General features: G+C 45.2%; 5 protein-coding genes across 8 annotated transcripts; 1 reads left to right on the forward strand and 4 right to left on the reverse strand.

Moving 5' to 3' along the window:
- Positions 1–5,372: 5,372 nt before the first annotated feature.
- On the reverse strand, positions 5,373–24,139 carry gpn1 (GPN-loop GTPase 1). The gene is made up of 13 exons (XM_061814064.1): positions 23,908–24,139; positions 21,071–21,164; positions 20,891–20,997; positions 19,732–19,769; positions 18,567–18,645; positions 18,385–18,479; positions 17,409–17,454; positions 13,601–13,747; positions 11,185–11,267; positions 8,825–8,864; positions 8,618–8,708; positions 7,551–7,655; positions 5,373–6,028 (listed from the first exon to the last, which is right to left on the reverse strand). Exons 1-13 carry the CDS (start codon positions 24,040–24,042, stop codon positions 5,955–5,957), a joined length of 1,134 nt encoding a protein of 377 aa, XP_061670048.1. The 5' UTR covers positions 24,043–24,139; the 3' UTR covers positions 5,373–5,954.
- Positions 24,140–25,854: 1,715 nt separating this feature from the next.
- On the forward strand, positions 25,855–30,775 carry LOC133498043 (stathmin-4-like). The gene is made up of 7 exons (XM_061814431.1): positions 25,855–25,885; positions 26,994–27,082; positions 27,938–27,985; positions 28,055–28,168; positions 28,872–29,077; positions 29,149–29,244; positions 30,534–30,775. Exons 3-7 carry the CDS (start codon positions 27,973–27,975, stop codon positions 30,540–30,542), a joined length of 438 nt encoding a protein of 145 aa, XP_061670415.1. The 5' UTR covers positions 25,855–25,885; positions 26,994–27,082; positions 27,938–27,972; the 3' UTR covers positions 30,543–30,775.
- Positions 30,776–31,538: 763 nt separating this feature from the next.
- On the reverse strand, positions 31,539–40,181 carry il17a/f1 (interleukin 17a/f1). Of its 4 annotated transcripts, XM_061814108.1 has the most exons (5): positions 39,086–40,181; positions 37,416–37,564; positions 36,217–37,206; positions 33,200–33,405; positions 31,539–31,804 (listed from the first exon to the last, which is right to left on the reverse strand). In XM_061814108.1, the coding sequence occupies exons 3-5, from the start codon at positions 36,247–36,249 to the stop codon at positions 31,546–31,548; spliced, it is 498 nt and encodes a 165-aa protein (XP_061670092.1). In that variant the 5' UTR covers positions 36,250–37,206; positions 37,416–37,564; positions 39,086–40,181; the 3' UTR covers positions 31,539–31,545. The 4 variants fall into 4 exon arrangements, with proteins under 4 accessions (XP_061670092.1, XP_061670094.1, XP_061670095.1 ...); XM_061814110.1 differs by lacking the exons at positions 36,217–37,206; positions 37,416–37,564; positions 39,086–40,181 and adding exons at positions 33,554–33,642; positions 33,770–34,092; XM_061814111.1 differs by lacking the exons at positions 36,217–37,206; positions 37,416–37,564.
- Positions 40,182–42,369: 2,188 nt separating this feature from the next.
- LOC133498452 (C-type isolectin Sp-CL4-like) lies at positions 42,370–43,547 on the reverse strand. Its single transcript, XM_061815286.1, has 6 exons — positions 43,453–43,547; positions 43,303–43,388; positions 43,099–43,229; positions 42,892–43,023; positions 42,714–42,825; positions 42,370–42,642 (listed from the first exon to the last, which is right to left on the reverse strand). The coding sequence occupies exons 2-6, from the start codon at positions 43,370–43,372 to the stop codon at positions 42,539–42,541; spliced, it is 549 nt and encodes a 182-aa protein (XP_061671270.1). The 5' UTR covers positions 43,373–43,388; positions 43,453–43,547; the 3' UTR covers positions 42,370–42,538.
- Positions 43,548–50,361: 6,814 nt separating this feature from the next.
- Positions 50,362–54,588, reverse strand: gtf2a2 (general transcription factor IIA, 2). Its single transcript, XM_061815104.1, has 4 exons — positions 54,371–54,588; positions 52,521–52,625; positions 50,699–50,825; positions 50,362–50,623 (listed from the first exon to the last, which is right to left on the reverse strand). Exons 1-4 carry the CDS (start codon positions 54,440–54,442, stop codon positions 50,598–50,600), a joined length of 330 nt encoding a protein of 109 aa, XP_061671088.1. The 5' UTR covers positions 54,443–54,588; the 3' UTR covers positions 50,362–50,597.
- Positions 54,589–55,390: the final 802 nt, after the last annotated feature.

Below are 55,390 nucleotides of genomic sequence, written 5' to 3' on the forward strand. Positions count from 1 at the left end.
TATAACCACTCTAATCTTATTTTCAAAATCAAAATATTTTATCTCAAATTTAAAAACTGTAGGCCTTTTCCAAACCCCCCCTAAACACAACTGTGAATTTACTTTATCTTCCCTAAACACAAAAAATTACCTACCTTTATAACTACTGAAACTTAATTCCAAAATTAAAATATTTGATTTCAAATTCAAAAACTATATACCTTTCCCAAACCCCCCCTAAACACAAGTATAAACTTACACTCTTAAACCTTCCCTAAACACAAAGATCACCTAGCCCTAAACACAAGTATAAACTTACACTCTTAAACCTTCCCTAAACACAAAGATCACCTAGCCTCATAACTACTCTATTCTTATTTTCAAAATTAAAATATCTTATCTCAAATTTAAAAACTGTATGCCTTTTCCAAACCCCCCACCTAAACACAACAACCGATCTACTTTCCTCAAACCTCTTCTAACCACAATGCCCACCTATTTATTACTTTTCTAATTCTAATTCAAAACTAAAATACTTCATTCTTAAACTTCAAAATCATATTCCTTCCCCCCATACTTAAACATAACTGTTGATTTACTTTACTTAGCCCTAATCTTAGAGTCAACCCTAACATGCTCAAACCCTAGGATACTAATTTTATATCAACCTTAGCATAAAATAAAAAAATAGACTCTTAAAAGCAAAACAAATCCATAACCGGTGTGCCGCATTCAAATGCTAAATCGGTCGTCCGAGCTAGCTCTACAGGATAACGACAACGATGGGAGGAAGAAGGACAAAACATTCACAAAACGAGGCCCCAACAACATCTTGCAAATGCATGGAGCCGCCCCCACAAACAGACAAATGCTGGTGAACATCCCAGACCCCAAGTACAATACTAACGAAGGAGGAGTAACCCAATGGTGCCCATCCACAAGAAGAGTTCCACCCACTTTCCAAGCCATCCACAGCCCAAATTTGCAAAACAAATGAAACTGCAACTACGGGGAGATTTAAGAGCCCCAGCGAGCAGCTTGGACACAAACAGAAGTTCAACTCTGAACGCCTGAGGATCCACACGCACAAGACGCTGCTGCCGCTGGGAATTGTGTGCTATAGATTCTGATGAAGACACAAAACTACTCGTCGATACGTTAATCGATCAGCACACACAGATAAGTATATATTTTCCTTATATTTATTTGGATTTTAAGAGAACTTATTCATAGGTGTTATACTCCAGTTTGCTCAGGGGCCTTAAACGTCTGGGGAATATCCCCTAGGCCCAAAGTGCCCTTTAGCAAACAGAGTTCTGCTCTTGTCTTTTTTAAAAAAAACACAATTTTGTTTTTTGCACCCTTTCCTACCTTTTTACCATCTTTAAAACCCCTTTTTTTTGGCACCAAGGACTTTTTCTTAGCAAAGCAACCTCAAAACAATTTTTTTTGAGGCCTGCAGCGCTATAATCCCTTTGTGCTAAAAGTGAAGGCCCCAAACAAAACAACAACCCCCCCCCCCTTCTCTTCCTTTGTCTAAGTGGAGAAGGAGTGTTGGCCTTCTTTGTTTGCACTAATTTGTTTTGCAATCATTTTTATGGTATTTTTCCTAGTTCATTACTTTACTCCAAAGTAATTTTTTTACCATACCTCTTCACTTATTTTTCTGCACTTTGCCTCTTTTCCTTTTTTTGGCAACCCACATCCTTGGGCATTTCTCTGGGGGACAAACTTTTTTCTCCCTCAGGTAAGTGTCTATTTCCCCCACCCGCACACATTGTCTCTCACAAAATAACAAGCTCCCACCAGGTTCTACACTGTAAAACAACCGTGATGACGCACCCGAACCGCGAGATGGGGTCCGGCCCACATGCGAACCAAAACCACGGGCATCGCCGCGACCACCACCGCAGGGACACCGACGGAAACGGGCACAGGAGAATGGACCGCGCATTTCCTTCCCGTCCTGGGGGAAGGGGCGCTCGCCCTGGACACCAGAACGGGAAGGCTCAGTTCCCCTCACCTAACCTCACCTAACAGGCCAGAGCCTTCTCCAAACGCCGTCCGTAAAAAACATCCTCCAGCCGCGAGATGGGGTCCGGCCCACATGCGAACCAAAACCACGGGCATCGCCGCGACCACCACCACAGGGACACCGACGGAAATGGGCACAGGAGAATGGACCGCGCATTTCCTTCCCGTCCTGGGGGAAGGGGCGCTCGCCCTGGACACCAGAACGGGAAGGCTCAGTTCCCCTCACCTAACCTAACCCTAACCCTTAAACGACAAAATCATATTCCTTCCCCCATACCTAAACATAACTGTTGATTTACTTTACTTAGCGCTAATCTTAGACTCAACCCTAACACACTCAAACCCTGGGAGACTAATTTAAAATTAACCTTAGCATAAAATCAAAAAATAAACTCTCAAAAGTCAAACAAATCCACAACCGGCGTGCCGCATTCAAATGCTAATATCGGTCGTCCGAGCAAGCTCTGCAAGATAACGACAACGATGGGAGGGAGAGGGACAGAACGTTCCCAAGACGAGGCTTCAACCTTTTTTTCCCCTCGGCTAAGTGCCTATTTTCCCCACTCGCACACAGTCTCTCACAAGATAACAAGCTCCCACCAGGTTCTACACTGTAAAGACTTGTTTCAACAACCGTGATGACGCACCCAAACCGCGAGGCGGGGTCCGGCCCACATGCGAACCAAAACCACGGGCATCGCCGCGACCACCACCGCAGGGACACCGACGGAAACGGGCACAGGAGAATGGACCGCGCATTTCCTTCCCGTCCTGGGGGAAGGGGCGTTCGCCCTGGACACCAGAATGGGAAGGCTCAGCTTCCCTCACCTAACCCTAACCTTAAAATTTATTTTCCTCGCACCCCATCTTTAGTTTATCCCCTTCCCCAAATCCCTCCCTAAACTTAAAATTTCTTTTAATGCCTAACCCTAACTCTCTCGCCAATTTAGTACTCAATCACCTTTCCCAAACCCCTCCCTAAACGTAAGCCCCAAACCTAGGTCTCCCACCCCTTTCCTAGTTTTTTTAAATATATATCTTTTTACTTGGATTATAATTACTCACTTGTTTTATTATTTAATTATTTCTTGGTCTATTGGTCCACATTCGTTGTGTATAATTCAACCCCCTTATCTTCATTTCGAAACATCACCTTTGAACCGGGACCCCTTTTGGGGCATGAGGGATATGAGGAATTGGAACCTGACCTTTGCTTGAAACTGTGAATAAAGATATGTATATACAAACTACCATTTTGGAACTGTTCTGAAAAATGTTACAATGTTGTTATATGTTAACTTACATTTGTCTGTTGAGAAGAAAAAAATGGAAACCTTTGTAAAATGTACTGTATGTAGTCAAACACTGTTAATACTGTAATGTGGAACATAATGACTGAACGACCACAAGATGGTGCCATCAACCTATCTACAACGGACAACTTTGCCTCCGGATGTGACGTCAGCCCTGGAGGGCGCGGGGGGGGGGGGGTGAAAACAACGCACCCACCCACAAGGACAGCCACTTTCGGAGGAGCGGGCGACACACACATCCCCACTTGGACTATTTCACTTAAATGGACTCTTTTCTTTTTCTTTATGCACAATGGACACTACAGCCAAGTGCGGGAATGACTAAGTTCAAAAGAACGTTTTTTTTTTTTTTTTTTTTTGCTGTTGCCACTTGTTTTGTCGCTCCTCGTTCTTTGTTCTTTTCCATTCTTTTGTTTCTTTTTCCTGTGTGCTTCCGCCTGAGGAAGATACTTTGTATCGAAACTTCGCGATTAAGGAGCACACGGACTGATTGTAATTACTACTAGATTTTGTTGAAAAATAAAAGTTTTTTTGGAGAAAAGTTTTTTGGCTGGGTCTTAAATCTTTTTGAATGCTGAGACGATGGTCCAATACGTATGGAGGTTGGTGCCCAAGCGAGGAGATGGAGAGAGGAGAGGGAATCCGGGAGGAGGAAGGCCTAACCTAAGCCTTCTACATGACATGTCACCCGCAGAGGGAGAAGAACGGCGGGAAGATGACGGACCCTACACAAGAGAAGACACATTTTGGAGGGAGCTGGCAACCAGGACACGTTACTAGGACGAATAGGACAACAAAAACAATTTTTTTTTCCCCCCAACACAAATGGACTATTTACTTTCTTTTCTACACATGGACAATCCTTCCCGAATTTTGTGAGTTGCCTATTGTTACCGCGCTCCACTCTGCTTTTTGTTTTTTACTGTTTTTCCTTTATTTCATTTTAATTGTGCTCAGCTTGAGAAAGGTCATTTTAGACCGAAACATTGCGATTGAGCACTTTTTTGGACTGTTTTTATTTTAGTTTTTCAATCCATACAAATACAATTTAATTTTTTTTTAAAAACCAAACCTTGGCTTGGCATTCGATCTTTTCAACAAAAATGTACTGGAGACCGACCCGTGAGCCACGCCAGGAGGAAAGGCGTGGAGAATGGAGGTGGAATTTCGGAGGGGGGAGGCCCTTTGATCGGAGGGCCAGTGCACCTCCCTTCCGCTTCAATGGCGGGCCAAACCCCTACCAGGGGAGAGGGATGCTTCAACCTCCACTGCCTAACTCACCCTTGTTGTTGTACTGGGGAACGTAATGACTACTGGGGACCACAAGTTGGTGCCATCTACCCATGTACAACCAAACACCCTGAAGGACAACTTTGCCTGTGTTAAAACATGTTTTTAAAAATTAGATGTTCTTACTTTAAACATGGCACTGTATTCAATGAGATGTGAAATATTCTCTACATAACTGCTTTTTGGACTTCATGTTACGAGTGGTAATACCAAAAACATCCACAAGATGTTGCCATCTACTTACATTTCAAAGGACCTTTTTTGCTTGGAGAGCAACTGTGTTTTTTCTAGATGATTGGTCAACCTGAAAGAAAGAAGAACGGCAGGAAAATGACTAAATCTTCATGAAGAAGAGCCATTTTAGAGGGAGCTGGCGACCGAAACTCACCTTTACACTCGGAATTAGGGTTAGGGATAGACTACTTCTGAGTGATGTAAGTTCCAAAATACTGTTTTTCTGTTGCTTGTTACTTTTTTTGCTCCACTCTCTTTCTTTTTCATGTGTGCTCTGCTTGAGAAGGATCCATAATAGATCGAAACGTCACATTTGGCAAACACACTCACTGAACCAATTCTTTTGTGAATGTTTTTTGTTGTTGTTATAAGTAGGGTCAGCTACGCCCCCATTCTGTCTTTTTTTCTGCCCAATTTGAGTAAAAACCCTGCTTCAGATACACGGCTGCTTGAAGGGGTGGAAGAGAAGTTAAGGCGGCATGGTCGCCGGCACGTAGGCAAAAAGGAGCCACAGTCAGCCACGAACTTTCAAAGGTTTAATGGGGGAAACAATAAACAGGCGCAAACGCAAAATGAAATCACTTGCAAAGAGCAGGGGACATTTCCACAAGCGGCTCGCTGGGATGTCATTCTGACGCGGACAGATGGAGAACACGGGCCAAGGGAGAATTTTGAGATCCGTTACGCGGTCAGTGGCTGGGGGTTAGGGTTAGGTTTGGCAATGGCCCTCTCCCATTAAGTAGCCAGAAAACAACACTGGTTACACAGAGATTGACGGTAATAATGTACACCTGATTTCAACACTTTGAGCAGTGAGAGAAGGCTGCTACCACGGCGACGTGTCACTGGCGTGAATGCGGGAGAGAGAAGTCACTTGAGTGCGGACAGCCATAACCGTGCAAAGTTCACACAAAAAGGCCAGAGAAAGTCCGACCTCAAAAGTAGGAGGCAGGCATGTCTATATGTCTATACCCATCGACAACGCTGCCCACAAGACCAAAGGGTAAAACAAAAAAAACACAAATGTAGTTTTGCCTTCCTTAAGCGAAGAAAGTTTGTGTTTTGCTTCAGCTGTCCTGAAGACATCACGTCAAGATCCTTCCATCAAGCTGCTCTTCCAATTTTCGACTCCTGCAGGAAACTTCTGAAGGCGTCCTTCTCTTTGCTCTCCTCCACTTCTACACACACACACACACACACACACACACACACACACACCACACACACACACACATGATGACTTGTCACTGCTCCAACAACTTAGTTTTTAGTTAGGTTTTTTTTTTTAAAGTACTTTTTATAAATAATTTAACATTGAAAATCCTCACACAGACACACACACATACAGTGGAAACCTGATTTACAAAAACCTCAATGTTCAAAACACTCCATTTATTAACCACAGAACGGACCAATCCTGACCTTATCGCAGCCTGATGCTTCATAAACGTTTTGTGGCAGGCAGCGTTGCCTATTTGTGGCCCAACGTGGAGAAGTGGATCACTTTCTGCTCCTCCATTGTGGTCTTTGCACAGCGGGCATTTTTAGTGTTTTTTCCCTTTATTTGGCTAGTATCAATATTTGTTCAAGAAAAACACTGGACAAGAATGGCAAGGGGAGGGACCCACTGAAGACTTAAAAATGGAAAAATAAGATTATTCACACTGTTATTGGAGGAAAGAAAATGTTGCTGCTGACGTTGCCAAGTGAGTCAAGCGTCTTCATCTTAGATGGAAAAAATGGCAGGCTGTGGCGACCTCTAACAGGACAAGAAGAAGTAGAATGAGAGGGGTGAGGGAAGACAAGTGAAGCTCCAGGGAGAAGAGATAGCGAGGGTGGACGACTTCAAATACTTGGGGTCAACAATACAGAGCAATAGTGAGTGTGGTAGGGAAGTGAAGAAACTGATCCAAGCGGGATGGAACAGTTGACGGAAGGTGACAAGAGTCTCCGCTCGGTTGCACGGATTAGAGACGGTGGCATTGAAGAAACAACAGGAAGCAGAACTGGAGGTGGCAGAAATGAAGATCCTGAGGTTCTCGCTCGGAGTGAGCAGGTTGGATAGGATTAGAAATTAGCTCGTTAGAGGAACAGCCAAAGTTCGATGTTTTTGGAACAAGGTATGAGAAAGCAGACTTTGATGGTTTGGACGTGTTCAGAGGCGAGAGAGTGAGTATATTGGTGGTAGGGTGCTGAGGATGGAAACGCCAGGCAAATGGGCGAGAGAGAGGAAGACCAAAGAGAAGGTTGATGGATGTGGTGAGGGCAGTTGGGGTGTTAAGAGAGGAAGCTGCACGAGATAAGACTTAGATGGAAAAAGATGACACGCTGTGGCGACCCCTAACGGGACAAGCTGAAAGGGAAAAAAAAAAAAAAGAAAAAAAAAGCAATACCAAGAGACAGCATATGCATCATGGCTAAAGACTGACATCTCTCTTAGCCAATGTGATGCCAGCCAGGAAAGTGCTCCAGCAGTGGCCAAAGTCGAAAGTGGAGATAAATATTTTTAGAGTAGGCTTTTCGTAACCCGCATCATTTGTTTGTAGAGACTTTTGTAAGTAGAGGTACCGCTGTATATGTTCACAGTCAAACATTATGTGCAATGAGGTTTGTGGGTTTTTTTGTTTTTTTTTAATACTTTGGACCATGGTCGTGTATAGGATAAAACCAATAGGTTGTGCGTAGAGGGCCTCATCTTACTGCTGTGGTCCACGTCGTCTGTGTCGCTATCCACTGCCTCCATGTTGTCGAGATCGCCACGAGTCATGATGAGGTCACTGGGCCCACCCACATTTGAGGCTTCTTCTACACAAAACAAGAAGGTGGTAGTGATGTGTCACCCGAAGGGCACGGCCTAGGCCTTGAACTCAATCGAGCATACAACAAACAAGCTTGAAAAAAAAAAAAAAAAATCTAAGAGACCATTCAGAAAGGTTCATAGTGAACCTGTCAAAATGTGACCTGTCAGAGGTAAGTAAAAAGGAATCGTCTTCTTGCATTGGAATAGGGGAGGAGTGGCCAACCAGTCAGAGAGGAAGAGATTTTTATTTTTATCGTGTTCTGCCATGTGAATCAGTAGCCATGCTCATGTCGAAGATTCTTTCTTCAACAGTGTGGCGGGACATAGATGAGGGTCAGATAGCGTATGTTCAAGATTTTGCTTTTTTTAGAGTTGTTGTTTTACCATGCATTTGTTTCTATTATTCTCGCCCTGAATCATTCTCTTTGCGAGCGGCATGCGTGACCCGACGTGTGACCCGGCCGTGCTTGAAGGAGATGCCCCTGCCTGCTGCCCTCAAGCAAATACTCCCGGACACCATAAATATACCTGAAAACACATGCCCCGCTAACCTCAAGTAAAAGAATTAGGATACTGGTGTTACTTTAAAGGAGTATTCTTTTCTCAAGAACGTGCTTGCGTTGCGATCTGTTCCCCGATGACCTAAGAAAGCAATCAAGACTGGTAGAACGGAGAGGCTGACTCAGAACGAGGTTTGGAGGTGCAGCTGGCCGGCCGTGCTCGTTCTCCTCGTTAGACAAACTCAAGAACTCTTCTGTCCCTATTATTTGCATATTAGTCCAGTCGGTAGGTGATGAACCTAGCAGGTTTTCAGGACATCAAGAATTTCAGCTACATCAATGGTGGTAAACAAGTGTGAGCACCCCTGCCCTAGAAATTACAAAAAGCACTGAACAAGACAAAACAAGAGCCCCCCCGATATCCCCTCACAAAAGTACTGACCCCCCCCCCCCCCCCTCTCTCTCACCTGTAACGGAGGCCGGTGTCATGCAGACACTGCCAAGATCCTTGCTGAGTCTCTCCAGCTGCTCTCGCTGCTTTTGGCTTTTAGTCTCCATCTGATGCACATGTGAAAAGCTCACTTAGCAACAGCGCCTCAACACAAGCATGACACTTTGTGGGGCGCCCATCCGCTTAGAGCACCGACAGAACGCCAGTGATGAGAAACACTCACCAGCTGCTTCCGGAGTCGTTCGTATTCTGGTCGATAGTCCCTGGGAAGCAATAACACACGTGACATATTGGAAGGAAGAATTGTTAAAGTGTAGCTATTGGCCAGCAAGCTTATCAAGTTGCTGGAGCGGCACAGCTCACGACAACTTCAGAGCTCAGTAAGCGCCAAGTACGACGAGACGAGAATTTCCTCGAAGCAGTCTTTGACGTTGTTCTTCATGGCGTCACCGAACTCCTCCCACACCCGGGTTTTTGGCTCAGCAAGCACCGAAGCTGCATTGCACTTAGCCAACCGGTACCCATCATCTTCCTCTGGAGTTCCAGAGGCTACAAATGCCACATAGGACCCCTTCTTCAGCTTGACGGCATCACTCATTGTTAGTGTCCAACGTGTTTGGGGATTGCTGCCACGACAGGCATCGACCACCTTATTGCCACAGCTCCTGTCGGTCGCCTCAGCAATGGAGGCACGGAACGTCAGCCACTCAGCCTCCCCCAGAACATGGGCAAAGTTCTTTCGGATGTGGGAGTCAAAATTCCTGCTCAACAGGTGAATCTGCCAGCTGTTCCAGGCAGACCTTCACAATACGTTTGGGCCCGCCCCATTAGACCAGCTTCTTCCCCCACAAATGGAACCCACTCACCACCAGGTGGTGATCAGTTGACAGCTCCGCCTTTCTCTTCACCAGAGTGTCCAAGACATGCGGCCACAAGTCCGATGACACGACTACAATGACACGACCACAAAGTCAATAATGGAACTGTGACCGAGGGTGTCCCGGTGCCAAGTGCAAGTGAACGTTATGCCTCAACATGGTGTTCGTTATGGACAATCCATAATGAGAACAGCAGTCCAATAACAGAACACCACACAGGTTTTGATGGGGGGTGGGGGGGTGTACTTCCCAATCACATCCTTCCAGGTCTTACTGTCATTGCCCACGTGAGCGTTGAAGTCCCCCAGCAGAATGATAGAGTCCCCAGAGGGGGCGCTCTCCAGCACTCCAAAAGGGATGGGTACTCTGAAATGTTGTTTGGTGCATAGAAAAACAACAGTCAAGTCCTGTCCCCTCTGCCTGAAGGTGGAGGGAGGCTACCCTCTCATCCATCAGGGTAAACTCCAATGTACAGGCACCGAGTCAGGGGGCAATAAGTATACAGACACCTGCTCGACGCCTCTCATTATGGGCAGCTTCAGAGTGGAACAGAGTCCAAACCCTCTCAAGTGGACTGGTACTAAGCGGTGCGTAGAGGTGTGTCCGACTATATCTAGTCGGAAATTCTTGACCTCACGTAACAGCTCGAGCTCCTTCCCTTCCAGGGAGGTGACATTCCATGTCCCTAAAGCTAGTTTCTGCCCTTGGGGATCGGATCGCCAAGGTCCCCACTTTCGGCTACCACCCAACCCCTATGGCCCCTCGCACACATGGTAAGCCCACGGGAAGGCGGACCCTTGTTATCCTTTCGGACTATGCCCGGCCAAGCCACCAGGCACTCGCCTTTGAGTCCCAGCTCCGAGGCTGGGTCCAGAGGGGGGCCGCGGTGACCCGCGTCCGGGCAAGGGAAACCCGAATCCACTATTCTTATTCATCATAGCAGTTTATGGATCCGTACTTTGTCTGGTCCCTCACCTAGAAACTGTTTGCCATGAGTGACCCTACCAGGGGCGTGAAGCCCCAAAAAAAACTAGCTCAGGCATGAGGATTTCGGCAAGTATGGTAACCGATCTTTGGGTTCCGTTGATTTTTGTCCTGGGAAACGATTTTTCGGTTCCCATTGATAATGCTCATGGGAACCGGTTTTTACGAGTACTTCAAAATAAAGCCTTAGCAGGCATGAGCATTTTGTCTTTTACACTTAGCAACCGACATGTTTGGCTCGCGTTTGAGTGACCCGGATATGAATAACTCGACCTCGCGCATGTTTAGCGCAGAAGCGGAAACCGGTGCTGTTTGTAAACCACACTGACAAAGCTGGGCATTTTAATCATTAAAAATAAAGGGGTTCACGTAGGTTCGTTTTATACAGATTGTTGTATTTCGTTGAGAACTTGTTTTACATTCCACACATGGGCAGATTTTATTAAAAGTAAGCCTGAAATCTGGGAAACGGACTTTCGGGTCTGTGTTTTCTCAGGCTGGGTAACGACACGGTAACGGAACGATCGTTTCCGTGAAATGCTCATGCCTGTAGCTCCGAGGATAATCACGACACACAAACCCCTACACCACAAATCGGGCACTTTTTTTTCAGTCAACAGTTAATTATTCAGTCCAACCGAAAAAAGTGGCATTAGGCTATTGTGAAAGCATTTTGTTAACAACTTGAATTATGCAAGGAAACAAAGGAGCTCATTCTTACCTGTCATACTCCTGAGCAGCATCCTGCACCTTGACGAGCAGCTCACCCAATCCGCTGCCAGTTACGGAGGACACGCCCACCACCTGTTAGAACAAAGCCAAGTTCGGCTGTGTTCACAATAACTCCCTATCCACACTTTTTTTTTTTTTTTTTTTTTTTACAGTGCTCTCTCAATTGTGTAGTGACCACAACTCCACTATGTAGTGGTGCACTTAACATACATTGAAAAGGAGCACCAACACTTGAACTTGAAAATAAATATCCCGTGATTCACAGTGACCAAAAAAATAAAAACCTTCCCAGTTGTTATTCAATTTTCAATCGTGGTGCCAAAATCTTGACTATAAGCTAAGCAGCACATCATTATGTGGGAGATCGAGTGCAATGTTTGGCTGCTGCTTCTTTTCCTTTCGACCTGTATCTTTGGGAGTCACCACCACATGTCATTCATGTAGGCCTGTTTCCTTAGTCCTCCTCTCTATCACAATGATGATGATTAGAAACTTGTGCGCAGGATAGATATGCAAAAAAATAAATGCATAAATAAAATAAAGAATGGACAAATACTTTTTCATGGCACTGTACATAACTGCTTTCAACGAAATTAAAGTTAAAATCATTAGTAACGATCAACTGGGCTTTGTCTGGTCTCCAATCTAAACTTGGCAAGGAGCGGTGTGAAAGGCCCGTTTGGCCCTTTTCAGGAATAAAAAGGCCAGAGCCACGCTGTGTCGACGGTTTGCCAAAGGTCTTTTTTCCTCATCGTGGCGCTGACTTCTGGGGCTCCCCACTGCTTGGGTCGCTGCCTCGTGCATTCCACCTGGTTGAGCCAAATGGGCTCATCTTCCCAGAGGTGCCGTAGACCAGGCAACGAGTAGCCTCTACGGCAGAGCAATTTTTCATTCTCTCGAAGCCATCCATGGAGAAACACCACGCACACACTCTGAACCTCGAGCAGAATCTGCAATCTCAACCCACCTGGCTTGATTGTGGTCAACACTTGTAAGTCCAACCTTGCATCCTACTCAAAAGTATAGATTGGCGCATATTTGAGTTAGAATAACAAAAACAGCAATTCCTGTAAAGCGCGTGTCCACCCCACGCTCAAATTGTACAGAAATTTAATGAAATTCGTAATTGTGGCATTTAACAAAATTAAATTTGGGTTATCCTGGCTGACCTGAAACAGGAGAGGATTAGTCTGATTTGACTGTAGACAGTGAGAGAAAAAAAATTTAAATGTATTTTTGCACATTGTGTCTAATCGTCTGGCTTCAACTGTAAATGACAAGTTCAATGGTAATTATTCTTAGCTCGTCATCCATCCAGCCATCTTCTACCACTTCTCCGGGTTGGGTCACGAGGGAAGTAGCTTCAGTAGGGATACTCAGACAGCCCTTTTCCTCCGCCACTTCTTCCAGCTCTTCCGGAGGGATCCTGAGGCGTTCCTAGGCCTCTCCAGCATGTGCTGTGTGTCTCTCCGGTGGGATATGCCCGGAACAACCCATCAGGGAGGTGTCCGGGAGGCATCCGGATCAGACGCCCCAGCCACCTCATCCTCTGAATGCGGAAGAGCAGAGGCTTGACACTGAGCCCCTCCCGGATAACCAAGCTCCTCACCCTATCTCTCAGCCCAGACACCCTGCGGAGGGAACTCATTTCGGCCACTTATATCCGGGATCTTTTTTTTTTCTGGTCACGACCCACAACTCGTTCCCGTAGGTGAGGGTAGGAACGTAGATCAACTGGTAAATTGAGAGCTTCGTCTTTCAACTTAGCTCCCTCTTCACCACAACGGACCGGTACAAAGTCCACATCACCGCAGACGCTGCACCGATCAGTCTGTTGATCTCCCGCTCCATTCTGCCCTCACTTGTGAAAAAGACCCTAAAATACTTGAACTCCTCCACTTGGGACAGGATCTCATCCCCTTTTCCAACTGAGGTCTCAGATTTGGTGGTGCTGATTCTCATCCCAGCCGCCTCACACTTGGCTGCAAACCGCTCCAGTGAGCTTGTCAAACGATGCTACAGTTATTTACTGTCAGCTTTCAGCTCGAAATTTTTGTGAGCAATAAAAAAATACATTGATTTATTTAACATTAAATGGGTATTATTTTGTTGCGCGAGTATAGTTTTACAGTCAACTAAACCTAAAGTGTCTTAAGTGTTTCTACCATGCTAACACCTTAGCGACTTGTTGCGATCACGTGGGCGGTACTGGATAGAAGTGCTGGTGCTAGGAATGGACTGCTTGCATAAGAGTGGTAAAAAATGTGACTTTAGATCCAGCCAGATCTGGTTGTCTTTTTTTTTTTGTGATGACAATGAACCCATTTCTGATGTCAAAGAGTGAATGATTCTAAAGCCACCCTTAAACTTCAGAGAATAGGAGCAGTCAAAGTTGCCTTAGTTACCCTCAGGTTGGAGTAGAACTCATCCAGGACCAGACTCATGGAGCGTGTCAAGTTGCTCACGTACGAGCTTTCCTGGCTCAACGCATCCTGGAAAGCCTCAAAGTCATTCATCCACTCCACAGCGAAGCTTTCCTCAATGATGTCTGTCTGGAACAACACATGCACAGACCTTTGTCAAAACGGAAGCAGCAAAAAAAAAAAAAAAAAAAAAAAACCAAAAAAAACAAGCGTTGATGATGACTACACACAAAGGCAAAATTGTTGACAAGCACATCGACACATTTAGCACCCCTGTCATACGTACGTGGATCTTTTGTAACATTATGAGAGACAGATTGCGTGGTCCGCCCCAAACTATTATCAATATTTTTCTTTTTAATAGTAGCTGTGTACACACCTACATGTCATTTGGAACCCACTAAGCTCTCGTCCTTTGCACCTGTGCAATCCATTCTTCACAAGAACCGGATCCTTTGGAAAAGTATGAAGGGTAAACCCATCCTCCAGAGTGTTCAAGCAATGTCCAGCAATGCAACGAGCAGGCACTTTGGCTAACACGAAGGAACAACGAGCTACCTTCCCGGAGGTAAAACTAATAGAAACAAACAAGTCCACTTGAGGGCGGTCCCACCCTGTATGTCACTTACTGCTTATTCTCGAAACCTAAACCCTCAAGAGGATTTTCATAGCGGGAGTTACAAAAAGCTGTATACGTCAAAATCATGTTTCGTGGTGAAAAAAACGCATGGGTCAATGTCGGCTGCCATTTTTTCATTAAAAACATTAAAAATCATGACAGTGGCCCTTTAAACACTCTTCACTTAATGTTTAGTTGTACAACCATTTGCGGCTATCGATGCAATTCCAATAATTGTCTATGAGAAATCAATCAAGCTACTGTTAGCAGTAAAAATTGGACGTAAACATGGCAGTGTTGTGTTGAATTATGTTCTAAAGTCACAGTAATCAAATCAATATTTATGTGCGTGAATAAGTGTTAACGATGGCATCCAGGTATGTGAACAGCAAGCATGGGAGGCAACGTGCCAGTCATAAGAAATCCTAAAGGTCGACATCAAGCTGCGCTATCGGTACAGTAGGGGATCGTTCCAATTTCAGTGATTCAGGTTCTTTAATTTTATTCGGATTCCAAACGATTTCTGATTTTGATGCTTTGGAGTGTGTCGGGGTTCAAAAAAAAAAAAAAAAAAAAAAAAAAAAAGTCTGTATGGTTTGAATAAAGGATGTCCAAATGAATGTCCTTTTTAGTAGACTTCAGCATAAGCTACAATGACCATTTGACTCAGGGTTCTATATAACCAGTATCAATTTCAAACGTACAAACTAACAGCCAATGTGTGTGGAGTTAACCTGCTTGGCCTAATTTTCACTAAATACAGTTTCACCTAAATGTTAAATAAAGCATTGTTAAAATTATTTGTAAATATTTTAATCACAATTGGCTACTACAGTACTTTCACATTTGACAATAACCTCAGGCAAACATTTGAAGTTGAGGGAGGGGCAGGGACATTTTGATTCCTCAAGGTTTTTTGGTTTGTTTGTTTTAGATTATGTCTCTCACAGTGGACCTAAAATGAAAATTTCAGACCCCTCCATAATTTCAAAGTGCGAGAACTTGTTTTCAAATACTCATATTGCTCACTGTAATAGCAGTCACTGACATTTGAAAAATGTACGGGTGTGGTCAATCATGCTCAGAGATAAAGTTGTGGCTGTAACTAGGGATGGCCTAAAAATAACTTACAGGATTACTATGACGTAAATTACAAATAAAATAAATAAATACATAACTAAAATAGAAAACTAAAATTTGAAACTCAGAAATGATCATTTCCAATTTCAACTGATATTAGTAGAACATGATATAAAACGGTATTGAAAATTTTTCAATAAAAATTCTTGATCTGATAAACTTCATCTGAATAAAAGTTAAATGCACCGGCCTGTCAAGGAATAAACATGAACGGTCTACACCCCCAATGTTTTGAAAATGCTGAAAGTTTAGTTCAACATAATCGGCGTTTGTGGCAACAACCTAGCGATACGTCGGAACAAACATTCCTGTCGCCAATCGTGGTGTGTTGTTGCGGGAGGGGGCACGCATTGCAGGATTGCCGTAAATAGGAGGCCGGCTTGATAGAACGCGCCTTTATGTGCACGCGCTTGACGTATTGGCCACAGCCGCATAAACCGACGAGGTGGATGATAGTCTGTCTTTTTTTTTTTTTTTTTTTTGGGGGGGGGGCTGTCACACTGCCTTGGCGATCGACGCAATGAGCACTCCTGGTCTAACTGAATTTCGTTTGACATGGCCCATGATGTTGATGACTTTCAACGTGAATGCGCTCGCAATACGTGAACACCTCTGAACATGCGCTTTCGACCCAACTTCCGTATATGCTCAGTCCGGTTAGCTGTCATTTCCTGTTTGCGGGTGAATATTTGTTGTTTTGGAGCAAGCTCGTTTAGTTGACGTTTATATAATAAACGTGGAAATTAATGTCAAGACTACACAAAATGAGAATTTGTGAGCACGGAGGCGCACGGGCGCGTCAAATGTGAGTGACTGTTATACTATGAATAACATTGTAAACTCACATACGATTACTTACTCATGCAAACGGCACGGCTGGGTCCAGGTCCACCTGGAGAACCGTCTCGTTGGTACCAATTAATCTTTGTTATCAATCCAGGTGCGTTTCGAGAAATAGCAAAAAAACGTGCTTTGCATATTGTAACAATGACTTCACCTCACATTTGGCGATGCAATCCAAGATATTTCAGACCTTGCAGAGCTTCCTCCATATTGAACAGTTGGGAAAGCATTCTTTTCCCGGTATGATTCATTTTTGTGTTCGGTCTCCCGTTTTGTTTTGGTCTTTTTTTTTAATAAACGTACTCATTTAGCTCTTGTTGCTTTGACTGCCACGCTGCCTCCAGGCAGCGTTGACACTATTTTTAAAAGCAGCTGCACAACTAGTCATTGTCGTAGGCAGTTTTTGTCTTAGTCTAAGTTCAAACAAACTCACAGGCAGTCATTTCTGATCTTTGGTGCAGTAGCAACAAACATGCTACGCTAACGATCGTAAAATGCAAGCTCCCTGAGGAGGTCATAGAGTTCAGGTTGGGGGCGCACATTACCGTAATAAATATAAATGCGTAACATAAGATATTGAATATCATATCAAAATGTATATGTATACCTTTTTTTTAGCCACTATGTACCTGTATACGACTATACAATGTGATTTTTCATCCATACCTAAATTATTCCACTTTATTTAATTTTTGAAAATATTTTGGGGGAAAAATTGCGCATTATTTTCGGGAATTCAAACTATTCAGCTTTACTAGTTGTCACAGTTTGTTCTTCTTCTTCTTTTCCTTTCAGCTTGTCCCGTTAGGGGTCGCCACAGCGTGTCAGTCACCATTGCATGTTTTTCTTTCATTAACAGAGTCAGAGCAACAATTTTGCCTGTGCTTTTGCTTCTTGGTGGTTAAAGTGGGGAGGGGGCTGAAGTGTAGTCTTATACAAAGTTGATGGAGATCTTGTTCCCAGTCTGTCCCATAAGAAATTGCTACTTCCATCTTCTGTGTACAACTACGTGCCACATCCACTCACCCCAAAGCCCCAAACATCTTTTTGTCATGGATGCAGTTGTTGTCAGCAGAAGCGCAATTGTTTTTGTGCCACCCAGAAGTACCCTAGCACCAAAGGTTTAAAAACCTGATGAACAGGTCTATTGCACATAGAAATGACAAGACTATGAAATAATTGACTCACTTTGTTCATAACGACAATGAAGGGTAGCTTGGTCTTGTAGAGAATACTGAAAAGGAAAAGATTGATATTGTAACAGGGTTAGGTAAAAAAAAAAAATATATATATATATGTGTGTGTGTGTGTGTGTGTGTGTGTGTGTGTGGTGTGTGTGTGTGTGACTGGTGCTGGGCGATATGGTTTAATGCTTGGTGAGATTTTTTTTATCCCCATGTCAATATTCATGAGTTTTTTCTAGGAAATCTTAGAAATAAGATCAGAGCAAATCTACTTCCATTATCGAGCAGAAGGTTAATTTCACCATTGTCAACATTATAAAAAATACATTACTTTTCTCAGCAGGTAATTCCAGGGTTCTCATTTGATGGGTGTCCCACGTCTGAGACGCACAAAAATGAGTATGAAGGCATCAAGTACTAGCAATCTGCATTTTAAGACGCGAGGCTTAGTACTTTGCTATCGTTCTGGAAGTCCGACGTATGGATCCTTTTGATAAAACAGGAATGTAGATAAAAGGACTTTTGCATGCATAAGTCCCCAATTTGCATCCAGATGCCCAATTATTTCAGGAAGAACAAACAAACAAACAAAAAAATTCTACAACTTGTAAATAAAGACACAATCCGTTTCATCGTGGGCCCTAAACAGACAATGACAGACGGTAAGGAAGCAAAAACCCTCTCTCTGATTGACTGTGTGCACATGTGCATTTGAAATCCAGGCGCTCATCTCAACAAAGCTTAGTTTTGTGAAGGCGACCCGATAGCTGCATTTCCAGAAAATTCACCAGAATAAGTGGAATTACTTTCAATGTCTAACGTGTCCTAAACAGCTCATCTGTGTTTCCTCCGCGCAGATTGGCGTGCTAACAAAATCTGTACCCACAAGGAGAGAACGTGTTTTCAAATTAACCATTGATAAAATAATCAAGCTTCTCAAATAACGTCCAGCACAACGTGCAACGTGGAGTGTTACTTACCTACAGGCATACAACATGTTGGACATGAAGGTGACGGGACTGACACTGCGAGACGTGTCCATGACATAGACGACCACACAGGGGAAGGAAGACGCCTGAGAAGCAAATACGTCAATCATTTCCACTTCACTTCGCTTCACTTATTTGTATCAAGTAGCAGAGTGAAGGCGGCGGTGACGCACCAGAGCTTCGGTGATGATGCTGCCGGACGCAGACCACGTGAAGACTTCAATCTGCCCCGGAGTATCAATAAGGACGTACCTGTACAAATCAAAATGTGTGTTGGTTTTCATGAAGAGTTGCTGGAGAGATGCTCGTCTGACAGCCAATACATTTGATGTTGAATTGGCTGTGTGTGGAAGTAGGACATTCTTGAAAAGGACAATAATTGACACATAATCTCTGGAGTTTTACATTATCCATCCATCCGTTTTTTGAGCTGCTCGTCCTCACGAGGGTCGCGGGAGTGCCGAAGCCAATCCCGCCTGTCATCGGGCAGGAAGCAGAGTATACCCTGAACTGCTTGCCGGCCAATCACAGGTTTTGCATTACGATGGGATTAATATTTTCGACTTGGGTTAAAAGCAAGCAATTTAGCGTTCAAATATAAAAGTTTGTCTTGTTTTAAAAACGACACTTTTACGGTATAGCTCAAATGGGAATTGTCACGTGAACAGATTGAGGAAAGGATATTTGGACACTCCTGCACAAAACATGAGCCAGAATGTAAGAACGGCTGCTAAGGACCATGGGAAAAAGTTTCAAAATCGGTTGGAATGCATGCCTCAGACTGAAAAGAAACAATTTTCCAACAGTCGCTGAGAACACTCTTCCCCAACCTTTTTTGGAACGCGGCTTGGTTTCGAGTAGGCATTTTTTTGACAGACCAGATACACGTGTGTGTGTAGATATAAACATACTTACTCGACTAATACTCTGCGGATCACCTATCGCGGATTCAGTGCAACGCAACCCCCCTCCCTCCCAAAAAAAACCCTCAAAATATTATTTTATTCTTATTGTTTAACTAGACACTTGTACTGTTGCAAATTTTGTCTCAAGTGGGAAAAGTATAAATGCTATACTGTTGTCGTTAAGAGCGGGGCGGGGGTAAGGTAACATAGGAAAAAGAGAGCGGTGGAGCAACGGTCGCTGTTCGAGGGTTAGGGTCGCATCGTCAACGTGGGAGCAATGGGAGACCAAAGTCACATTTGCCAAGCTTCTCGTTTTGATCATTTGCAAGCATTTGTGCTCAGGTGTCACTTTGAAAACTCAAGCAAAAACAGACCTTTCATGTATGGTGGATGTTGTGTTATGTATTCCAATCATTTCTATCATTTTACTGACCTGTGATTGTGCTGCTTCTTCTCGATAAACTGCATCACCTAAAAAAAAAACACCCCAAAAAAAAAAAAACATCTTTTAGCCAATAAAACTAGAATTTGAAAATTTTCTGGATTTTCAATGGTGAGCTTTGCAAAATAACTAGGAAGAATTAAAAAAGGTACTAAAAAGAAATGAGAGGAATATGAAAAAAGGCGGCAGCAGGGTGGTCGACTGGTTGGTCCATCTGCCACATAGTTCTGAGGCCTCGGGTTCAAATCCGGCTTTCACAAACAATTTAGGCGGCATAATGAACAACACGTTCGTACAGGAACCTCATACTTCTGAGGATCCGGGTTCAAATCTGGCCTGGCCTATGTCAAGTTGACGTGTCCTCCCTGTGCCTGGATCAGCGTTTTCTCCTGGTGAAAATATGTATGCTAGGTTGACTGAAGACTCTCAATTAAATGTTGGGCGGCTGGAAAGCGTTGGCCTCACAGTTCTGAGGTCCAGGGTACGATGCCCACCCCGTCTGTGAGGTGTTTGCGTGTTCTCCCCGTGCCTGCGTGGCTTTTCTCCAGGTGGGCACTCCAGTTCCCTCCCCCATCCCAAAAACACACAACAAGAAATTAGACACACTAAATTTCCCCCATCAATGTGATTGTGAGTGCGACTGTCGTCTCTCTCCACGTGCCCTGCGATTGGCTGGGAACCTGCCCGTTGACAGCTGGGATCGGCTCCAGCACTCCCTGTGACCCTTGTGAGGATAAGCAGCTAAGAAAATAGATGGACGGATAATGAAATGTTTTAATCATATAAAGCACATCGAGCTACCTCGTGTATGAAATGCGCTCTTTGCTTTGCTTAAATTGCCCATGGGTTTAAATGCGAGTGCAAATTGTGCGCTCCCTGAGATCGTCTGGCAACTAGTTCAGGGATAGGCACCAACACTGAACTGTTGTTCACGACTCCGCTTGAATTCTTTGTGGAGGGCACAGTTAATCCCCACAACTTGTAATCATTGTCACGGAAAGTTTGGGAATATTTGAAAAATGCCACCCTTGGCTTTTCAAATTTAGTGGAAACTTGACAGAAATTTACCAGCCCCCCTTTGCAAGCACCCGCTGCCTCCCCCACGCAACAACAGCATCCGGTCCGTCACGGTTAGTCGAGTGTTACTGACCTGATCGAAGCGCGTGGCAAAGAGGTTGAGTGAAGTGACAATGGCACCGTTGGGTCCCAGGCCGTACTGCTTCATCACCTCCTTATAGTTGACAGTGTCTCGGATGTCTGCCAGATCCAAGGTGAAAGGTCAACGCTCAATGACTCCGGCCCCTTTCTCTGACACTGTGGTTGACCTTACCGATGTTTGCAGGGAAGGGAATGTCATGTACGGCGGGGTCCAGGTTGATGAGATAGGGAGGACATTGGCCAGCGTGAAGGTGAGCCGTCAACCTCTGCGGAATCATCGGACTAGGCTTCAGTCACTCACATTTGAAAAAATGTACGGGTCTGCCCGGTCATGCCCGCAGATAAAGTTGCAGGTGGGATTAGGGATGGAATAACTTTCTGGATTGATATAATGGAACTGTAAATCTTCTTCTTCTGACAAGCTGTACTTATACCACTGCCGTCCTTTGTTTGTCGGAAGGTAATCCCAAAGGTTTATAAATTTTCCGTAGCATTCACAGGTAGCGTGAGCCGATGGCGAGAAAGGGTTGGTCTGACGCGGAAAAACCGGATGCAGTTGTCTCCGATGCAAAGAATTATTTGTCATCACTTCCGACGAAACTTTCGTCACGCTAAAGGCAGGAATCAAATACGAATTCTTATACTATACATAAAAGTCTACAAGGGTACAGAATTGTATGCTATGATAAATAGCCAATTTACACGTTCACCAATTTTTTTTTTGTCATTTTAAAACTTTACTCGCCAAACTCAGTATGTGCTCGCTAATTGGCTAGCGGGTAGCGAGGGCCCTGTCACTTCCAAACGTGCTCAGTACGGTTAACTTGCATTTCCTGTTTCCGGGTTTAGGAGCAGGCTTGTTTAGTTAACAACGTTTCTGAAACAAACACGTAAATTAATGTCAAGACTACATGAAATAAGCGACGTCTTTCAATATTTTTTCTACTCGAAACGAATTTTACACACGTGATTTTTCGTGCTCAACTGTGCAGATTTTCCAGCGAGATGAACCCACTTCTTATTTTATTTGATCTTTTTTGCACTGATAATTGTAAAATGATAAAACCTTGAATAGTTGACAGAGTGAAATGATGAAGAGTACAGCATTTACCTGCCTCTACATAATTTGGGGAACTGTGTTATTGATAGGGGCCTAACGGGTCACAGGTGCCACAGTTTACTAAACTAAACTTTATTTTAGAGGGCATAATTCTGTTCAGTACGGGTTTGGCACAAAAGGAAAGAAAAAGTCCCAAAAGCATAGTTGTGTTTCTTTTCATTTACTTTTGAAAGGCAGTGCTGCAAGTATATTTCTTCAACAGTTTCATTTCATACATGTAGAATACAGAAAGTAGAGTCACTATGCACCAGTTAAAGATTTTTTTCGATCTTCTGTTAAGTTTTAGAAAATAGTTTGTTTACATTTTCAATAGCCAGGCCGGATAGGTTTGTTCCAACCTTGTCATCTGCTGTTGAGAAAACTCCCTTGATGGAACCTGCGGTGGCACGTACAGCCAGCTAACAATTAGGTGCCCACGTGGGTAGATTGAGATGAACAAACTTGAGGAGAGTGAGTGAGTGAGTGAGTGAGTATATTGGTCGAAGGGTGATCAGGATGCCAGGAAACCAAGGAGAAGGTCGAGCCATGTTGTGAGAGAAGATGTGAGCGTAGTTGAAGTGAGAGAGAATGATGCGAGAGATAGATGTAGATGGAAAAAGATGAGGCGGCACGGTGGATCCGCTGGAAAGCGTTGGCCCCACAGTTCTGAGGTCCCGGGTTCAATCCCGGAGCCACCTGTGTGGAGTTTGCATGGTCTCTCCGTGCCTGCGTGGGTTTCCTCCGGGTGGGGTGGGCCCTCCGGTTTCCTCCCACATTCCAAAAACATGCAACATTAAATTGGACACTGTAAATTGCCCCCAAGTGTGATTGTGAGTGTGGTTGTTTGTCCCAATGTGCCCTGCAAGTGGCTGGCAACCAGTTCAGGTGACCCTTGTGAGGATAAGCAGCTAAGAAAATGGATGAATGTTAAACATGAAGACCGGCAGTTGTGTCTGCCCTACAAGGTTAAAAGCAGACCTACAGTCATCCCACTTCTTCTTCTTCTTCCTTTCCTTTGGGCTTGCCCCATTAGGGGTCGCCACAGCATGTCATCATTTCCCATGTCAGCGTCTCTCCTGCATCTTCCTCTCTAACACAGACTGACGCCATGTCTTCACTCGCAACATCCATCAACCCTCTCTTTGGTCTTCCTCTCTCTCGCTCTTTTACCTGGCGGTCCCATCCTCAGCACCCTTCCACCAACATACCACATTTCAAATCCTATCCCAGCTGCTCACTCCTAGAGAGAACCTCAACATCTTCATTTGTGTTTCGTGTTGTCTCTTCAGTGCCACAGTCTGTAATTCGTCCATCATGGCTGGCCTCACCACTGTTTAAAAAAATTTGCCCTTCCTCCTAGCAGAGACTCTTCTGTCACATAACACACTAGAAAACCTTCTGGCAGCTAAGGAGGTCAACGTTGTCTACGAAATGTGTGGAAAGTTAAAACGCGATCCGTATTCGTTTCAGCATTATAGTAACAACGACCCCCTCCAACATGTCCGCTCCGAAGGCACGCCAGTGAGATGGGCTGTTCCGTGCGCTGGTGTATCGAGCATTTTATAGATGGGATGAGCTCTCGCTTTGCCAACCAAACGTCAAGTTTGGAGCCACAGCTACAAATTTGGATTTTGTGACCACATTATATTTGCTGTGAGGTCCCAAATATGCATCTTCTCCACAAGTTATGGCCGCCTTTTTAAGTATCCATATCGCCTGTGTGCCTTCACGCACGGCATTTCATTTTATAAAATGGCTGGATGGATGGATTCAAGTAACACACGACACAAGTGTACGTTCCATGTGCCCCAACACGTGCCCATTTTAACTTGGAGCACGCACCGCTGCCCCAGTTAGCATTCATGTGCTGACACTTGCTAAGTTGGTTTGAAGGGTTTCTCGTTTGTTACCTGAACGAATGTTGTCTTTCCGGAACCGGCCATGCCGAGCACGAGCAAACACACAGCCTTTTCCCCATCATCTTTCTCCCCGATGCTCTCGTCAATGTCCGACAAGGCGTCGTACGCTGCACTCTTGCACGCCATGTTTTCGCAGTGCGCGCAAACAATCCACAGTCGAAATAAAGACCAAGCTAGTGTTGGTACGTTCGCCGGAGCGGAAACGGAACCACTTAAGCGTTCTGTCATTCGCTTCAGAATATTGGTCGAATGACCAATGAGCAGCCAGCGTGCAGGCGCAGGAGGGACTGAACTCCGACTAGGCCAATGACGTAGAATAAAAACGAGGCTGCTCACATCTGCGTAGATTATGGATGCCGCCATAGCCAATCGGCTCCGACTTCCGGTCAGGGCAAAAAGCATGGTAAAAGTACACACATTGTTCTGGAAAACGATGCGATGAATCTAAATACTTGGGGTGTTTTGGATCCATAGAGACATGAACGTAATCTAAACATTTGCAGCACGCCCAGGAAGGTTTATTAGATGTATTGACACATACATATGTAATGGGAGGTACAGAATGAATGATGAGGATGGAGCTGCGAGGCGAGAGAGCGAGAAGAAGATTGAAGAGAACCTTGATGGACGTCGTGAAGCAAGATGAGGCCGATTGATGTTACAGATAATGATGGAGAAGATGGGCCGAATTGTGTGTGCGAACCCTGACAGGACAAGCTCAAAGGGAAAGAAGCTCGGGGGCTCAAGAAGTCCGAGGCAGAAGGCAAAGCTCTCGAGGGGGGCTCCCTGGCCAACCCCGATGAGTAACACGTGACATTGGGCAGCTCCCCCGCAGCCTTCATTGGTCACCGGTGAAATCATCGCTTACGATGTGGATTTAGCTCCCCCACAGATGCACAGGCTGGATGACATCATTTTGCAGAAGGCCCCGTGGTTCATGATGGGAGGTGCGGAGAAGGAGCCCGGCCCCCACCCCGACAGTGGCAGCGATGTGGCCAATGAGAGGCCAGCGCCCGTGCCGGCCAATGGGACCCCGAGTAAATGATGTCATGCAGCAGCTGCTGCGGTCCTGATGCAGCGTAGGCGCACATCATCTTCATTCTCGCCGTCTTCACAGCTAAGGGTGACATCAACAGCTGGTGAGTGCGCAGTTCTGGCACTTTATTATCATTGGTTGTAGTGTTATGATCACCGTATCTGCTCTTTCATCAGCTTCTTTCTCTGCCTTGCCTTTGGCGGCATTTTGATAAAGATGTTCACTTACAGGCGAAGAAGCAGACATTGTGGGTCAGACGCGTCCTAAATGAATAATCTCAAATATTAGGAACAAGGATGAGAATAAAGTAGAAATGAACAGATGTCCTGAACCAGGAAGGACAGCGTACTTCCTAATTTGAAGCGCAAGCCCACTGACCATAAAATGTCTTGTAAATTTGAGCATCATCGAGAGAAATCTTGAATGAAATGAACAATGAATGAAGTGATAGACAAAAAGTATGTGATATCAGCCTTCCAAACGGTCAAGAGTTGAGACAATTATGGAATCAAATTAGTGCTACATGCAAAAAAAAAAAATAAAAGATTTATATGAAACTTTAAAATTTGTATACGTGAAGAATAGACAAAACTTTTGACATCATTGCGCTTCGGGTTTTTTTTACATTCCTGATTTTTTTTTTCACTTTTGGCACAAACCTTTCGAGCAGTTGGCCTTTTTTTTTTTTTTTGTATGCCATCTTGTTTTTTGCAGTGACTTTTGGTATAAACCCCACGGGTTGTTTTTTTTTTTTTTTTCAGGAATAGATCCTCATTGGCTAATGCCTTTTGACTGACAGCCCTTCGCCTCCGTATGTTCTGTTTTTGCCGCCGTGTGAACATGCGTCTTCTTTGGGAGTCAACCCATGTGGCCAGCACAGCGAGTGGCTAGCAGCTCAACAACTATATTTTGGCTCACTTCAGTTACATTGACGTAACGTACCCGTCACATGTGTTGCAATATTGTGCTAGTGACATCATAGGAGCATACAGCTCCAGTTCATCAACAGCGTTTAGCGCCTCTTACACGCAACTTGCTAACGTGTCGAGCTTCCATAATTCATCTCTGAGCACTGACCAGTACGGCTTAAAATGGAGTTCATCGACACAATTATGATTGATTGCAGTCTTTCTCCAGTCTTGGGACTGACTTGTCCTGATTTGTGCCTCAACTTCCATGAGTCTTGCTCTAATGTGCACAAATGTTTTAAAATTCATATACATTAGATAATGTTGAGATTTTGCAAGCTTTTTTTTTTTTTTTTTTTTTTACCAAATACTTCTTTGCGGCAATTTGCACAAAAATTGAAGAAACTTATCCCTGACCTCCGATGACAAATCCAGTTATCCAGCTGCTGTTGGATCTGTTGATGTAATATGATGAAACCTTTTTGTTTTCACAGTCTTAGCAACGCTCTTAGGGAAACGGCAACTTCAATGTGAACAGCCTTAAAAATGAGTTTGACACCCAAACTATGTATTTTTATTTTTCATTAGTTGAAATCCAAACCTTTTACATTCGTCTTATCTATCAATCTCTCTGTCTATCTCTGTCTCTCTATCCATCCATGTTTTTTCTTACCTCTCCCAGATCAAATTAGATTCTGGGACAGAATGAGGAGTTGGGTACATCGTAGGTGTACTGTATACTTTAAGGTTACTTTGGCACAGTGGTGCAGCTGTAAAGCGTTGGCCTCACAGTTCTGACGTCCTGGGTTCAATCCCATAAACCGCCCTGTGTGGAGTTTGCTTGTCTTCCCTGTGCCTGTTTTTTTTTTTTTTTCCTCCGGGCACTCTGGTTTCCTCCCACGTCCTAAAAACATGCAACATTAATTGGATACTCTACTTTTGCTCCGTCACTGTGGCTGTTGTCTGTCTCCATGTGCCCTGCGATTGTCTGGCAACCAGTCCAGGGTACATACTGCCTCCTCCCCTTTGACAGCTGGGATAGGCTCCAGCGCTCCGCAACCCTCGTGAGGATAAGCGGATCAAAAAACGGATGAATGTACTGACTTAGCAATGTGGTTTTTTTTTCCCTGCAGGATCAAGTGTGGCAAGAATTCTTACACACAATTCAGCTGCAGTCTATGTGTGGGAATACGCCAAAGACCTGTGGCTCAACCGGATAGAGGTACGCTTGAATTCATTTAATAAGCACTTCATTAAGGATTTGAACAGAACCAGAAATAAGACCTTACGCCTGCTTTAGTATCCCTTTATCCCCAAAAGTTTTGGATTGGAGTTTCAGTACCAATTACTTTTCAAGTTCTCCATGACCTTTCTTCAAGACACCTAATAGATAATTTCATACTCATACTTGGTTGTTTGTAGGAGTGTTAATATTAAGTTTATTTAAAATGCCATTTCATCAATAGTCATTTTTACGTCTCGCTCATTATTACTGAACCTTTAATCTATTATTTTCCAAACCTTAAAATCAGTTGGTGAGACTCCAATAAGCATTGCAAGTTTCTTTTTGGTTTTAGGCCAGCTTCCAATGTTTTCTTTTTCATCCGCCCAGAATGCCAGCTTATCATGAAAAAAGGCACATCATTGTATTGTACTCTATGAAAAGGGGGAACGTTTTCCTCACAAAAAGAGAGCACAAAACGTGATTTTCCTCACAGTATAAACCACTGCTAGTATTTAGAAACATTATATCTGGCAAGGCATTGAGCCTTTGCATGTTCTCAGTACTTCAAACATATTTAATGTTGAAAAATAAGACCTAAAAATGACTGGTTGCACTTCCAAAAATTAAAGATGCACTATAAATGTGTTTGAGAGGAAATTCAGGTCCAACACTAGAGTTGAAAGGTTGATCGATTTTTGCAAAAATTTAAACCAACTAACACGACTTATTTGAATTCCGTCCAGTCTCCGTGGGGCCGTTGTGGCGTTTTGGATCTGCCCATCTGCTTCTATGGCTTTATGGCTCCTTATGTAATAGTATCTAATAATATTGAACCTGACTTTGGTCCGCCAGGTGCGTGGTTCTTTGACGTCTTCTTCCACGACACGATGACGTTTGCAGGTGGGTCTGCCTTAAGACTTTTCACTCGCGTTTGTGCACAGCTTTCATCTGACTTTTTGCTCCTCTCAGCCCACAGAGAGAAGTTGCGAGAACTCCCCCTCGTGTCCTTATTATGCTCCTGTATTGTCCAAAACGCCGCTGACTCCACCGCTGCCAGTGCAGAGAAGGAAGGCCATTTCAAAGGTCCGCTCAGTTTGAGCCTCACAGCCTGAGGTCACACTCACATGACTTCACGTAACCCTCACCCTAACCCATTCGCCCAGCTTCAATCAAGCTTTTTTCATTGCCATAAGTGGCATTAAAAATTGTTCTTGACTTGTTGCTTGCGTCGTAGTATTAGAAGGTGCGTGTAAGCTATCTGTCCTGTCGTCTTGTTTTTGTGTTGCATGTTTATTTGCTTTTGACTTGGATTGTAGTGTGCATTTGAGTCATACCTCACAGCAGTTTGTGTTGAGCAACTGAATGGCGAGAGATTGCTTGCGATTGCGGTTTCTGATTGCTCGTTAATGCGTTCCGGGGAAGCATACTTTTTTTTTTTTTTAATCACAGTAGCAACAAACGCTGACTGAGAGAAATCGCTTTAATCTGACTATTGGTCAGGTAATAGTAATACCTTGGATTAATGATCACTAAAAGCAGGGTCGTGGTACTAGGCCAAAGCATTACAAGCATGCTTGATCATCACCGTCATCATGAATCCTCGTTTTCAAAGCATAAAAGTGAGTCAAGATGTTTAGCAGGTCCGTGCCATTCACGATCTCAACGTGATGTTCATCGTGAAGTTCTTTCTTTCCAAGATACTCATCTTAATGTTGCTCGCAGGTGCTAACAAGGGATCCAAGCAGCAGAAGATGTGAGTGCTGTTTTTGCTGTCATTTGTCCGTAGGTACCGTGGACCTGAAGCTGGGCGCCATCCGCCACTTGGAGGTGACGGAGGTGAGCGGGCATGCGGGCGGCCGGGCCTTCCAGGTCATCCTCAAGCCGCCCAGCTTCGGCGATGTGCCGCCAAAGGCCATCATGCCACCTCATCACAATCCCCCGCCGGTGGAGATTCCGAGCAAGCGGGATAACCGGGATAACCGGATAGCGAGGGTCGGTTGAAGCCTAAAGCGACCAAAGTTTGGGTGTGGGTGACTGAGCTCCATGTTTCCGTGTGGTGTCAGGAGGCGGAGCTTCTCAAGCAATTGGCAGGGAGAAGGGAATCCAGACGGCAGGTCACCGACGACAGCCTCAGCAAAGACATCAAACCCTCGGCAGAGGTAAGATGAACTCGGTTTCCTTTTTAGAGTTCGCATTACCTGCTGTCATTTATCAGGCATGTTTTCCTTCGCCACGTAGAACATGGAGAGATTTGAGGTCGGAAGAAGACCGCTGATAACAGCTTGTTGAACGGCGGGTCAGGCTTGCCATCGGGCGTATGGTCAATTATCAGAGAGCGAGGTTACGTCCTCTGCCTGGTCAAGCCAATCTCCTAACCCAATTTTAAAAACGGTTTGTCCTTGAAAATGGTCCTTCCCTGCTTGAGCTTCCACCAATGTGTTCGTACTGTTAGAGATAAAGTTAGCGGCCCGGATTTACCCTCTCGGCCGTCCGAACCTCGTCCATTCTGGTGGAGGTGATTCTTTAATGATTGGGCTGAGTGAAAAGTTCTACAGTGGTTTCAAAAATACACTCAAACAGTAAGAGTGGTGAAGGTTCAGCGCTCAGGTCCTTCCGCACGCAGTTCGGTCGACTTTGGGTGGAAAGATCCCAGAAGTCTTTGGTTATTTTATTTTATTATTTTTTTTTTTTGTAGACACACCGTGCACACACCGTGCAGTCTTGGACCCGTCCTTGCTTCGCCACATGTGCGGGTACATTTCTTAAATTGACTCTGATACTCTCATCGTGCCCCAAGAGTCCGCCGCTCCATTTTCAATGAATTGGCCGACGCAGATGTTGGCCATTCGCAGGCATCCGCCTCCGCGTCTACCTTATTGAATGTGCCAGTTCTGGCTACAAGAGCGCCCACGAGTTACCGCAGGTTCTGGGGCACAGAGAGCGCACCCAGAGTGAACTTTCCAATTTATCTGCTGCCGGTATGTTGTGTGAATATTTTGCAACTACTACTACTTTGTCCTCTATTTTTTGGGGGGATGGTTTTACAATATTTTAGTAGCTCCTCCCTTCTCTCAATATCTAAAATGTTTGAATCGTGTTGAAAGTGTGGTTAAAGACCTAAAAAAATGCAAGCGATCAAAACCTTCCTATGGTGTGTTTAATTGGGATATTTCTACAGCATAGGGTAAGGGTTTCGCTGTTGGCACGAACGGTTTGGAGCCCCGAGCCCTGCAATGGCACGCTGACTGTAGTCAATTTTGATTCAGTCCGAAATGAAGATTTTGTGAGTTGTGAAATTGAGCATTGTGCTCTACGGGCCACGGTCTAGTTCTTGTCAGAAGGACAGACTCTGGTAAATACTGTCCAGTTTTGCCGTGGGCTGGATATCCTTGTGCAAATGTTCCCATCCGCGCAGTAAGCAGAGGGTGACGCTCGTTCCAATCGGCAGGTGTCTTGACCGCGACGACGCGTCTGAAGGATTGATTTCAGCGTCGTCCGCTTCGAGTGGGACAAAGAGGAGAATTTCCAAACGTGAGCTTCTCCGAGAAGAGGAAGCAAGACCCATGGAGCGTGTTGGCCTGGTTTCCGTGCCAAAGGCAGTTCTGTGGGACAGTGGTCACTGTTGCCACCTCCCGCCAACAGAGGGCATGACAGCAAAGGCAGCGTTGCTTCTATGTGTAAATAAAAATGTGAACCCATACTAAATGTGTGTTTGTGGAGTTCCCGTTTTTTTTGCACGCTATGTATCGCTCTTTCCAGTTGGCTTGGCTGGATTGATTAACTGATTTCTCGGGTTTCGTGGGTAGGTAGAGTTGTCCAACAGTCCAATAACAAAAAGAGTAATCCAAAAAGATATTTCTATGGAACGCACGCACTCTTCATCCCCTCCTCGAGCCCTCACCTTACCGTGGTGGAGGGGTTTGTGCCCCCCAGTGTTGTCTGGGGCTGCACACCCCTGGCAGGGTCACCACCCGTGGCAAACGGTTGCTCGTCGAGGGACTGGACAAAGTACGGCTCCATAAACGTCGTCGATGATTCAGAACATTTGATTTTGGCTTCCCTTGCCCGGATGCGATGGTTTATTCTGATTCCTGATGGATACGCCTTTGCGTCAAATCATGGTTGATTCACAAACTTATTTTCATTGTATTTAAATGTCATCACAGTTTTGGGATGGGTCGGCTCCACTTTAGAGCGCTTCCTTTCATTTTAATGGATGATTTCGGATCCGTATTTTGAGTTCCAAACACGGTGATTGGGCAAATTCAACTCCTCAAATCAATGTACCATTACTACTGTGGTACTGTAATGGGAACTTCAGCGGAGGTTTACGTGAAGTGCATCGTGCAGTGCGCATACGGATGTCCAGCAATGAGGCCAGTGTTTTCTTTTCATTCAGATATGTTTATTCATGATATTTGATTTCACACAGTAAGAATACAAGTGGCTTGTGGATTTGGTCAGAGCTGTTGTCGCTGATGATGTCTGACACACGTGCATCCGACGGCGACAAGGCGTGGCTCCAAGCGGTAGTGGTAGCGGTGAGCGCCCCGTCGCTCTGGCGCTCTGGGCGTCTCGAGGCGGCGCAGCAGCAGGACCTGATGCAGGATGGGCCGGGACTCGAGCCGCCGGTCCTCCACGCCGTTCGAGTCCAGACAGCCGTGGAACACGCAACGGGCCTCAGACACGGGAGGGAAGACTGAAGCGTCCTGGGACACGCTGATTGGCACATGGCAGATGTACGACACGCTGTCACCAAACGCCCTCTGACCTCTCAGCATACATAGGTGAGCTTTTGAGTGTCTTCCTGTCTGTCTCTACTTGTGGTTGCAATGTGTTCTTCTGACAACTGCGAGGGTGGGACTGGGGGGGGCACATGTCCCCTTCTGATTGCTATATGACCCGAATACATCCCCCTCCACTTTTGGCGTGCACAGTTAAAAATAAGAAAAGAAAAACTCAAGTCTGATGACTAACTTGGCAAGGCGAACTCATTTTACACATCAGATGTGGAATTGCAGTGATGTGCTTCTCACGTAAACACAGTGTACGTACATCTATGTCTTGTATGTTTGAGGCTGGGAACCACTGGGAGCAATGTGAATTGTGACTCCCGTGGAAATTCGGAAGAGTCTCAATCCCCACCCGGCTAAACACCAGGCGTGTGTTAGATGGAAAGCAACAGAACAATATGAGTACATTTCTCTCTACTTGGCTCGATAAGTCATGTGGGATGTACTCAACACTAGTTGACTCAATATAGCTTCATAATATCAGTGGAAATAGTTACATCATTCTATTTTAGGGGTTAAACCAACCCCTGTTTTTACAATGCCGAGCCAGCCCTAACCAGCCAGGATCTTTCAAGGAACAGGTAGCTATGTGATGCCTGCTGTAGTCTTCAGGACAAGAAGAAAAAAAAGAGCAAAAAATGGAAATTCAAAACACAATGACTGTACTGCCTTTTCCCTCCTGAAAATGTCATGTCAATATTTGATCATTGACGAGATGCGGCAGTTATGTCTATAACTCTTGCACCTCTGTCTTTACTGCACAAGACAGTCACTTGGCGCGCTTGGCTCTGTGTTTTTCCTAAATAACTACATGTGGTCCAAATGGTCATCTTTGATTTGTGGATGTAGGAATTACTCACAATGTAGTTATTTTTCTGTGATGACCTGAGGCTCATCACAGAAAAACAGTGGGAGTTCTGTTACTCATTTTCTTAAAAATATCATGTAATGAGTCACACATTAATATTGAGAATGTACACAGAAATTACAAGCAACATTTTCTCTGACCTGAAGTAAATCCTGTGGGATGATAAAAAAAAAAAAAACAAAATCTCTCTCTCTCTCTCTCTCTCTCTCTCTCTCTCTCTCTCTCTCTCTCTCTCTCTCTCTCTCTCTCTCTCTCTCTCTCTTCATTGTTCTGCTTCTCACTACACTAGAGAGTGTATGTATATACATAAAGAGGGATATCTCAGCACCTAGTTTCCATGTCCTCCCATTCCAAAATCGTATCTGTGCCTTTGCTGCCTGTTGCCTGTTGCCTGTCTGTGCTTGCGCAGGTTTATGTGGGTGTGTGCACTTGTGCTCGTGTGTGCGTTCGTACTTGTACGTCCACGGCGAGGTGGAGTGATTGTGCAGCGGTCGGAATGTTTTGGAAGAAACAAGGACGTCGAGGTTGAGCTCCAGGGCGACGGTTTCGATCGGTGCCTCCCGCGTTTTGTTGTGCATCTTCAATGACGATTTTGATTGGCCGTCTGCTTCCACTATGACCACGCCTTCCGTCATCACCACCATCATAGTCGTCACCACCTGAAAACATCACATGACTCCTCAACATGCTGCTGATTATACTTATAGTTGGTGTCTCAGCATGCCGATTATTGCTGATGCTCAGTATGGATGATTGCATAGCAGAGACCAAACACAATGTTGCTGCGGTGGAGAGGGCGCACAGCACCATGTTCTTGGGAATGGACGTCACCGAGGACCTCTACTGGACCAGCAGCATCTCATCGCCGGACCACCGGGCCCCTTTCTGTGCTCGGTCTACAGAGGCACCATAGAGAGCATCCTTACCGGCTGCATCATTTTGCGCGAGGCAACCGGCACCGGGTCCGGCCGCAAGACTCTCCATCGCAGAGTGATGGCAGCTAAGAAGAACATCAAAACTCACCTGCAAAGACTTCCTTTTAGGGGGGAGGCCACCCACCCATGTCACAGCCGTGTCAATCTGATGCCATCAGGCAGGAGACTGTGGAGTCTGCTGGCCAGGTCCAACCCAGTTTTATGCTTCAATCTATCAGGAAGTCAAACTCTCGGCCAGATCTGCCCTCTCTAACTTCTTTTGGTCTGTGTCCGCCTGAACTATGAACCCCCACGCACACACACACGCACACACGTCCACACTAGCCGACACTACTGTCCAATTTGAATCGGAATCAGCTTTCTTGGTCAAGTGTGTAAAAACACACGGGGAATTTTTTCCTCTGCAGTCGGTGCTTCCCCTGGTACGACATTCAGAACAAAGAACAACAAAGCAACGAGAACAAAGAACAAGAGACATTTCTATGAATAGGGACTATTCCTTTTTCAGAGTCCTGCAAGATGTAAACTCTTCTTCATTTAAAACTGGTCAAAGATAAGAGTGTGTCAACGTCTCAAAAGGGTTAGGCTTGTACAGAGTCCCTTTACCCGTTGGCGGTTCCTGTTATAAAACATTGCAATCACGATTGCACAACAGGAGCAGTTTAAAGTGACCAATCGTGGAATAGTCTACAAAATCAATGACTAACACTAAGACTTATTGGGGGCGGCACGGTGACCGAGCCGGTAAAAGCATTGGGCTCACAAGTCTGAGGACCCGGGTTTGATCCGGCCCCGCCTGTGTGGAGATTGCATGTTCTCCCCGTCCCTTTGTGGGTTTTCTCCGGGCACTCCGGTTTCCTCCCACATACCAAAAACATGCAACCTTCATTGGCGAATTGACAATTGGACACTCTAGATAAGACCCGAGCTGTGATTGTGAGTCTCTGTGTGCCCTGCGATTGGGTGGCAACCAGTTCAGGGTGTGCCCGTTGACAGCTGTGTTAGGCTGCAGCACTCCCCGTGACCCTCATGAGGATAAGCGGCAAAGAAAGTGGATGGACGGATTGATACTGATTGGACCAGCAGGATGAGAGTGCGTGTCCCAAAAATGCCACAAAAGGCAGAAAAATAGTGGGTTCGCTGATGAAGACTTTAATGATTTAATTGCGTTCTTCTGTGATGTTACGCTGTGGACAAGCCGAAAGGAACTTGAAAGCCCTTGAATGGCCAGAGGGTAAAAAACTGTTTGAATGCCTGCTATTTTTGTCTGCCATTGATCTGTGGCGCTTTCCCGGCGGAAGGAGCTGGAAGAGCTGGTGGCCGGAATGTGGAGGGCCCAAAAGGAAAATGTCTTAATGTGCCTTAGGAATCACACGACGTTGCGCACGTCTCCTAATCTTTGATATTTGTACATGGAATTTGAACTTTTTACAGTGTATATACCGTAACTTTATTTAGCTTCTTTATACTAATACTGTAGCACCCTGCGCCCGAGTACCATTGTTTCAATCCTCTGAAAGTGCTATGCATATTGTTGAATTGACGACAAAAGTACCTAGTATCTTGTACATTCGCCAACATTTGTTTTGCAAGTGTCACGTGACTTGTTTGACTCAGTTAAGGCCCACAAGCTAATGACACTTAAAACTGGAACTCAAACAAGACTAACCAAACTGAAACTAGAACTCAAAAGTAGCACCTAATTGACAAATGATTCATACCCAAATCCAAAACAGATAATGCACCATAAAGGAATGCTTGATTCAGCTCAAACATATGAGGAAATCAAACCACCGTAAAACGGAATTTCTCCTGATAGCAACCAGGTCTACATGATTCAAAATCAACACCTCCTCTCCTCTGTCTCAATATGTTGCCCCTTGGATCGTCCCTTGAGATTCTGGATCGGTTCATCCGACTTTCAACCAGCAACGTCAAGCGAAACAGTTCATCGTCCACAGTCTCAATGCATCCCTGACGTATTTTTGCTGGACTTTGTTTTTTTTGTGCTCCCTCGTACGTCCCTCTTTAAACATGAGCTGCTGCGGAAGGCCCCTCCTTCCATCATCATACACTGAATTTAATTCACCCTCTTGCTTGAAGTCCAGTCCCAAGTGCACTGCTGCAATATCTACCTGACCTTCTGCTGTCGTCAACCTCAGATCCGCCTCCACATTTGAGGATTTTGTCTTTTTGATGCACGGTGTCCTTGAGAACCTCACGAAGGTGCTTACAAAAAAAAGCATCATCATATTTGTCTAAAATACAGCTAAAAGATGTACCGAACGTAAAACCCAACTACAGAATGCAGTAAAACCTGCTCAATCAAAAAAATGTTTAAACGCAGCTAATAGGCGTACGATACAATTTCTACAAATCGCATTTTTTTTTTTTTTTTTTGAATAATCCCTGCACAAATGCAGTAGTCTGCGGAACTTGCAGCGGTGCAGTCACCGGAATGAACTCGTCGTGACCGGTCACCTTCAGCCAGTTACGAGCCTCCGTGCCGTCGACATCGGGTTAGCCGGGTCTTACCGTCACGATGGCGCCGTTTAGCGTGGAAAACATTCTCGTCGTTAGGTGGAATCTTCCCCTGTCGTTTTCGGGGCTCCTTGGGAGTTGAGGTGTGCGAATGAAAAGACCGTGTCATTCCTCCGGACCTTTATCCTGATTCGTGGGTGCTGATGTCATCTTTTAACTTCCTTGCAAAACCGCACGGGTCGACCAGGCGTCGTGACGAAGCACGACGCTCGACCCACTTTCACACAGATGAAAGGTTTTAGGTCAGTGTTTGCTTTTCATCTCATCAGGTTCCGGCTCAGGATGAAAGGACGGTGCCTTCCAGAACCCCCGCAGACAAAACCGGCTTACTTCCACAGCTTGGGGTCACTTCCTGTTGACGTAGCATTGGGTAAGGTGCTCCACTCCCAATGTGTATTCATCGTACAGTGATGCAAATGGTGGTTTGAGCAATGTCCCGTTTTTTTCCAAAGCTTTTTGTGCATTAAGTTCCAAATGAGCAAGAAGATTCATCGGTTTGGATAGGAGATACGATGTGACGCGATGTGATGGAGAACGTTGCACGTGTGCCACGGACCTCAGTAACTGTCTGTATGTAGGATGGTCAGGAGAAAAATAGGAACAGACATGGTTGAGCACAAAACCAGAACACCTTTGTGTATTCCATCATCCATCCATTCACCAACTGATGGTCGAGCGATGCAGAGAAGGTTGGTGCTTGACGCAGGAAGTGAAGCGTGTCAGAGTCTGACCTGGTTTACAGTGACTCACTTGAGCCGTATCGCGGCTTCATCGCATTTTCAGGTTTTTTTCCGCCCACCTTGCAGCTCGATGCGCTTGTAGACAACTTGAATGACTTCCATTTGTTCAACGCTGCTGCTTTCAGTCATCACTGAATCCAAAAACATTGCCTTCACACGCATCTGATTGTTGACTGACGTGTTCAACAAATCAACATTGAATGAGTTCATCATGCTTTCATGTCTGCTCAGCACAAACCCAATTCTAAGATGAAACAGATCAAAACAGAATACTGAATGAGTTGCAAATCATCGTCAATATATATTCAATTGAATACACTACAAGACATGATGGGTCATGTTCAAACTGAGAAACGTCATTGTTTTTGTAACCCATTCCCAAAAATCTGGGTCAGGTGGCAAAAACACTGAGAAAGTTGAGGGTTGTTCATCCAACACGTGTTTGAAACATACCACAGGTGAACAGGAGGCCGCCACTATTGGCCTGGAAAGGAGCTCAGTCTTCCAGTCACAAGCAAAGATGGGATGAGGTTGACGTCTTTTTCAACAAGAGCGTGAGAAAATCGTCCGACAGTCGAAGGAAAATCTTCCTCAATGTGCAACTGTGATTTGCACGATGTACAAATGTCAATACAACACATGCATGTATAGTGTATAGGAATTGCAGTTCTTTTTTAACTTAGCCAGATCGACGTATTGTTTATCTTGTCACTGTGCATTGTAGAGTCAACAATCACCTCCCGACCCCTTTCTTTCCATCCATCCATCCATTACTTCTTAGCCACTTACTCTCAGGAAGGTCAGGGGAGTGGAGCCAATCCCACCTGTCATTGGGCAGGAGGCAGGGTACACCCTGAACAGCTTGCCAACCAATTGACATCTCCGTACAGGGCACTTAACCACGCCTCCTGAAGTGACGTCACGCCACGTGCGCTGACCTCAGACAAACAATAAGCAAAAATATCGGCGCGGGAAGAAAAGACTAGAGCCAAACTGTCCGATTTACCGGCTGATTTCTCACTCGCATTCTTAGCTAACAGTGAAATATCGTTGAAAAGCAGACAGCGGGGCTTCAAGTATTTCAGCGAGCGCTATTTCAATGGCATCTACATGCGTATCGACGGAGAAACCATTCGATATTAGCGCGAGATCTTTCCGGAGTCAGAGGAAGACCGAGAAGCCACATAATATGATATATTATAACCCAAAGACGAATACACGAAAAAACACATAAACTCACCACAGATCAAGTGTGTCAATCATTCACACGTAGCTATATTATGCAAGCGAAGAACTGCTCATTCATCTATATGAGACATGTATTGAAAATCAAATATAGGACTTACCTTCGTGCAAACATATCTGTTCCGGTTGATTTTAGATTGATTCAGTTGAACATGCGGTCTTCCACAAAGTTTGATCCATCGAAGACATTTTTCGTACACTGTCTTCTCACAATCACACCTCGGGACAATTTAGAGCGTCCAATTAATGTTTCCGGGATGCGGGACCAAAGCAGAGTGCCAGGAGAAAACCCAGGTAGGCACGGGGAGAACATGCAAACTCTACACAGGCGAGGCCGGGAAACATCCGAATTGTGAGGCCAACGCTCCACTGTCCCGCCCTTTCTTTCAACTAGTCACATATCTTCCGAACGGTTGAATAGTAAACCTTTGCATCATCCGCACGCAGTTATGCTTTACTGAGAAATGCTATCACCCCAAACTAACAAGAACCACAGAACAATAGACATTCAATAAATGGGAAACTATTCCTCATAATTGTGCCAGATGCAGCATCTTGTAGCATTGAGAGCAGTTAGAGTGCGTCCACGCCCCACATTATGTTCAGCTTGTACAGAGTGCCCTTAGCTGTTCGCGCTTCACCGTTACAGGCCAGTGCAACGGCAATGGCAATGGTGCAAAGGGATCAGGTTATAGTGATGAATTGTGCGATAGGCTACAGTATCTATTACTAATACTCATACAGTGTCCCAACAACAACAACACAAGGGAAAAAAAAAAAGTGGGTTCGCTTATTAAGAATTTCATTACTTCATTGCAAGAGTGAAAAAATGTTAGAATGCCTGCTAGTTTTGATTTGCATTGATCGGTAGTGTCTACCTGACGGAAGGAGTTGAAGAGCTGGTGGCCAGGATGTGCCGGGTCTGAAAAGATCCTGCCCACTCTGACCCGAGTTGGAGTGGCATGCAAGTCTTCTGAGTGGGTAGGACGATGCCGACACTCCGTTCAGCGGTTTTGATTGTCCATTGCAGTCGGAGTTTGTCCTATTTTTTGTGGGAGCCCCGAAGCAGACTGTGATGGAGCTACACAGTACTGATTAGATGAGCCCTGTGTAAAACTGGGACAGGCTGTGCTTCCTCAGAAGCTGCAAGAAGTATATCCTTTGTTGGGCTTTTTTGAAAATGGATTTGATGTTTGTCTCCCACTTTAGGTCCTGTGAGACTGTAATTCCCAAGAACGTTTGACACAAGACAGATGGACAGCGTGAGTGGCAGCTGTGGTGAAAGAAACCTCCTGAAGTCGACAATCATTTCTACAGTCTTTAGAGAGTTACACGCCAGGTTTTGTTGGCCAGCGGCAGAAGAACCGCTCAGCATTCACTGTTGGCATTTCTTATCTCTGGTCCGCTCCTAGTGGTTGAACCGTTTAGAGCTGAAGTAGACTAGAAACAGATATGTCATGTGGCTCAAGTTGTCACGATGCGGGGCTCAAGGGTGGACCCAAATGCACGACTCCAGAGACAGCAGACAGTACAGAGGAAACCTTTATTCGGTCCGAGGTCAGGTAGACAGTCCAAACAATCCATAGTACCAGTACGAACGGGCTTACGAGGGTGGTCAATGAACAGACGTGGGTCGGTCCATGGAGGTCAGAAGTCGAGAAAGCAGGAGTGCGGGAACGAGGCATGAAGAGCAAGGATCTAGCGGAGTATCTGTCGTCCCCCGGGTCCTATATGTACTGGGTCTAATCAGTGGTCATGAGGCGCAGGTGTGTACCTTCAGATTAGCTGGCCACGCCCAGCCCTGGCTGGAATCCAGGAGCATGACACAAGTGAACAGGGGGGACATTTACAAGCGTCACTCGTAACTACTAGACAGCAAACTTTGAAGTATCTCCTCTGGCACGTATTGTACGGGCTGAAGCCAGTTTTCTGGTCAGCGAGCCCACTAGTGGATGAGTGGGCTCCCAAAATGGCAATGGAGCTGTCACATTTGCCATCATCTTTTTACATCACGCTTCAGGAAACGTGATTTTTTATTTATTTTATTTTATTTTATTTTTTTTTTGGGGGGGGGGGATTACTTTGATCGCTACCTGCACACTGCAATCAGAAATGAGGTTGTTATTAATAATGAACTCGCAATTGCACTGAAAAGCCAATGATGGAATGACGGCACTCAGTACGTCTGTCGTGGGTGACGGCTGACTCATGTCGGAAAGCCCAAGTGGGCGCGTGGGCTTTTTCTTTTGGTCACACAAATGCAAAAAATGCTCACAACTGAAATGGTAAAAGAGTTTATTGCCATCTCGACTATCCGGATCTAAATTGTTGTCAGCACATTTTCCAAATTTTAAACATTTTTTTGAAGTATTTAGAAACAGAAATTGCTTTACATGGTCTTTTGGGGTGATTTAGTTCGTGCAGGAGGTAAAACAGAAGGTGGCAAAGTAGGAGGGGACGCTAATATTGAATGAATATTGTTACAAGTGTGGGACTTTCTTCAAAGACGCACAACACTCACGACTCAAGACCCGCCAACAACTTTTGTTCGATTAAGCGGTGCTGATGGCTGATGAGGTTGATGGCAAGCAAAGCGGGTAGCAGGCAGGCGAGGGTTAGGGTTAACCCGTTCCAGTTCCGTCCACTCACACAAAGTCATCATGTCCTGTCTCAGTCCCTTGGGGGATCCAATCATAGGGCCCTCATCCTCCAATATCTGGCTGCAGCTTTTGAGAGGATCTCTCACACCATCCGATCATCCCCCATTGCCATGACCCATACGCCCCTCCAGTTATTCAGTTCTTAGCTGTCCAGCCGCAGCCACTTTGCTCCATCATATCACTTGGTAACATTTTCTATCAATTCAAGGTAAACTTTCACGGATGGCACTAAGCTCTAACAGCCACCAAACCCACCACTTCCTTTTTGACTGTTCCTCTGAATACAGTTTTTCATTGTTCTCCAATTCAACAGCGATAAAACGGAACTCCTCCTCATGGGAACCAAGTCCATGCCAGCCAAGTTGGACAGAGCTTCCATTACACTTAATAATTCCCGTTTGCGCTGCACCTCGGGTTCATAGTTTAGGTGTAATCTCCTTCCAAGCACACGTCATGAACAGGATCTCCTGGTCTGCACACTTTCACTTCCAAAATAGCAATCATCTCTGTCCATCCCTCACCCGCAGACTGCTGCTGTTCTTGTACCTTCTTGTGGACTCATTCCTTCCATCCTGGTTGAATGCAACTCTCTCTCTCTCTCTCTCTCTCTTTGCCCCCCCCCAAGAAGTCAATGCAAAAACATCATCTTCTCCAGAACTCTGCTCTGCTGTCCACGTGTATTGCCACATGGGCCCCCTCCATTCACCATATCACTCCAACCCTGTGACAACTCCGTAGGGTCCCCGCCCAATACCCCATCCTATAAAACAAAAACACCTTCGAGACCGTCAATATACCTAACGCTAACCTAAGAATCAATAAATGAAAGCCATATCTTGCTGACCTCCTTCTTCACGTCCCCGTCCCCCTCCTGCTTTCTCTGATCTATGTCCTCCATCCACATGAAGGCTTTTGAAAGCCAAACTCAAAACACGCCTATTTCGGATTTCCAGTTACCTCGAAATGTTCCCAAATGATTTGACTTTGTATTTGATGTTTTGTCTCCTGTTGTTTTTATTGTATTGCTTGATTTCTTTGAACTGTTTGTACTGTGGCCTGAAGTGCCCTGAAAGGCACCGAGAAATCACATAAATGAAGTTTAGAATTATTGTTTGGAATACTGTATAGTTCACGCCCAAACCTCTTGACATCATGAGAATAGCTTTTAGCTCCCCACAAAAAATAATGAAACATTTAGAAGGTAAAAGTGTCCTAATCAATCAGTACTATATTCTTCTGTCTTTACACATTTGCAGCATTGTGCATACAAACATACATATTTCATGTATTTTTGAAACAAAGCACCACATTTTGGAGCATTTAACGGCAACAATACTTCCCGGCTACTTGGGCGATATTTCCTAAATGTGGGTCTTTTGAGCGCTCTTTAGTGTAATTATACTTGAACTATAACACAATAAATAATGTAGAAGGTAATGTAGGAGTTAATGTAGATGGCGACAACAATAGTGACTGAATATGTGGGACTTGAAGCCAAGACACAGACACGGTACAAATGAAAGCGAGAATTTGCCCGCCGATTGAATTTTATTGCCGTACATCTAAAAGTTGTCGTGCGTACTTTCAAAGACATCACGTGTGGACGCTCAAACAACTTTTGGAAGATTTGGCGCTGACGACGGCTGACTGGCACGTAGGCTGGCCGGAGGTTTAGCTGCTGGCCCGTTTGGAAACGGCTAGCGCCATCTCGTAGGGGATCTGGCAAACCATGGAAGTGGCTTCACTACAGGGCCCGTCGTTCAAAGGCCCCCAAGCTGGACAAAGAAAGCCAGAGACAATCTTTAGATGCCGTCAGAGAAAACATCCGAATGCAGCTTCCACTTACAGCCAGAATTTATCCAGACGCAATTCTCATTGTTGCCAAAGTTGTCGGGCTGACCATTGGCCCACAGCTCGTTGGGGATGGTCCCGCTTCCGTCCGCCCACACGAAATCATCCTTTCAGAGCAACTCCCGTGTGAGCATCGACTAATGGGTCATCCTCAACTCTCGTAATCACCTTACCCCATGTTTCGTAGCGCCAACCCAGTAGTGAAGTCGCACTGGGAAATCGTAGGCAACGGTGCACACCAGTTTTTGGTACTCCTTCAAATTTGCTGGTACGACTACACGACCACCAATATAGGTGCACATTTCCTGAAACCAGAGGAGTCCAAGTCAAACTTGACGGCGGTCTTACAGTATTTGTCTTTGTTGCCTCGGTTGTCTCACCTGTGCAGTGGCGAAGTTCGCATTGAAGGTTAAAACCTTCAGACAGCTGTCGTCATTGAATCGATAAAACCCCAGACCGCATTGTTCCAAGGGCGTGTCGGCACACATTTGGAAAACATCCCTCACGTCCTCTGTGGTTTTGAAAAACACTCTGCGCTCAGTTTTGTCTTATTTAGTCAATGTCGCTCATGCGTGCCTAGTTACCAATGTCTATCATTTGAGCCGAGGCTCCGGTCATCATCAGCGCCCCCAACAGAAACACAACAGAAGACATGGCTGCCGACTTTGACCTGCAAACGTCACAAAGTTGAATTGCGTGAGAGTCGGGGCGATCTGCCGTTGTCTTACTCTTACCGCAGATGCGACGCGTCCTTTTCTGATCTCGCTCGTCCGTCTTCGACTGGCGTGATCCTTGACGCGCTTAAATAGTGAAGACGGACGCCCTCGGGCGAACAGAGCTGCCAGCAGACGTTTTTGTGTTTGTCAAACTAAACCTGGTGAACAGAGCTTGGGGCATTGAGGTGCCTTCAGAGAAAATCAAAAGCGCTTAGTTAGGCAATGATATGACAAATATTCACTTCAACTCAGGCAATTACCATGTGGAAGCTCAAATCATCCTCTGTTGAAATGTGACAGCTGAACGGAAGACTCCGCTTCAATTTATTTGGCGTTACTATACGTTGTTTTACTTGTGACGCCTTTAATTGGCATGACAATACATCACATCAAGCTTTAGACAAGTTCTGATCGTACCTCTGTAAGGTCATAGGTAAGGGATCGGGTTAGCAGAAGATTGACAGCCTCCCCACGCTCTGCAGCGTTTTTTTTGTTTTTTTTTTGTGATGGCGGTCATGGCAGAGGGTTAGTGATTTGAAATACAAAAGTACCTTTTATGAAGAACGATAATGGAGAAAAGCGGGAGGAAGGGGCTGAGGCCAGAGTACGGGCGATACCTGAGCTGAGTCCCGGTGGTTGGTGGCGAGACGTGAAAAAAATAAAAAATGAAAAAAAAATGCACGTCTTAGACAGAGTTGGTGGGTAGCCTCAATTGTGCTGTGAATAGGGTTAGGGCGGAGAGAGTCGCAACAGGACGGCGACGACGTGGATGTTAGGCGGTGGGACGACCCTTCCCGAGGAGTCGCTATGAAAAAGCCAAGGATGACTTCAGTTGAGTTGAGTCAATGTGGTGGCCGAGGATGGAATTTCAAGTCATACTTGGCTGCGTGACAAGAGAGATTTTTTTTTTTCTACAAGGAGGGTTGAATGAACAACGACCCTTAAAAAACAATGAGGAAACTTTGAAGGGCTGAGAATTTGCTAACTAGGATCAAAGGGAAAAAGCATGAGGTTGAAGGAGTTAGCAAGGTGGAAGGACGTGAAGGTTTCAGGAGGGATCAATGGAAGAAATTCAATCAAGTTAAAGAGGTTGTAATCAGAACGGTAGTTCAAAGCGTGTTATTGTCCCTTGGGTATCCATCCATCCATCCATCCATCCATCCATTTTCTTAGCTGCTTATCCTCCCAAGGGTTTGCGGGGAGTGCTGGAGCCTATCCCAGCTGTCAACGGGCAGGAGGCGGGGTACACCCTGAACTGGTCGCAGTCGCAGTCCCTTGGGTACGTGTGCCCAAACCAGTTAAGTGTACTCGCCGTTTGACATTTTCTCATACGGCAAATAAGGTGTGACGTGAAGGAAAGAGAAAGTGTGATCATCGGTATGCACAGTGCAAGTATGAGGGGGCTGGGGGTGTACAGAGAACACATCAGGGTGAAAAACAAAATAGCACATGCAGATGAGTGAGGGAGAGGCTGGAAAGGGAAATCAACCACAAAAAGGAGATCAGGCAAAAGTTTGGGCTTAGCACATTCACAGCAGGTGTTACAAATTGCAACGGTGGCAAGAATACAAGTCAAAAAGCGGCAGAAAAATCATCATAAGATCAAACAATTAACATGGGAAGATGTAAGATAGGCAGCACGGTGGAGCATCTGGTTGGACCGTTGGCCTCACAGTTGTGAGGACCGGGCGGGGTTCAAATCCCAGCCTTCCCTGCGTGGAGTTTAAACGTTGTCCTCGGAACTGCGTGGAACTTCTCTCCGCTTCCCTTCCACATCCGAAAAACACGCATTCATTGGAAACTCTATAAATTGTCTGTAGGTGCGACTGTTGTCTGTCTCCACCTGCCCCGCGGTTGATTGGCAGGCAACCAGTTGAGCTCGTACCCCGCCTCCTGCCTGACGACAGCCGGGATTGACTCCGGCCCTCCCGTAGCGACCCTCGTGAGGACGAGCGGCTCGGAAAATGGATGGTAAGAGATTACCTTTGCACTCAGGCCAAAGAGATGGCAAACCTAGGATAAAAACATTAAATGTTGTTAATAGCACAATGAAAATCAAGACGTTTAAAGAAAGCCACTACTACATATAAAGGGGGGGAATGGGACACCTCAGAGAACGGTTATCAGTCCATGGTTGTTTTGTATTATGATGAATAATGTTTTTGCTGAAATCCACCCAGATACATATATTCAAACTACTGTTTCCGGATGTTAAATCATTAGGAAAAAGAAGCAATAATATGCAGTTTATCCAGGATAAGATAGAGCAAGCGATTGGGGCGGTTTCGATTTCAGTTTTCTGTTGAAGATACGAAGGTCCTCAGGTTTACTAGGAAATAGATAAAAGATGTTGATAAATAAATGAAGAGTTCAGATGCAAAAGCAAATTTGACATATATATGTCCAAGAATTTACAGAAGCAACAAAAATGATTATATCTGCTTTTGCGTCTGAACTCTTCAAATATGCCAAACATTTTTGTTTGAGTTGACTCAAAGATGAGGTTGAGGAATAATGCAAAATAGCTTTAAATATTGAGAGAAGTCCTCCGGGGTCAGAATGAGGTGCACATAAAACTGTATGAAAAACATTGGTGTTAGCTGAATGCGATCACTCTCGGACGACGGAAGCCTGTTTTCGAGAGGGGCGGCAAAAAAAAAAACTTGAAAAAATGTACATCGTAGTCAAGTCATGCAGAACTCTGCATTAAGATGACGTTGTGGTGATGTCAAAACATCTCCAGCTCATGCAATACGCAACAGGATGAGATGGGAGAGAGAAATGTCTTTCCAATTCATACTCAAGCATGAGATATTGATATTGTAACATCTCTAAATTATCCGTCCACCCACCCACACTGTAAAAGCTGAACGTTGATTAGCTGCTGCTCGCATCCAAAACAAACAGATGTCATTCCAATGCTAAAAGGTAGAAGTAAGCAGATCTTGTGTTCGAAAGGCGTGCTCGCTGCAAGCAAACTGGAGGGATTGCACTTGGAAACGCTGCCGTCGCCCTTCCCACATTGTCAGTCTACTCGCGTCATCTAAGAGTACTCACGCTATTGTGCAGACCCGTCTACCTGCGCACGTGGCCACTTTTACTTCCACACGCAGTACATTTCAGTATTTAGACATTCACGACGATGATATACTCGAATGTATTGGTAGCTGTAAAGACCCGTGCGAGCATCCAGCAAAACATTTTCTTCGCCGCTTATACTCACAAGATTAGCCAAAGTAAAACATGCGTGAATGAGAAAAGTGGAGGGGGGAAGAGTGAGGCTACATGGAAAAGAGATAGCGAGGGTGGACCACTTCAAATATTTCGGGTCAACAATCCAGAGCAATGGTGAGTGTGCTAAGGAAGTGAAGAAACGGGTCCAAGCGGGTTGGAACAGCTGGCGGAAGGTGTCTGGTGTCCTTGTGACAGAAGAGTCTCCGCTAGGATGAAGACGGGCAAAGTTTATAAAACTGTGGTGAGGCCGGCCACGATGGGCGGATTAGAGACGAGAGGTGGCACTGAAGAAACAACGGGAAGCAGAAATGGAGGTGGCAGAAATGAAGATGTCGAGGTTCTCGCTCGGAGTGAGCAGGTTGGATAGGATTAGAAATGAGCTCAGCCAAAGTTGGATGTTTTGGAGACAAGATTCGAGAGAGCAGACTTGGAGGGTTTGGACGTGTTCAGAGGCGAGAGAGTGAGTATCTTGGTGGTAGGGTGCTGAGGATGGGACCGCCAGGCAAAAGGGCGAGAGAGAGGAAGACCCAAGAGAAGGTTGATGGATGTGGTGAGGGCAGTTGGGGTGTTAAGAGAGGAAGATGCACGAGATAAGACTTAGATGGAAAAAGATGACACGCTGTGGCGACCCCTAACGGGACAAGCCGAAAGGAAAAGAAGAAGAAGAAGAAGAAGCAGAAGCCCAATTCGGGGGTGTCATCAATCTTTGTGGGCCCGTGAAGCCTGTGGAGACTGTTTGTGATGAAGGCCAAAACAAATGAACTTGATGTGCCTTCAGGCTTCTAATAATGTGATCCAAATTTTTGGAAACACCCTTCTCCAACTCCGAACACACCTTCGGCACACCGTCATAAAACTCGCTCCCAAATTTTCTTTGCTTGCTCATCATCTCTTGCCACATCAAACACTATTTCAATATTTGATTAGTTGCTCTTTAAATCTTTTTGGAATATTCAATTGTAATATTTACAGCGGTAAAAACTCTTTGAGGGCATTTGGAATATTCCATATTGAAAATGGAAGCATGTATATTCATTCAGAACCTTGGTAGAGGCCACTTGAAGCACTGCCACAGCGCGATGATGAAATGCTAACACGCGTTACATACCCCAAACAAATGTTGATGCGCAACTGTGTGTCTACTTTTGCGTCTTTATAACAATTTGAACTTGGTGTGCAATGCCCCCCTCCACGGTTTCTGGACCTTTCCCAAGTCCCAAGTCAGATCCCATCCCAGCGTTTGGGCTCGCAGCAGATTTGGGCTTCATGGCAAACACTGAACATTTGTAAATTTCATACCGCCAACATTCAGATGAAAAACCGGACAGATGTTATTTTTGGGCTTGACATATTCGGCTCAGTTGTTATGCACGCCAAACTCAGGGCAGATTTGATCAAGAAAGGCTGCTGATCGCCACACTACTCAAAACGAAAAGGAAAAGTACAGATTTTATTCCACTCTTTTTTTTTTGTAATGTCCCCAGACTACTTTTTGGCTACTTACATTTAGTAAAGCTTTGATTGTCAGTCTCAGAGATAACGATAATATCCAATAAAGTTGACAATGGAAATTGTGTTTGACCATAGGGATGCTTTATTGATCATTTAGCCCATGTAACAATGATTATTGCACTTACAAAATAGCTTCTATATATGGTAGACAGGTTTCGAGAAGAATAGAAGCGGTGGTAGTCCCAATCAACCCAAATGATAACTTGGGACAAATCTTTGCTTTCCACCAGATTTCAATTGGAGCTCAAAATGCAAGCGAATGCGGACTGGACAAGAGGATGTTTGTGTGCCCCCCACCCCCCCCCCTCCACCTGAGCTGTTGGGCACGTTGCCTTTTAATGGCGTGTTTTGGCTTTGTGGACCACGTGTCTCCACCAGACTTGTTGACGACTGGTCAGGTCAGCGCGCTCCTACTGCTCCGACGGATCACCGCTACATTGGCTCGGCCGCATCTCGTTCCCGTCGTCGGAGACGGGGCCAGTTTGAGGAACGCAATCTGGTTTGGGGGACGGATTCTGACCACTGGTCGCAAGGTTTGGAAGACAGGTACCGAGGTATTATGCTCACTCGTTCCTCGAATCGGCGCGGGAGTTTTCAGGTTCCGATTTTCTGGCTTTGTTGATACTACCCTGACTATTCTTGAGGCTGCAATGCAATTCGTGAAATAGCGACGACGCTCGATCTTCTCACGGTGGGGTTTGTACTCTCTTGAAGTCGAGCTGTTGACCAGATATTCTTGATAATGCCGGCAGAATGAAAGATCTGACACCACGAGGGAGGGGCTGCTCAATTCAACTCGGTTTACTGCACTGGGCCGCGTCACGTTGCTTGTTCTCATTTTCATGGCCTGCTTTGATTGTTTCTCCAGTTTGGGGCATCAATGACAGCGTTTGTTTGCAATGCGCACTTTCAGATGAACTTTTTCCTGACCTCTTCCCTCGACCTGACTGCTTGGATGTGATCGACAACTCCAAGATGGCCGTGTTTCCTATTGCGGTCTACCTCTGTGACATGACTGCCTTCATGTTTTTACTTGCATCATTTCCTTTGTAGGTACTTTCAATCAATAGTGTTGAGCCATATGTGATGCTTTGTTGGTTGACTTTTCACAATTCAATTTGAATTTTGATCATTGGTTTGATAATGTGTGATACCATTATGAATTGATAGAATCCAAATGGGGGATGCGTAAGTTTGTAGGATCTATCTCTCCCCTATCCATCAAATATTAGTTCTACATTCAACTTCGGCAGACTTTTTTTTTTTTTTCTTTCCCCTGTTGCGGCTTCGAGCTATTCCGGTCACGCTGTTCCTGACACTTCTACCCAGAAAACCTTCATATGAAAGATTGTTTATGACGCTGTACTCGCACCACGTGCGCAATACTTGATGCAGCTGTCAAAGAAAATTTGGGTTTTGTCCTTCTCCATCCCTCACTCTTAATATAACAAAAGGACTTTTTGTCTAAACAACATTAATGGGTGAGAGAAAAGTCTTACAATTTTTTTTTTTAAATCCCCAAAAGACAAGTTTGCTGCTTTACTTAACTTAACCCTGATCAATCGTTTAATTGAAAAAAAAAAAAATTCACAAAACTGCAACGGAGAAGTCCTACCCGTGTATACATTAATTTTGTATCACAGCTTCTGAACAGTATCTGAAAAGAATGTTTTCCAGTCATTACTTTGTGGATTTAAAAAAAAAAAAAAAAAAAACTCCAGGCCTATCATAGGTCAATCCACTTTCTGAGCTGCTTATCCTCACGAGGGTCACAGGAGTGCCGGAGCCAATCACAGCTGTCACCGGGCAGGAGGCGGGGTGCACCCTGAACCGGCGCCGGGCACAATCAGACCGGCGGGGAATTTTAGAGGCTCTAATGGATGAAAGCATGTTTTTGGGATGTGGGAGGAAACCGGAGCACCCCGAGAAAAGACACATAGGTACGGGGAGAACATACAAACTCCACACAGGCGGGTACCGGATTTGAACTCGGGCCAACGGTCTACAGCTGCGCCCGCCGCCGTGCCGCCCTCCAGACATATCAATGTGGGGAAATGTTTTGATCAAGTTTTTCTTTTTACCTTCTCCTAATTCAGGCCTGGGTTTTAACCAAGAAAATAATTAAAAAAAAAAAAAAAAAAAAGGCAACATCACAAAATGACTTCAAGATCATGAAAAGGATTTGGCAGTTTGATACATTGACTTTTATTATTGAAATTTATCGGCAACCAGGGGCTTGTATTTACTCTGTATCAGATCGATACCAAAATATGCAGGATCACAGAGCACCAGTCTTCAGCCATTAGAAAGAAATGTGAATTTGGGTTGAATAATAGTCAGAAAAATGGACGCGTACAGACACAAACACGTCCGCACGAATCCTACGCGTATGTACACCCGAGTGTCACTTTGGGTGGTCACTCAGCAGCATTGGAGCCAGAATCTGGAAAAAAAATTAAATAAAATGAACAATTCAGGGTAATCGCCATCAAGTAGAAGAGCAAGCGTGATCACTTACTCTTTCCGTCACATGCCACAATCTTGACCTTGTCTACCTTGACAAGGTCAGTGACCTCTCTGAACTCCACGTCGTTCAACACAAACGTCCATACATTATCGCAAAAGCGATACGTGTTCAGCGAACCCTGGCAGCAACAACAACAACAACGTCAGCAGCAGCAACAACAACAACAACAACACAACAACAACAACAAAACGGGGCTGGGCAAATTTCGTCCATTAATCCAGTCTTGGGGTCAGCCCGGGGAAAACTGCAAACTTCCTTTTTACTATTATTGAGTAGACGTAACCGTCGATGCATGTTCTTAGTTGTCAAAATAGAACTAGAAGAAGCTGTTTTGACGAACATTCGGATGCACTTACATCATGTCAGTTTCTGTCAGGTTGGTTCACCAAAGAAAAGATCACACGTTCAAGAACAACAGGGTTTGGTTTACAGCCAAACTTAGCATCCCCACCAGGCTAGAGAGGAATTAATTTGTCTCCGGTAGTCGGTTGCGCCCCGGGACGACATTCAGAACAAAGAACGTGAGACAATCGTACGCTGGCCGGCCTTTCACTTCACCGAAAGAAGGACGAGCGGGCAAATCTACGGAGACCTTCTTGAGGGAAAAATGCCGCCGTATGAGGAGGACGGAAATGAAAGCGGGATAACCGCCCCAAACACACTCCCGAAGAAACGCTCAAATGATATCGTGGGGGGAAAAAAAAAATTAAAATAAAAAGAACGCTGCTAGAATAGCCCAGCAAGAATCACCCGTCTTGAGTCCAAAGAAATGAAACTCAAGGTCCATAAAAGAAGCACACAGAACCTTGAAGATTTGGCCCAAATCAAACGAGAGCAACTCGGGAGACGTCTTGAAAGGCTCACTGCAAACAAAGCATTCAATACATACCAGTCGGCCCGTCTCCTACTTTTCTCATTACGAGTTTACTTGTTCTACTTTGGATGCATGGATCACTCGGCTTGGTCCCAACATTTGGTCAAATTTCCAGGTCAATATCATATTTCATGGGAAAAATCCTCATTTCAGCCACTTTATATTCTTCCATCCAATTTGTACCGCTTGTCGCAGGGAATCCCAGACTGCTTTCTCCACAGCTACTTCCTCCAGCGCTTCCCAGGGGATCCGGAGGTTTTCCCAAGACATTGCTGGGATCTCTTTCCGGCGGCACGAGGCCGGAACACCTCACCGGGGAGGGCAACCAGATCTAACGCCCCGGCCGCCTCATCTGCTTCCTCTCAACGCGACACTGAGCCCCTCCCAGATGCGCCTCTCACTCCGTCTCTAAGCGAGAGGCCGGAGGTAAATACTTTCGGCCACTTGTAACTGGGATCTTGCTCTTTCCGTGATGACGGCCAGCTCGTGACCATAGGTGAGGGTGGGAATGTAGATCGAGCGGTGAACAGAGAGCTTCCCCTTTTGGGTTGCTTCCTGCTTCGCCACGACGGATGGTGTAAAATCAAATGGCAAACTTCACCGCAATTTCCAAACGTGCGTTATGAACCCTATTAAACGTAGCAAAGCTCTCTTTTCTAACTATGAAAAAAATGAATAATTGCCAAGACTGGAAGTCTACGTGCAAAGTCTCAAGACTCCTTTGGAGGCTGCTACGTCAGCACTTCCGAAGACGGGCGCCGTTGGCCGCAGACACGCAGGATACAATTTTGGTTTTCAGGGACAAAGTTCACCTCGCAAGGAAGTCGCACCTTCTTTCACCGTTTCGCCGACCAAAACTCGACATCACGAAACACACCGTCACACGAGCCACACAAGAATGACAACAACAATGAAGCACAATAAATGGTGTGGACTCACCTTGAAGTTGACCCGGTTGCGAACACGGTTGGCCAGCGCCGTGTTGATGGCCTTGTCAAACTGAAGAAGAACCTGCAGAGCCAACTGAGGCGTGATCTGCTGCGTCTGACAAATGGACAGACACGCACACTTTTTGGAATATCTCTCATTGCACTTTTGTTGCAGGAAGTAGCATGCCCGTCTAATTCATTTAGCCAGTGTTGCTCCAAATATATTTCTGCCATAATGACTTGACATCGCGGCGTCTAACCATATCAGCTTCCAAGATGTACACGGCACGTCAACATCATCGCCACAGTGGAAGTGGAAAAGCAGAGACGCCGGACGAAAAGTGCGCTGGTGCTCATTCATAAGAACATGGGTGATGGGAAGCCGCGGAAACTAAAGGGGGAAAAAAAGTTGATGAGAACACAGTGAAGTGATGAGAAAGAGTAGCGGAGGCTAGACTTAGGACAGAAGTCAATATTTCTAAATCAACAGTAAGACTTCATGCCTAGAAGTACAACAGATAGATGATCTGCCTTGAGGATGTTGATGGAGAAGGTTAGGAGCACAACCATTGTGCATTTGTGGAGCTAGACAAAGCCTACGCACGGTGGTAAGTGCATGAATTTTAGGGTTAGTAGTACGTTAGAATAATACAGGCCATTTAAGACGAGGGCAGCGGAACCATGATGAGGTGGGCTCTTAAGTGGGACAGAGGAGTTTCAGGTGGAGGCAGGACTGCATCAGGGACCGGCTCTGAGCCCCTTCCCTGTTTGCCGTGGTATGAGATTAGACTGGAATGCCCTTGGGCCAAGAAATTTGCAGATTACGTGGTGATCTGCAGTGAAAGCCGGGAGCAGGCGGAGGAACGAAGATTGACTCAAGTACAACTGAATATCTGTGCGCGAATGAGAAAAGTGGAGGGGGAAGAGCGAGGCTACAGGGAGAAGAGATAGCGAGGGTGGACGACATCAAATATTTCGGGTCAACAATCCAGAGCAATGGTGAGTGTGCTAAGGAAGTGAAGAAACGGGTCCAAGCAGGTTGGAACGAATGAAGGGAGGCGTCAGGTTTGATGTGCGACAGAAAAAGTCTCCGCTCAGACGAAGGGCAACGTTTATAAAACAGTGGTGAGGCTGGCCATGACGCACAGAATGGAGACGGCGGCATCGAAGAGGTGACGTGAACCAGAGGTGGAGGGGGTACAAAAGTCGTTGAGGTTCTCTCCAGGCGTGACCAGGCTCCATCAAATTAGAAATGAGCTCAGAGGAACAGCCAAGGTTCAATGCAGCAGACCGATGGTTTGGACGCATCCGGAGGAGAAAGAAAGGATGAGGAGGCGGCAGCTGCCAGGCGAGAGAGAGATACCTCGAGACCAAAGACGTTGATGGCTGCTGTGAGGGAAGACATGAGGGCACTTGTGGTTACAGAGGAAGATGCAGGAGATAGGCTAAGATGGGGGAAAAAAGAAAAAAAAAAAATGACACGCTGTATTTACCCTTGAAGAGAAAATAAAGAAGAGTGACATAGATCCTGAGCAATTTACAGAAGTGTGAATGTTAACAGTGCACTTTATTTAAAAAAATAAAACCGTTAAAACATCTGTTCCACTCTTTCCAAAATAAAAGTGTGTGTGTGGGAGAGAGACAATTTCCACATCCAATGTGGCGAACGCGCTGACCTACCGCAGCTACGGCCCAACCCGCTCAACCAGGCGTCTCCGTCTATACGCGGCTATGTTTCCAACGCGAACACTGCGACGTCGAACGTGTAAGTGGGAGTCCAACATCGCAGATTTCTTGCAACGGGGACCAAGAGGGCTCGCTCGCGGAAACCAAGTAGCGTTAGCGCGCACGGTTGCTCACTTGAATGAGCTCGTCCAGGCTCTCCTGCAGGCTATTTCCTAACGTCGTGTTTCTGTACAACTGGTACGCCATACTAGCCTAAAGTAAAAGCTGCAACAGAAACAATAACGAGCTGAAACGAAGCGCCAACTACTACTACAACAACTTCTTCTTCTTCTTCTCCTTCTTCTCCTTCTTCTTCTTCTTCTCCTTCTCCTTCTTCTTCTTCTTCTTCTTCTTCTTCTTCTTCTTCTCCTTCTCTTCTTCTTCTCCTTCTCCTTCTTCTTCTTCTTCTCCTTCTTCTCTTCTTCTTCTCCTCCTCGTCTTTACAAATGCAGTCGTGCCATCGAGCGGTCCTCTTGTAGGTATTATAGTGGATGCCGCCGCAAAGAACAGTACGTACACGTAACCATTTTATAAAATTAAAAAAAAGCGGTCTAATCGGAAAACAAATCATTCATATGATTATATACAATGCATGCTTATTTGGTGACATTTTACGAATCTATGAGGGAAATCTTTTGCCAAAATAATTATGGTATCATACATCATTTCACGTTGTTTATTTTTTATTATTAATCCACATTTAAGCTCCATTTTTGTGATATGTTGTCCAATTAGGATGATTCCCAATACAAACGCTCCGTCACTCACAAACGACGCAGTTGTTTTGATCAATGTTGAGTCATTTAAAATTTGAGACTTTGAAGTTTGTTTGTTGTTGTTGTTGTTTTTTTTTTTTTTTTGCTTGTTTTTCAGCGCCCCCCTTTTGGAGATTCAATTATTTCAGACCCCCACAAGCACCACCACGCACACGCGCGCACACCGTTTTTCTATAAATATGCAGAGGTTTATTTTGCGATCAATAATCACTGCAGTGGTCCCTTTTACAGTTGAAAAAAATACGCTGGCAAGTTTATCAAGACGTCAAGAAAGAAGAAAATCCTCATCTTCTTTTCTCCTGAAATGTCATCATTTCATTGAACATCATTCAGCTCAGCTGGTAAAGCGTCGGCCTCGCAGTTCTGAGGAGCCGGGTTC

Source organism: Syngnathoides biaculeatus, chromosome 3 (genome assembly GCF_019802595.1).
Source record: "Syngnathoides biaculeatus isolate LvHL_M chromosome 3, ASM1980259v1, whole genome shotgun sequence".
NCBI lineage: Eukaryota > Metazoa > Chordata > Actinopteri > Syngnathiformes > Syngnathidae > Syngnathoides > Syngnathoides biaculeatus.

Coding starts and splice junctions, on each gene's coding strand:
- gpn1 (XM_061814064.1), bottom strand. CDS start 24,042: ATGGCGTGCAAGAGTGCAGCGTACGACGCCTTGTCGGACATTGACGAG. Junction 20,998..21,070: donor TCCCTTCCCTGCAAACATCG/GTAAGGTCAACC, acceptor TGGATCTGGCAG/ACATCCGAGACACTGTCAAC. Junction 19,770..20,890: donor TTGCCACGCGCTTCGATCAG/GTCAGTAACACT, acceptor TTTTTTTTTTAG/GTGATGCAGTTTATCGAGAA.
- LOC133498043 (XM_061814431.1), top strand. Junction 28,169..28,871: donor GAAGGAAGGCCATTTCAAAG/GTCCGCTCAGTT, acceptor ATTTGTCCGTAG/GTACCGTGGACCTGAAGCTG. Junction 29,078..29,148: donor GGGATAACCGGATAGCGAGG/GTCGGTTGAAGC, acceptor GTGTGGTGTCAG/GAGGCGGAGCTTCTCAAGCA.
- il17a/f1 (XM_061814108.1), bottom strand. CDS start 36,249: ATGTTTTCCACGCTAAACGGCGCCATCGTGACG. Junction 33,406..36,216: donor TAAACGGCGCCATCGTGACG/GTAAGACCCGGC, acceptor TGATGTTTTCAG/GTGGTGACGACTATGATGGT. Junction 31,805..33,199: donor ACCTCGCCGTGGACGTACAA/GTACGAACGCAC, acceptor TGTGCCAATCAG/CGTGTCCCAGGACGCTTCAG.
- LOC133498452 (XM_061815286.1), bottom strand. CDS start 43,372: ATGTCTTCTGTTGTGTTTCTGTTGGGGGCGCTGATGATGACCGGAGCC. Junction 43,024..43,098: donor CGAACTTCGCCACTGCACAG/GTGAGACAACCG, acceptor CTCTGGTTTCAG/GAAATGTGCACCTATATTGG. Junction 42,826..42,891: donor TTGGCGCTACGAAACATGGG/GTAAGGTGATTA, acceptor TTGCTCTGAAAG/GATGATTTCGTGTGGGCGGA.
- gtf2a2 (XM_061815104.1), bottom strand. CDS start 54,442: ATGGCGTACCAGTTGTACAGAAACACGACGTTAGGAAATAGCCTGCAG. Junction 50,826..52,520: donor GCAACCGGGTCAACTTCAAG/GTGAGTCCACAC, acceptor TGTTGCTGCCAG/GGTTCGCTGAACACGTATCG. Junction 50,624..50,698: donor TGTGGCATGTGACGGAAAGA/GTAAGTGATCAC, acceptor TTTTTTTTCCAG/ATTCTGGCTCCAATGCTGCT.